Source organism: Homo sapiens, chromosome 3 (assembly GCF_000001405.40).
Source record: "Homo sapiens chromosome 3, GRCh38.p14 Primary Assembly".
NCBI lineage: Eukaryota > Metazoa > Chordata > Mammalia > Primates > Hominidae > Homo > Homo sapiens.
In genome coordinates, this window is record NC_000003.12 from 72,144,809 (window position 1) to 72,208,401 (window position 63,593).

The 63,593-nt window shown below is 45.7% G+C and overlaps 2 long non-coding RNA genes across 2 annotated transcripts, besides 16 other annotated features; both read left to right on the forward strand.

The window, feature by feature from the left end:
* Nucleotides 1–6,448: 6,448 nt before the first annotated feature.
* Nucleotides 6,449–29,531, forward strand: LINC00870 (long intergenic non-protein coding RNA 870). The gene is made up of 3 exons (NR_038221.1): nt 6,449–6,610; nt 14,553–14,659; nt 27,101–29,531. It is a non-coding gene; the product is annotated as a long intergenic non-protein coding RNA 870 (long non-coding RNA).
* Nucleotides 17,936–17,985: an enhancer, noted in NCBI's record as "active region_20073". NCBI's record gives its function as "activates an Ori minimal core promoter by ATAC-STARR-seq in GM12878 lymphoblastoid cells {active_cell/tissue: GM12878}" and the evidence as "EXISTENCE:reporter gene assay evidence [ECO:0000049][PMID:35858748]".
* Nucleotides 18,006–18,105: an enhancer, noted in NCBI's record as "active region_20074". NCBI's record gives its function as "activates an Ori minimal core promoter by ATAC-STARR-seq in GM12878 lymphoblastoid cells {active_cell/tissue: GM12878}" and the evidence as "EXISTENCE:reporter gene assay evidence [ECO:0000049][PMID:35858748]".
* Nucleotides 19,106–19,375: an enhancer, noted in NCBI's record as "active region_20075". NCBI's record gives its function as "activates an Ori minimal core promoter by ATAC-STARR-seq in GM12878 lymphoblastoid cells {active_cell/tissue: GM12878}" and the evidence as "EXISTENCE:reporter gene assay evidence [ECO:0000049][PMID:35858748]".
* Nucleotides 19,886–19,995: an enhancer, noted in NCBI's record as "active region_20076". NCBI's record gives its function as "activates an Ori minimal core promoter by ATAC-STARR-seq in GM12878 lymphoblastoid cells {active_cell/tissue: GM12878}" and the evidence as "EXISTENCE:reporter gene assay evidence [ECO:0000049][PMID:35858748]".
* Nucleotides 31,541–31,650: an enhancer, noted in NCBI's record as "active region_20077". NCBI's record gives its function as "activates an Ori minimal core promoter by ATAC-STARR-seq in GM12878 lymphoblastoid cells {active_cell/tissue: GM12878}" and the evidence as "EXISTENCE:reporter gene assay evidence [ECO:0000049][PMID:35858748]".
* Nucleotides 32,241–32,370: an enhancer, noted in NCBI's record as "active region_20078". NCBI's record gives its function as "activates an Ori minimal core promoter by ATAC-STARR-seq in GM12878 lymphoblastoid cells {active_cell/tissue: GM12878}" and the evidence as "EXISTENCE:reporter gene assay evidence [ECO:0000049][PMID:35858748]".
* Nucleotides 32,241–32,922: a biological region, named in NCBI's record as "H3K4me1 hESC enhancer GRCh37_chr3:72226281-72226881".
* Nucleotides 32,322–32,922: an enhancer, noted in NCBI's record as "H3K4me1 hESC enhancer chr3:72226281-72226881 (GRCh37/hg19 assembly coordinates)". NCBI's record gives its function as "activates a minimal SCP1, AML or CMV promoter by ChIP-STARR-seq in primed H9 embryonic stem cells {active_cell/tissue: H9 hESC(primed)}" and the evidence as "EXISTENCE:reporter gene assay evidence [ECO:0000049][PMID:30033119]".
* Nucleotides 32,691–32,750: an enhancer, noted in NCBI's record as "active region_20079". NCBI's record gives its function as "activates an Ori minimal core promoter by ATAC-STARR-seq in GM12878 lymphoblastoid cells {active_cell/tissue: GM12878}" and the evidence as "EXISTENCE:reporter gene assay evidence [ECO:0000049][PMID:35858748]".
* Nucleotides 32,761–32,810: an enhancer, noted in NCBI's record as "active region_20080". NCBI's record gives its function as "activates an Ori minimal core promoter by ATAC-STARR-seq in GM12878 lymphoblastoid cells {active_cell/tissue: GM12878}" and the evidence as "EXISTENCE:reporter gene assay evidence [ECO:0000049][PMID:35858748]".
* Nucleotides 32,911–33,050: a silencer, noted in NCBI's record as "silent region_14526". NCBI's record gives its function as "represses an Ori minimal core promoter by ATAC-STARR-seq in GM12878 lymphoblastoid cells {active_cell/tissue: GM12878}" and the evidence as "EXISTENCE:reporter gene assay evidence [ECO:0000049][PMID:35858748]".
* Nucleotides 41,350–41,644: an enhancer, noted in NCBI's record as "tiled region #12200; K562 Activating DNase matched - State 5:Enh". NCBI's record gives its function as "activates a minimal TATA promoter and a strong SV40 promoter by Sharpr-MPRA in K562 cells {active_cell/tissue: K562}" and the evidence as "EXISTENCE:reporter gene assay evidence [ECO:0000049][PMID:27701403]".
* Nucleotides 48,848–49,540: an enhancer, noted in NCBI's record as "NANOG hESC enhancer chr3:72242807-72243499 (GRCh37/hg19 assembly coordinates)". NCBI's record gives its function as "activates a minimal SCP1, AML or CMV promoter by ChIP-STARR-seq in naive H9 embryonic stem cells {active_cell/tissue: H9 hESC(naive)}" and the evidence as "EXISTENCE:reporter gene assay evidence [ECO:0000049][PMID:30033119]".
* Nucleotides 51,473–52,041: an enhancer, noted in NCBI's record as "OCT4-NANOG hESC enhancer chr3:72245432-72246000 (GRCh37/hg19 assembly coordinates)". NCBI's record gives its function as "activates a minimal SCP1, AML or CMV promoter by ChIP-STARR-seq in naive H9 embryonic stem cells {active_cell/tissue: H9 hESC(naive)}" and the evidence as "EXISTENCE:reporter gene assay evidence [ECO:0000049][PMID:30033119]".
* Nucleotides 58,411–58,947: an enhancer, noted in NCBI's record as "H3K27ac-H3K4me1 hESC enhancer chr3:72252370-72252906 (GRCh37/hg19 assembly coordinates)". NCBI's record gives its function as "activates a minimal SCP1, AML or CMV promoter by ChIP-STARR-seq in primed H9 embryonic stem cells {active_cell/tissue: H9 hESC(primed)}" and the evidence as "EXISTENCE:reporter gene assay evidence [ECO:0000049][PMID:30033119]".
* Nucleotides 58,948–59,483: an enhancer, noted in NCBI's record as "H3K27ac-H3K4me1 hESC enhancer chr3:72252907-72253442 (GRCh37/hg19 assembly coordinates)". NCBI's record gives its function as "activates a minimal SCP1, AML or CMV promoter by ChIP-STARR-seq in primed H9 embryonic stem cells {active_cell/tissue: H9 hESC(primed)}" and the evidence as "EXISTENCE:reporter gene assay evidence [ECO:0000049][PMID:30033119]".
* LOC124909393 (uncharacterized) lies at nt 61,209–62,907 on the forward strand. Its single transcript, XR_007095959.1, has 2 exons — nt 61,209–61,501; nt 62,330–62,907. It is a non-coding gene; the product is annotated as an uncharacterized LOC124909393 (long non-coding RNA).
* The last annotated feature ends 686 nt before the right edge of the window (nt 62,908–63,593 follow it).

The window sequence follows — 63,593 nt, forward strand, 5'->3', positions numbered from 1 at the left end:
TGCCACTACTACAAGCTTAAAAAGCACCCTACCCCTGTCAAACCCAAGCTCTTAATCTCCCACTGGAGCTGTGGGGCCACCCAGCTGGTGCTATCTTATCAGAGGCTGGTGACAGCCACAGGATTCAAAAGAGGAAGCGGAGGTGTCTTATCTGCCTTGCTCGTATCCGGCTGGAAGCCGAGCTGTTCTTTCTCAGTGAAGGGCAGAGTCTCATGTCACTGCCCTTGGTTGGGAACAAGGGAGAACAAAGGTCATTGCCCTTTGCAGACTCAAAGGCTTAGAGGGTCATGAAGCAGGCAAGGGCACTGGGACAAAGAAAGGCTCCATGCTTTAATCATTAGTAAATTAAATCCCTGCGTGGTAGATACACCTATTATCCTCATGGAAGAAGAAATGGAGGCTCAGAAAATTAACTTGCCTCAGGTGGCGCAGTGAGACATCAGGATTTAAATGCAAGTCTGTCCAATTCAGGGATCAAGCTCTTAATGTTTCGGCTATTGCCCTTACTTAATCTTTCCAACAGCCCTTGTCCCCATTTTACAGATGAGGAGATGGGGATCATCACTGAAACTCTCAGAGCTCCAGGAGGGGCCAGTCAGAACTCTACAGGCCTCTCTCTGAAGCATAATAACACACCAGCAAAGGGCTGCATCCTTTATAAGACAGTGCATTTCTGTGGGGGGCAGAAGGAAGAGAAGGAGGAAGGGAGAGAGATAGGCAAGACAGGGATCTAGAATAATCATTGTACACAAGAGGCGCAGGCATGAACAGCACATGCAGACTGGCAGGCAGGCTCCTGCTTATGCTGAGGCTGGGGAAACTTGGAAGGGGAGGGAAGACATCAGAGCAGTAATAACTCCCAGCCGCAGCTGCCAAGCTCCCAGGATTTCTAGAGATGAGGTCATGAGAAGCTGCTCTCTTTTGTTCTCACGGCAACCAGGCCTACCCCCTTCCCACTCTCCAGCCCCAGTTGTACTAGGAATTGGTGTGGGAGGTGGGTAGGAATGTCAAACAGAGGCGGTGACAGTGGCTGCGGTTACCATCACTGTCCTTCAATATTCAGATGGTACCCAGAGGTAACCATGGCAACCGGCCGTGGGAGCAGTCGTTGAGGAAGATGTTTATCCCACCCAGTGGGCAGGGCTGAGGGATGGGCAGGCCACACCAGGGCACCCAGCCCCAAGGAGACAGCTCCGTGTCCACTGCAGCCTTGCTTGTGGAGGTTTTCACCTCTTACTCCAGGCTTCTGGGGGTGCAAATCCCCATTCTAACACATGGGCAAAACTTGGCCAAGTTCTTAACTCCTCTGAGCCGTGGACCCCTCATCTGTTCACAGTAAGCATGTGATGATGATGACGCCACGATTGTTATTATTCAAAGAATGAGCTGTAGGACTCTTCAATGAATGAGTCAGATGGACCTGGCTAGGAACCTGTGTAACTGAGACAAGCAGCTCTCCTCTCTGGGCCCCAGTTCTTTATCTGTAAAAGGTGAACCCCACAGGCATTTTACATGACTGCCATGGTACCTACACAGCTGAGTATGTGTCTTGGTTTGTGTTTCCCTGAAAACAGAACTGGAAATGGGGTTTGGGTGCAGGTAGTTTACTTGGGAGGTGATTCCCACAAGTGGGAGAATGGGAGAGTGATGTGGGGGCCACGGATACGGGAAGCCAATAATGAGCAGGTGACCACTGTGGGCACCTGGGGCTCAAGCTCACTGTGGACCCCGGGCGAATTGTGTAGAACGTGCCTCTGGATTGTCCCACAAGGGGTGGGGACATTGGGGGATTTAACAACTGCCATCCCATAGTAGGAAGAGAGGCCAATGCTTGGGGTAAGAGACAGGCACTGTCGCAGGTAAGTTCAGAGGTGGGCAACGGAAGACGGTGTGGGGTGCGAGAGAAGCCATTATAGAAGGAAACACTGGGTCCTTTCCATAAAACAGCATCTTGGTCTCCCTCAGCCTCCTGCTGCTCACACACATACGTGCTTGCTTTCTAGAGGCCACTCCTGTTTCCATGAGACTAGTGCATTAATTTAACTTATTTATCTTTTTAAACTTTAGGTTCAAGGTACATGTGCAGGTTTGCTATATAGGTAAATTGTGTGTCACAGGGGTTTGGAGTACAGATTATTTAATCACCCAGGTAATGTGCATGGTACTCAATAGGTAGATTTTCTATCCTCACCCTCCTCCCCTCCTCCACCCTCAAGTAGGCGCTGGTGTCTGTTGTTCCCTTCTTTGTGTCCATGTGTATTCAATGTTTAGCTCCCACTTATAAGTGAGAACATGCGATATGTAAATTAATTCAGCCTCTGTAGAAGGCAGTTTGGCAGTTTCTCAAAGAACTTAGAACAGGAAACAGGTAATTGAATGGTCGATTACCATTTGACCCAGAAATCCTATGATTCGGTATATATCCAAAGGAATACAAATCATTCTAACACAAAGACACATGCACACATATGTTCATCGTAGCATGATTTACAATCGCAAAGACATGGAGTCAACCTGAATGCCCATCAAAACTAGACTGGATAAAGAAAATGTGGTCCATACACACCATGGAATACTACATGGCCGTAAAAAAAGAAGGAAATCATGTCTTTTGCAACAAGATGGATGTAGCTGGAGGCCATTATCCTAAATGAATTAACGCAGGAACAGAAAACCAAATACGGCATTGGCCTCCATCAGCCTTGATTATGAGGACCTTGTCTGTCCTTTGTATTAGCTGTGAGCCCCTGGGCAAGTGCCTTGATGCCTCTACACCTCTGTTTGTTCATCTGTAACAGGGAACAATAACAGTACTTACCTCACAGGGCTGTGATGAGAATTAAATAAGATAATGTGCAAATGTGGGATGAGCAGAATATTTCCATAAAGGGCCAGATGGTAACTATTTTAAGCTTTGTGAATGATCTTTGTTGCAACTATTCAACTCTGCCACTGTACCATGAAGGCAGCCATGACTATATGTAAATAAATGAATGGGTGTAGCTGGGTTCTAATAAAACTTTACTCACCAAAACAGGAAGCAGCCAGATTTGGCCCATGAGCCCTAGTTTGCTAATCTCTGGTATAAAGCCCAACACGCAGTACCTGGCACATAGTAGGTACTCAGTGGAAGCAAGCCACAGTTATTATTGCCACAGCTTGGAAAGCGCACAAGCCGAAGGCTCTCCAGAGCTTAGCTAAGTTTCTACTTCTTCCCCTTCTATGCCACTTAACCATTCAAAGCATGAATCTGTGTCCTAGTCCTTGCTACTCAGAGCATGGCGGTCCATGTACCAGCAGCCTCACCAGACCTGTGAGTTTTTCAGAAATGCAGAATCTTAGGCCTCATCTCAAATCAACTGCATCAGAACCTGCATTTGAACAAGATCCCCAGGTGATATCTGTGCACATGACAGCTGGAGAGACACTGTCCTCTTTCATCACCTGCCTGCCCTTCCCAATCAGAGAGCACATTGCCTGGCCCACACTTGGAGCCAGTTTCTCTGGGATTGCTCATTACCCCACTCTTCTCTCCATCCACTCTAAGTCGCTTTTCACCTCCATCCCTGGCACACTTCACAACTGGAGGCCCAAAGCCCTATCTTTATTCAGCGTAATTCTCACATGTAGTCCCCTGGATTCCACCCACACAGATGTCCTCAGAGCCTCTGCTCAGTTCTAATCACCCCACACCCTGCTCCTGAAATGATCTCTCCATTCCAGCTGCACAGGCAGCCATGCCCCCAGGTGTCCCAGCCAGGTTCCTTGTCTCTTCATTCTCCTCTCCTCCTTTCTCTGTGCTTCCTCTACCCTAGGCACCCCCATGAAAAAATTTTCCAACTCAAGCATTGTATTAGTTCCTTCTTGCATTGCTATAAAGAAATGCCTAAGACTGGGCAATTTATGAACAAAAGAGGTTTAAGTGGCTCACGGTTCTGCAGGCTGTGCAGGAAGCATGATGCTGGCATCTGCTTGGTTTCTGGGGAAGCCACAGGAAACTTACAACTGTGGCCAGAAGGCGAAGGGGGAGCAGGCATGTCACATGGCCAGAGCAGAAGCAAGAGAAAGGGAGCGGGGGGGGGGACGTGCCACACACTTTTAAATGACCAGATCTCGTGAGAACTCAGGATCGCGAGGACAGTACCTAAGGGATGGTTCTAAACCACTCATAAGAAATCCGCCCCCATGATTTAATCACTTCCCAGCAGGCCCCACCTCCAACATTGGGGATTAGATTTCAACATGAGATTTGGTCAGGGACACACATCCAAACTACATCAAGCATCCTGCCTGCCAGGGGATAATCCAGCCCCATGCTGCCTATTACTGCAGCCATTTACCACTGGTGGCTCATCTGAATTAAGATATGCTTAAAGCGTAAAATACACTCCAGATTTCAAATATTTAGTAAGGAAAAGAGAATGTAAAATATTCGTTAATAATTTTGTACTATCAATGATATGTTGAAATGGCATTTCAGATATACTAGGTAAAAAACTTAAAAAAAAATATTTCACCTATTTCTTTTTCCCTTTTTAATGTGGCTATTAGATAATTTAAAGTTACACATGTGGCTTCCATTATAGTTGTATTGGACAGCGCTGGTCTGGCAGGATACTGTATGGATTAAGAAGGCAGGTACCAGAGTCCAACTGCCTGTGTTCTGTTCATGAAAGAATGATTCTGAGACTTATTTAAAAGGTAAGGCAGGGTTTATTTAAGACTATCACAGTAGGGGTACTGCAATAGGGGAGGGAGATGGGGATCAACTCTGAATACAGAAAGGACAGGTGGGGGATTATAGTCAGTGAGCAGAGTAAGGAGAGTCAGTGGATGAAAAATTGCGAAGAGGAGACACCCAGGGTTGGGGAATTCTTGCTAAACTGACCTAACAGGATTCTTGCTAAAGGCAGGTCAAGGACTTATACATTAAAGGTGGGGGATGAGGAAATTGATCAGATTTCAAGGGTGATCAGAGATCAAAGGTGAAGACATTTTGCTAAACTGACTTGACATGATTTTTGCTGTGCAGGACTGGGGCCATATTTGAGGCCTAGTCGAATAGAGGGCTCAGAGGAGACGAACTAAGTTTGGGCGAGGAGAGAGTGTTTGTCAGTTTGAATCCCAGCTCTGCCGCTGTCTGGCTGTGGGTTCTTGTTGAAACTGGACAACCACTCTGTGCTCAGTTCCCTTCTCTAGAAAATGGTGATCATAAAAGTACGCACTTGGAGTATTGCTGTGAGGGTCACAGGAGATGATGTGTGCTAAGTTCTTGGCCCCTTGCCTGGCATGTAATTATCACTCAATAAATACAAGCATTTGTTATTATTTCCATAAATATTTGGGAGGACTGATTCTGAAACCTCCAGGGATCCCGAATTTGGAGCACTGGAAATGCTAACACAGATTCCCGGTTTCCTCCCACTTCACATGTCTTGTAAAGCTCCATGAGCACCCAGTGCCATTCTCCTACCACAAGTTGATGGTTATTTCTATATCCGCTGAAAGTTTCTCTTCAACCACATGACCATTTTTTGCCAAGAAACAGAACTTCCACCGTGTCGCAAGTTCCACAAAGCTAAGGTACTGGTGCTCCCCAGCTACGAGACCCAGTTCCCCTCCATAGTTCCAGATGCACACCATCCAAATTCATGCTTCATTCAAATGGCGCATGACTGTGGATCATGGACCTCTGGGTCATTCACAAATCCTGGAACTTCAGAGGTAATTTGGGAAGGCCAAGGTCAGCCCACTTAAAACAGTTCTCTCTCTTTCTCTCCCAATTTGAAATTCCTACTAACCCCAGAGTGAGCAAGTTACAAGGGAACATTTGTTGTGAGAAGACATGGCAGGCCAGGACCATTGGCCAATGTTGGGCCATTCAACATGTGTCATTGTTGGAAATGGGACAGATAGTCTAATTCTCTAGTGAGGAGATTTAGAATTATGTGGAGATAGGAGAAATTCATTTCTTTGCCAGTAATCTAGCTCATCCTGTTAGAAAAGCCTTAAAAGTGCATCGTAACAGAGACAGCTGAGTCTGACACCCAGCCCTGCATGGGTAAAGTCAGCTCCATTTATTGGACCTAGATGTAAATTTTGGTAAATAGGCTCTTATCTTTCAGGGAGGGTTTTCTGAGAGACCCTTTGCCCAGCAGAGACCTCGGGGAAACCAAAGATGGCAAAGAACTATCCACTCTGTTCTCTGGCCCTATCTCTCCCAACTTCCACCTTTGCTCAGGTAGGTGGAACCTTCATGTAAATGGTTCCCTGCTTATAATGCACATTGGAATTGCCCAGAACGTCTGTTCAAAATGCAGGCTCCAGGGTCCAATGTCCAGGTTGAGAAAGCTGATATAGCACCCAGGGATCTGCAAGTTAATTTTTAAAAGAAAGTCACATGGGGCAGTAATTCTAGCAAACCTTCCTCCTAGGCCGCTGCAGAGCTGTAGAAACCCAGTTGCACAGGGCTTTATGCCTGGCAAGGGCACCCCTTGCTGTGTGCATCCCAGAGGAGGCACGTCTGAAGTCTGCAGAGGAAGCTTCTATCTTCCCTTCCAACGAATTCCTGCTCAGGCCAGCAAGGAAGAGAGTTTGAGTTGTTTATGGGGTAAGAACAAGAAATCTGTTCTGATTGCACTTCACAAAACTGCTTTACACAATTGTGACTTGCTTTACCATTGTCATTTACTGTGGTGATCCAAATGAATCAGCCCCAGTCTCTGGTTTCATTCCGCCCCTTAAGCCTTCCCAGGATTTAGTGCTCCTGAGTCCCTTTCCACTAGGCCAGCAGGCCTGGATCCCTGCCGCTAGGTGCACTGTGGAACATTTGGAGAGCTTCTGTTATAATGCCAGTGCCCAAGCTCCACCCTGAATCATGGAAGTCAGAATTGCGAGGGAGGAGTGGGGCCCAATGTAATGCTTTCTAGCCACTCCCTGGGTGCTACTGATGGTAGTCAGAGTTAACATTTGTGCTAGGTTTTCTAGCCTGGCTGCACATTGGACTCCCCAGAGCAGCTTTAAAAATCCAGATGATGCCCAGTTCCCACACCCAAAGAGACTACATTAGTTAGTTTAACATTTTTTCCCCAGCAATGGAGTGTTTCTAAAATCTTGCTCAAAGTTGAGAGCTGCTATTTAGGCCCTTCTCTTCTACAAGGAAAGTCCTAGCACAAACTCGTCCTGGAGTCATTATTAACTCAAACATCTTCAGGTTCCCTTGGGGGCCTAAGAGAGAAGGTTTGGCTCCCAGACGCCACGATGCCCAGGAATAGAGGGCTCTCGCACTCAACTGGGGGCTATGTACATGTTTGTTGACAAATGGAACTTTGCTCAGCCTGAGAGCAAACCCCGTAGTTCAGTGGGTTTGCAGACTTGCAGTGCTACTCAAAGTGTGGTCCCTGGACTAGCGGCACCAGCATCAGGGAAACTTGTTAGAAATGCAGATCTTCGGGCGCCACTTTGGACCTACTGAATCAGGGGTGCTTGTCGGTGTGGGGCCCAGCAATCTGTGTTTAGTAAGCTCTCAGGGTTATGTTGGTGCATGCATGCTCTAGTTTGAGAAGCACTCCCGTAGTGTGCAGAGGAATCACCTAAGAAGCGATATTAAATGTAAGATTCCTGCACTTCCCTGCAGAGAGGCTGATCCTGGAGGTCTGAAGTAGGACCCAGGAATCTGTTCTATTAGTCAGCACCCCAGGATAAAAATGGTTCCAGGGTCACACCTAGAAAAGTCTAGTAGAAGCCATTTGCCCGCAAAGGACAATGCTCCATCTGGCCACGCATCCCACAGCCTGCGAGGCCTCCAGTCTTCCCTCCCAGGCTCACACCCCCACTCACAAAGCTTCTGGAGTATTAAGCCCTTTCCACTCCCCAGCCTTCCCTGGAAAATGGGCTAAACCAATCCACAGGGGGTGAAGGGCAGAACCGGTGTCCCAGCACCAGGGTTCTGTTGCAGCTTCAGAAGCCTGTATTTGTGGACAGAGCTCTTCCGAAGGTTCCAGGAGGATGAAAACATCCAGTGACTCCCAGATGTTGCTGGGCTGGATATATTTATTTCTAATAATGCTCCTGGCTCCACGCTTCCAGATGGACAGTCCCAAAGAGAATGGTTTGTTTCCTTTCGTCTTCCTCCACGATGCATTTTACGATTGCAGAGGGTCCTGCTTGCCATGTGTTTGCTTCTAATCTGTAAGTGCTTTTCCACGGGCTTGGCTCTTGGCAGTTCCCATATTTACCGAGGAGAGCACACGCCGTCAGAGGCTGGCTCCCGTCCAGCCTCCTCCAGAGTTCAGTGTTTGGAGGTTGGCAGCAGATGAAGAAGCATGGCCTCTCTGTCGCCGGCTCAAACTTTCAGGGCGTTTTGCCCCTCGCACTCAATTTCTGTTATCTTTGAGGGGCTTGCCTTTTAATTTGTTTCTCCGGCAGCCATGCTAATAAATGGGCCACGGCTGAAGAGCTGTCTGAGAAACAATAGCTGCTCAGTTCCATCAGCCAATTTGTCTCAGGCACCGTTTGTTATGAATCCTCCAAGCCCATTAACCCCTGAACCTGGGAGATGCTATCTCCCCAGGGATGAATTACCTTTATTTCCAGACATGTGTTTGCTCATTTAGTACCCTATTCATAAAAGCAGCCCTGTTTTGGCACTGTTTTCCAGAAATGAAAGGGAAGGACACATCATTTGGGAAGAGTGGCTGGCCATAGCCTAAGAATGATGGCTGACATTTACTGAGCAGTGACTCTGGGCCAGGCACAATGCTAAGTGCTTTTTCGGACATTGCTTTTCAGTCCTTGCCACAGTCCCGAGTCCTGGACAAAATCATGAAGTGCATTTTGCACAGGGAGCAGCTGAAGCACAGAGGGGTTAAATGACTTACCCAAGAGCACTCAGCTGTAAGTGGTGAAGCTGAGAGTTGAACCCTGGTACCTGTTTATTTTAAGTCAACTCTCTCACCAGCTGGCCGAGCTCCTCCCCTTGAGCTCTTCCCACTTGGGCTGGGGACAAGGAGGGACATTTGGGTCACAGGAAAGAGTTCATTGGCCTCTAATGATCATTACCAATGGATTTCACTTTCGGAAAAGAGGTTTGTTGACAAAAGTGCCACATCTGACTATTTTGAATTTGAGTGCTTATTTTAATCCTGAAGTTTAAGTTACACACACTGTTTTATTCATGTGAGTGAAAGGACAGAAAATTGTACTTAATACTGCACAGATCTGTCACCATTCAGCTTGAATTGATATCTACCCATATCTACTCTTGAAAGTGGTAGGATGCAACCAGGTCTCCTGATGGCTTTGGGCGGTGCTTGTTCTGAAAATCTTAGAAGACAGAAGTGATTCATCTTCTAGAATTAGATTTCTTATTGAAGTTGAGTTAGTCTGCATAACAAAACTAAAATACCATTGTTTAAAACACAGTCAATTCCCTTACACCAGGATTTTTTCTTTAGCAGTGTTCTCGAGCTTAACACTTTAGAATCACCAGATAAATTTAAAAGAAATCATGATGCCTAGGCTGCGCCCCAAAAGACCAGTTATATCTGGATCTCTGGGAGTGACATCCAGGCATGAGCATTTTTCAAAGATCCCCAGGTTATTCCAATATACAGTGTGGCTGAGAACCAGAACTCTGACATAAAGCAGCTCCTAACAATTCCATGATAATGGTGCCACAAAGTCAACCCAGGTTCTTTCCATCTTTCTGCACTTCCACCCTCACCCTCAGCACCTGGCATTCATTATCAAGTTTATCACATGGTCCAGTAGAGCTGCTGAAGCTCCAGCCATCACATCCAGATTCCAGGTGGGAGGAAGACAGAAGGAAGGGAAGAACTAAATGATGTAATGCCTAGCCGTGATGGCCTAAATTGTGTCCCTCCTAAATTCATATATTGAAGACCTAACCCCCAAGGACCCTATATTGGAGATAGGGATTTTAAGAGGTAATTAAGGCTAAATGAGGTCATTAATGGTGGGATCCTAATCTGATAGGATTGGTGGCCTCAGAAAAAGAGCAAAAGGATCTTTCTCCTCCTCTCTCTCTCTCTCTCTCCCTCTCTCCCCCTCCCTCTCTCTCTCTCCCTCTCCCTCTCCTGCTTCTCTCCATGCCCCCACTTTCTCCCTCTCTCTGTTCCCTTCCCCTGTGTGAAGACATGGAGAAAAGCAAACCAGGAAGCAAGAAGCAAGCCCTGACCAGCACCTGACCATGCTGGTACCCTGATCTTACACTTCCAGCCTCCAGAACCATGAGAAACTAAATTTCTGTTGTGTAAGCTTCCCAGTCTGTGGCATTCTTTTATGGCAGCCCTAGCGGACTAAGACAGCGGCTGAAGTCTTAGTGGCTGAAGTCAGCCTCCTTTCATCATTCTTCCCAGAAGTTCCAGTGGCACTGCTGTTTATACGTCATTAGCCAGACATCACCTGGCCACCACTACCTGAAAAAGGGGTGGGTGAATGTTGTCTCTTTGCTGGGTTCATCACCATCTTTAATAAAATCAGGCTTCTATGACCAAGGAAGAAGGGACAAAAAGCATTTAGGTGGCAACCAGCAGTCTCTGGTTTCAATGCCTTGATGAAAAAGGGAGATGGGGTGCAGGGGTTTGGGAGATGAGAGTGAGCAAATGAGAGCTATGAGAGCGCCTAGGAGAGGGCACTTTGGAAACAAGGAAATTAAGCTCTGGTAAGCTCTACCACATGTTAGGGAGTGCCAGGAACAGACGGCAGGATTTCTGCGTGGGAGTTTCCATGGGACCCGGCCTCCCCACCGCCTCTCCACCACATCACATCTGTTGTTAAAGAGGCCCCAGTGTAGAGTCCAGCTGTTGGAAGAGCAGCCCTTCTATCGGCTTGGCCTTGCAATCACAAATCAGTTTGCTCAGAGGTCCCTGGACAAGCACAGTGACTCAGACAAGCAGCGTGTTTTTTCAGGCTTTGTCACACACAGGGAATGAACTCTTTGGCAGCCCTCTTCTGAGCCAGCATAGGAAGGGCTTGGGAAAGCTGGAGAAATCCGAGGTGCACAGACATCTGGCATTGCCCGGAAATACAGACCAGGAGCCTGTCTTTGTTCAGTGAGCAACTATTTGAGGATTTACAGCGTGCTGATGTGTGTGCTGAGAGGACAGATGAGGTCCGTGCTCTCACAGAGCTTATGTTCCAGAGGGATGAACAACAAACAGTTGAACAAATAAGATAATTTCAGATGGGGCAATGGGGAAAAGACGGGGCCACATTAGATAAGAGTCAGATGGTTCTCAGGGAAGCAAGAGGTTTTGTTGTTGTTGTTGTTTTGTTTGTTTTTGAGACAGTCTGCTCTGTTGCCCAGGCTGGAGTGCGATGGCACAGTCTCGGCTCACTGCGACCTCCACCTTCTGGGTTCAAGCGATTCTCCTGCCTCAGCCTCTTGAGTAGCTGGGATTACAGGTGCCTGCCACCACACCCGGCTAATTTCTGTATTTTTAGTAGAGACGGGGTTTTGCCATATTGGCCAGGCTGATCTTGAACTCCTGGCCTCAAGTGATCCAACTGCCTAAGCCTCTCAAAGTGCTGGGATTACAGGTGTGAGCCACTGGGCCCGGTCAGCAAGAGTTAATTGATGAAAAAGAACCCAGATGTGGAGAGAACTGGTGGGGGAGGTGGCGGGGGAAGAATGTTCCCAGGGAGGAGTGAAGGGAAAGAGGTTGGAGTGTTTGGGGAGTAGAAAGGAAACTGGGGGGTTGTGGGGCAGTGTGGACAAAGAGTGGGCAGAACGTGGGGTCAGAGAGGAGGCAGGGACTGGGTCATGGAGGGGTGGAGACAGTATGGAAAGACTGAATTTTCATTTAAGGGCAATGGAGAGCTACTGGGCAAATTTAAGCCAGGGAGAGACAACCGCTGCTTACTTTTTAAAGATCACTCTAGCTGCCATGTGGATAGTGCATGGCAGTATCTGGCTGTTTATCAGAAATATTTGCCAGCCTCTGGACTGGAAGGGAACACAGTTGATGGGGATATATGTTGGTTGGGGAGACACTGGGCCAACCAGATATATTGGTAGTTTGGGTGCGGGGGAAAGGGAATGATGGAATTCAAATTTTAGGCTTTTGGCTTGAGGATCTTGGTGAATGACAGTGTCATTTACTGAGATGAGAAGATCATGTTTGAGAAGGAAAACCGAGAAGTCTTTTGGACATGCTATTTGGAGATGCCTGATAGCATAGGGACAGGCAGAGCACAGAGCATCTCTCTGTACATGGGTCCATCTGGGTTCTCATGCCATTCAGAGGACTCAGTGGCTATTCAGAAGTTACTCCACAAGGGAGCCAGCCTTCTCACATGGGGGAACATGATCCCCGGGAGAGTCAGGAATCAAGGGGACAGACACTAAGATGGACCCACAGCAGAGCCCTTGTGAAGCTCAGAAGAATCAAGAGAGCCAGGGGACATGATATGCACTAGCTTTGAATTTGGCCAGAAGGGCCAACCAGTGGCTAGCGTGGCATTAACACCCCTTTACTAATGAGTTGAATTAGTGGCAGCATTATATATATGTGTCTACTTAAAGGGTATGAATTGAGAGACTTTAGGTTCCCTTCTCACCCCCAAAATTGTTTTCCTATCTGAGCTGGATACCTTTATCTCAGATCCCTTCATAATCACCCAGTTTTTTCAGTTGCATCATATGAGGCCAGTAATAAGACACAAGTGGTGTCATTCATTCTTCTGCATATCAAGTTAGAAGCCTCAGAATTATCTTCTTTCTCTCTCTCGGTTGTATCTTCTAAATGTCTCGCATATCATCAGGCTTCACTCTTCTAGCCTGGATCAACGTAATAGCTGCCTAACTGGTCACCTGATTGATGGCAGTTGGTCCTCACCTGGTTTCCACAGTGACTGCCAGGACACACATCTCATTGTAATGGACAATGATGGTTTTGTCTGCCAAGAAGGGCAACTGTCTTCTATCAGCCCCTCTCTGCATGGCATGTGGCTTTTGATGGGGCTGCTGATCCTGGGCCTCTGGCCCCGGCCACAAGTGGGCAGATGACTGGTGTGGGCTAATCAGAGAATGCCACCATTCCAGCTCCAGAGATTTAGTCAGTTACTGACATGCCAGGAGTAGAGAGCTTGCCCTTTCCCCCTGAAGTTCAACATTTCTGTAGGTTGGTGCAAAAGTTATTGTGGTTTTGCTATCACCTTCAAAGGCAAAAACCACAATTACTTTTACACCAACCTAATAGCTGATTGAGCCAATAGCTAAGAGATTAACCAGGCAAAAAAAGAAAGGAAAAGTGCCCCAGGCAGAGGACACAGCTCGTGCAAAGGCCTGGTGGCAAAAGGGAGCATGGAGCACACCAGGCATGAAGAGGAGGCCAGCACAGCTGCAGTGGGAATGAAGAGGGCCACAGGGAGCAGGTGGCATGACGTCTGTTCACAGCGGCAGAAGCAGTAATGGTGACAGTGCAGCAAACATTTAAAAATGGACCCATATGCTGGGCATTGTCCTAACCGCTTTACAGGCAGTCACCCGTTTAAACCTACAGTAATGCAATGAGGTAGGTATCATTAGCATTCCAATTTGACCTATGAGGGAAGTAAGACAAAAACAGGTACTTTTCTGAAGTTCTATATAGTGCATGAGATGAGATGGAGAGAGAGAGACAGGAAGGAGCAAATACAGCATGTGATGAACAGTGACAAATTATTCACAGACCAGTCACTAGCCCCAAGCACACACCCCATGACACTGGGCAGTGTCACCAGTTGGTTTGGCCAGAAGAGCTCATGGCTGACACGCTTTTCCCCACCAAAGCCATGGGTAATGTTGGCATTAACCAGCACTCCCCACCAAGATGCTTTTGGTAGAGGTGCACCCCCGCACCCCCTCTGTAGATTTACCCTACCTCCTCTGGAGAACCAAATAGGCACTACCATGAGGTCAGAGTCCTCAGAGCATTGAGGGGAAGCATTCATTACCCATCGGCTCCATAAAGCACTGAAGTGGGGCAGCCAAGTGCCTGACCCGTAATTGGAGACTCAGCCCCGTAGCCCGCTCTGCCCCCATGCAGAGCAGGTTCCTGGATTCACTTCCCATTCCTTCTGCTGCTTTTCCACATGGCTGGATTTATTTTCAAAACAATTTATAGTTACATTAAATATTAAAGGCACTTTGCAGGTGGTGTTTACTGTTTGAAAAGTTAACAAATGTATGTTGTGCCGTATGAAATGGCAAAAACCAATTTGGAGCGCTTGATGGCTTGGGCTGGGTGATAGCAACGTGACAACTATTTCCATATTTTAATGAGGCAGCTTCTTCAGAGCAGCGCTGTTACGTGATTGGGTGAGAGGGTCACACAGTGCAGACTAAGCGCGAGTGCCAGGGATAGAAAGGCCACCGCTAGCCTCAGCGCTGCTCCCCGTAGCTGTTTGTGAAGCCCAGGGCTACATGGTGGCCTATTTTATGATAATAACTTCACAGTCCTGTAGTTCTTATGGGGCCTTCACCCTGTGCCTGGTGCTGTGATGAGCACTCTCTGTTCTTCTATGATAGACTTATCCATTCCTTCTAGACTCGTTTATGGAACGCACACGCTGTGCCAGGCATTGTGCACAGAGAGACCCAGTTCCTGCCCTCTTGGAGTTTATATGACATGAGCTGAAGACAGACAAGAAGCAAGTAAGTAGACTCAAAAATAAGGGAGTTGTAGATTGTCATTAGCAGCTGAAGGAAATAAGTGAATGTAGTGACAAGGATTAACGGGAGATGGGGCAGGGTTGGTGAAGAAGGCCTCTCTGAGAAGGTGCCATTTAAGCTGAAGCCTAAAAGATAGCAGCTCAGCTGTGGGGAGAGCCAAGGGCATTCCAGGCAGATGGAACCGTAAGTGCAAAGGCCCTGAGGCAGAAAACAGCCCAGCAATTGACAGCAGGCTGGAGCCATCCTAGAGCCCCTAGCACAGAAGAGAGGGTGGCTGATATTAGAAATCTGCATTTTACAGATAAGAAATCCACAGCTTAGAGAGGTTAATTTTTCTAACTGAGGTTACCTAGCCAATTAATGCAGAGTTTCTGATTGGGTAGGTCTGAGGTGAAGCCTGCATATTTGCATTTCTAACAAGCTCCCAAGTGATGCTGATGGCTGTTGTCTGCAGACCACACTGCTTGACACTGAGGCTAATTCAGATTGTGTGCTGTTGTCATAAGAAGGAAACAGAAGCCATACGCAATGACATCCCTAGTTCTGACCTGTGCCAGACACTGATGTTTGTGCTTATATATATTATAGATAGTGTATTTTCAAAGCAACCCTTTGAGGTAGGTATTATTTTTATCTGCATATCTCTATTTCTACAGATAGAGAAACTGAGGCACAGAGAGGCAAAGCACTTTTCCTAAATTTGCACAGCTGGTGGGTGACCAAGCTGGAATTTGAACCTAGCACCCGGCCTCTCGGGTCTGCCATCCTGCCCCTCTGAGGGAAGCACTTCTGATCTCCATGTCTCTGGTGCCATTCACTCAAGTAATTACTAATTAAATTTCATAACTAACCCTGCAGTCGGCCGCCTCCCTGGTCTTTGTGGCACTGAGTTTGCAAGTCCTGCCTTACTCTGAAGGTTCCTTTTGTTTTCCTGCTCTCCTTCCCTGATTAGTTCAAGCACATATTCAAAGGAGCACACATTCCCTGAGCTCCTTCTGACTGATGGGTGTTGTCACAGGCTTCTGGAGAGAGCTTGTCTGCAATGACTTCTCCGTGGATAATGGACGTCGACTTGGCTGCATTTCTCACGCCTTCCCCTTGTGTTTAGCAATCTCACATTTTTGGAGATGTTGTTGGAGCATCTGTGATGAACCAGGGGCTGGAATGAGAGCTTTGCAAACCCTCGAACCTGTGCTTTTGGGGAGGTGTTATCAGTCCTACTCTATAGATGGAGAAACTGACATGCAGAGAGGCAAAGAAAATTGTTCTGGGTCTCATAACTGACAAGGGATGGTGCCAGGATCTAATCCCACGGTTGGATTAGTAGATCCTGAGCCCTATCTACTTCATATACTCTCTGGCCCCATCAGGATTATCTGTAATGAGAGGCTCAGGAGGCCCAGGGTCAGGACCACATAGCTGGTGTCAGAAGGGTCCAGGACAGGGGGTCCATCGCAACAGGAGAATAAGCAGATCGTGGAAGGTCAGGCATGGAAGCCACACAGCACTCAGCCTTCTAAATCCTCCTATGTGCGTCTTTTGATAGACGGGGAAACTGAGCCCCCTGGGGTGGGAAAGGTTCATTTCTAATTAATTACTCTTCTCTCTCTCTCTTTTTTTTTTTTTTAATAATTTCAACTTTAGATGGAGGGGGTACACGTGCAGGTTTGTTACCTGGGTATATTGCATGATGCTGAGGTTTGGGGTACAATTCATCCCATCACCCCCATACTGAGCATAGTACCCACAGTTAGTTTTTCAAACCTTGTCCTCCTCCCTCTCTGCTCTAGTACTCTCCAGTGTCTATTGCTGCCATCTTTATGTCCATGAGTGCCCGATGTTTAGCTTCTACTTATAAGTGAGAACATGCGGTATTTGGTTTTCTGTTCCTGCATTAATTTGCTTAGGATAATGGCCTTCAGCTGCATCCATGTTGCTGCAAAGGACATAATTTTGTTCATTTTTTATGGCTGTGTAGTATTCCACAATGTATACGTACCACATTTTCTTTATCCAGTCCACCATTGATGGGCATTTAACTTGATTCCATGTCTTTGCTATTGTGAATAGTGCTGCAATGAACATTCAAGTGCATGTATCTTTTTGGTAGAATAATTTCTTTTGGATATATACCCAGTAATGGGATTGCTGGGTTGAATGGTAGCTCTGTGTTAAGTTCTTTGAGAATTTCTCTTCTTTATAATACATTAATCCAGGCTTTCTCCACCTTGGCACTATTGACATTTTGGGCCAAATAATTCTTTGTTTTAGAAGACTGTCCTACACCCTGTAAGATGGCTAGTGGCAACCCTGACCTCTACCCACCAGAGGCCAGTTGCACCTCCCTGGCCCCTGGCCAGGTTGTAACAACTAGCAATGTCTTCAGATTGGAGGCTGGTTGAAAACCCCTGCATTCATCTGACCAGGCCCCTTGCTGGCTTACAATTCTTCAAGTTTCCCATAGTTTTTCTGGATAAAAGCAAAACTCCTTTGCTGGATCTATAAAACCTTCAATGATATGGCCCTGCTAATATAATTCAAGACACTTGTCTCTAGCCAGCACCCTCCCCAACGCCCAGAGAAAAAAATAATAGCTGACAAATACTGAGTACTTCCTAAGTGCGAGGCATTGTTCTAAGTATAAGTGCACTCCAAGGGTCACCATCTGTATGTCATAGCTGAGAAAATTGAAGTCTCTAGAGTTTAAGAAATGTGCGCAGGGCCACATGGTTAGCCCCTGGCAGATCTCCAGTTTGAATCCTGGCATTCTGACCTTGCCCCCAGCCCCTTTGCTTAACATACATAATAGGAACGATCGTTGCTCGAGCTTCTATCAATGCCGTTCCCTGAGGATGAAGCCCCACCCTGCTTCTCTGCACCGCTGACTCCTCTCACCCTCACTGTTCCCGGACAGTGGAGACAGCGTCTCTTTCGTTGCTCATCAAATCCTATGCCTGGCACAGCCCCAAGCTCAGCCAGTGTTTGTAACTCACCGGGTGTGTCAGCCCAGGACTCACCTCTCCTGGCAGGGCTGTCTTCATAAGGGATGATTTGCTTGACCAAAACAAACTCACTTGCGCTAACTTAAACACAGGGAAAGCAATCCTGAGGAGTTAGGTTATCTTGCAGGTCACAAGGACAAGAATTCATCTGGGTATCCTCTAGTTTAAGACTAGAAATTCCTCACAACAGACTGGTGCTGGGAATTGGAAAGCTGGCAGGAAGCAAATGGGCTCTTCCTCCTCTCTCTTTGGGTTCTTAAGGAGCACTTTTCTCCTTCTCTGCTTCATTTGCCTGCTTTTTGCTGTAGACCAGCCCCCAGCTCTCTGTTTGCACACCAGAACATGTGACTCCCAAATGCCTCCCCAGCACGGCCACCCCAACCACCCCAGCACAGGCAGCTCCAGCCCAAGTCTATGCACCTTAAAGGTTTAGTCCACGAAGCGACTTGATTTGTAAGTCTGAGCCCTAAGGCCAGGTCACTGGGAGGGAAATCCCATTGGCCCTGCTTGGTCAGGGGGTCACAACCTGGCTACAGATGACTCACTGGGGACTCTGGGAATAATCTCTCTCAAAAGGTAAAGTGGACAGGGACAGAGAAGATGATTAAGAAAGGAATAGAAATCCAGGGGAGGCCAGGCGCGGTAGCTCACACCTGTAATCCCAGCACTTTGGGAGGCGAGATGGGCAGATCACTTGAGGTCAGGAGTTCGAGACCAGCCTGGCCAGCGTGGTGAAACCCCCATCTCTACTAAAAATACAAAAATTAGCTGGGTGTGGTGGTACATGCCTGTAATCCCAGCTAGTGGGGAGACTGACTCAGGAGAATAGTTTGAACCCGGGAGGCAGAGGTTGCAGTGAGCCAAGATCACGCTACTGCACTCCAGCCTGGGCAACAGAGCGAGACTCCATCTAAAAAAAAAAAAAAAAAAAAAAAGAAGAAAGAAAGAAAGGCAGGGGAAAATTGAAAATTATGACAGAGGAAACAATGAGGTGAAAGAAAGGCCCAGTGTCTCAGATCGCCCTGGCTGTCCCCTGAGTTGAGGACACATCTCTTTCCTCCTTCTAAGAAGAGGCCTTGTCACTTTGTTCTTGCTGGCAGAGCTGGAAAGGCTTGAAGGAGACCACCCAGTGAGGTCACCACACAGTCCTCTTTGCTGCCCCCCATCCTCCCTGCTTTATGGTACCCAAGTCAGGGCTGCTGACCAACCACTGAGTGTCTTGACAAGTCTCAGAGAAGAGATGGACAAGGTACAAAAGTCCTCCGGCTGTTCGGCTGGGAATGGGCTCCCTAATTATGTTCTCAGCCCATACGCCCTGTGGCCACAGCTTCCAGTTAACTAGCAGCAGCCAGAGGGGTGGGGCAGGGGCAGACAGACCAGGTTCCAGGTAATTGTGGCCAAGCCGGAGCTGAACACAGAATGTGGAGGGTGTGCTGGCTTCTGGACACCCCAGATTATGGCTCTGGTGTTGTGTCTATATGATGCAACCAGGGTGTGTATCTTCCCCCCAGGGAAAGGCCCTCCCCACTCCAACCACCACCACAGGTGGTGTGGAGAACTTGCTAGATGCACGCAGTATCTTCTTCCTCCTTCTCAGGGGCCCTGCTGAGCCCAGAAGACCTAATTATATTTAGCGGGTTGCAGTTTAGGACTTGCGGTTAGGCAGGAAAGTGTGTGATTCTCCAAGTGTGGTTCCCCCTAATACCTGCATCTGAATCCCCTGGGGAGCTTATAAAAATGCAGCTTTCTGGGCCCCACCTTTGACCTATAGAATCAGAATCTCTGGATTGGTGGGGCCCAGGAGTCTGTACTTTAATAAACTTACTCTCTCCCCTCTGCTGCACATCAATCGTGTGCACACCAGTGATTCTGTTGTACTCAAAAGTTTAAGGACCGAAAATCACTGGCACAGTGGTTAAAAGCTTGGTGTCTAAACTTGGAGCCTGACTCTCTTATTAGCTGGCCCTGTGGCCAAATTAGTTACGATGCTTCATCTCAGTTCCCTCACCTGTAAAATGGGCATAAACACAGCATGCATGTCATAGAGTTACTGGAAGCACTCAGTGCCCTTAGCTGTAAATAGTGAGCACTGCCTAATGATAGCTGTCATGCTTTGTTGTGGTGGAGGACAGAGAGGATATGAAAGCTGTGAAGGCCAAAGACTAGAAGCCAACCCAGACTTAAGTCTAGAGCTGGCGGACTGGGGTGCCAGGGAAGAATGATCTCTGAGCAGAGCACAGCAAAGATGAGATGTCATCCAGGGCAAGGCCCAGAGGAGGTCACGTGCTGTAAAGTCCCTGCAGTGAGACAGCATGGGGCACCTAGGGACGAGAGCCAGACACAGTCAAGGGCAAGAAAGACAGGTAGGCAGGAGCCAGACTGGGAGAGGCCTGGTAGACCAAGGCGTGGGCACTTGATCCTGTGAATGATGAAGGGTCATGTAGGTTACATTTGCACACTGTTACACCTTTAGACACGGGCACCTGAGGTTCTTGCTTAGGGTGTGATTTATAGGGCTCTACCCTGGAGCCCACTGCCTCCCCGACAACCTGGTTGAGGAGTGGTGATACCTAAGGATTCGCCACCTGGAACCTACATCCACTTCTTTATGCATCATGCTTTACATACTTGGAACTCCTGCTCCAAACATCCTGAGCCTACCTTTAGGGTCTGTGCACACCTCTTTCTCTTGTCCCTCTTCCTTCTCCAGGGAGGCTGCTACAGCTTTTGTCCAGCAGGCCAATCTGAGAGGCAACCGTGTGTGTACAGGAGGGGTGGGCAACTCTTGGACTTGCAGTCTGTGGGGTCCACATGCGTGGGGCTGGAGATGGGCCTTGCACCCTCCTTTGTGCTCTTCTCCCAGGTTGCAGTAGGTATCGGGGCAGGACTGCTGCAGATTTGCTCTCTGGCTTGCCAGAAGGGAATGGACTAGGCGAGGCCTCCAGACTCAAGGCCTGCAGACCTGTTATGAGCCTGTTGCCAAAATCCCAGCCAAAGAAAATGGTGGCTTCTGGCTAAGTTGTGGTGGCTAGGAGTGGGGGAAGGTGACTGATTCAAGAACTATTCAGTAGGTGGCCTCATACTGTTCCCTGTCTTGTCTTTGACTGCTCATGGGAACCAATCCACCATTCCACAGGGAGGAGGAGAAAGTAATTTGAAGCTAGCAGGGTTAGATGCAGAAACAATAGGCTTATCCAGACTATACAGAAAAAGGTAAAAGAAAAAAAAATCAGTGACACACAAAAGCTAATACAATATTACCTCACTTGCAGAAGAGCATTGCTGAAAGACAGGACCTCTGGTGCATGGCAAAGACTGAAGAAGAGAGAAGTTGGGGAGGGAAGCTTTGAGTTTATGTGAGACTAAGGCTAGGTAGCAATCTCATGCCTTCTCATTGCTGCCAATGAAAAAATTTTAGCTTGCCATCAAAAAACAGAATTTCTGGAAAACTTATATCCTCCACTATGTGCTTGACAGCTTCCCCATGTTTGAAGACTCTTCTGATAAGATCAGTGTGGATATGAACACATGCGACCTTTTGATATTATGTAACAAAATGTGTCAACATTTGGTAGATCTGCAGAACTCTGTGAACCAATATTTTCCAAATAGTTGATATAATGTTATAGAATCACACATGGGTAAAAGGTCCATTTAAAACACAACATAGACAGATTGATTTTAATATGATAAAATATAAAAGCTCACTGATAGGTTTTCAGATTTCATGTTGCATCTAACCAGTACAAAAACTACCACTTGTTGAGTTTTGGTATAGTATCACAAAGGAATAGCCACAGTTATCTGAAGAGGGTATTAAAATCGTCCTTTCGTTTCCAACTGTGTGAAGCTGAATTTTTAAATACATTTTAACCAAAACAACGCATCCCAATAGATTGAATGAAGAACATATATGGGAATCTGGCTGTCTTCAATTAAGACAGAAGCTGAGGCCAGGCATGGTGACTCAAGCCTGTAATCCCAACACCACCTTGGGAGGCTGAGGTGGGAGGATTACTTGAGCCCAGGAGTTCAAGAACAGCCTGGGCAACATAGTGAGTCCTTGTCTCTGCTAAAAAAAAAAAAAAAAAAAAAAAAAAATTGTGTGGTGTGCACCTGTAGTCCCAAATACTTGGGAGGCTGAGGCAGGAGGATGATCGCTTGAGCCCAGGAGATCGAGGCTGCAGTAAGCCGTGATCGTGCCAGTGTACTCCAGCCTGGGTGACAGAGCAAGACCTTGCCTCAAAAAGAAGAAAAAAGAAAAGATTAGATTGGCAAAAATGTAAAAACAATACAACTTTATTTTACTAACTTTTAAGAAAATATAGTTATTTTTCATAAAAATATGATACACATGTTAACATATAAGGGGTTTATTATTGTTATTCTAATGAGTTAATAAATATTTTAAATACATATTTTTAAAAACATTCTTTGGGCTCATGTAGTTTTAAAGGTATAGGGTTCTGAGGCCAAAGTGTGAGAACATCCATTCAAACTATTTCTTGGAAAAATCTCACTTTTTCACTTAAAACGGTATCAAGGATATCTGTTCAAATATAATATCTAATAATATAAATAATGCTACCTTTTTAGTACTTAGAGTATGCCCAGAAATTGTGCTAAGCAGTTTGCAAGCATCAACTCATTTCCATTTACTCTTTACAAAAGAACCTGTGTGAGGTAGGTACATGTACCCCAATCTGCAGATGAAGGCACAGAGAGGTTAAACTGCTTGCCCAAGGATACACAGCTACTTAGGTGATCCAGCCAGTTTTGAACTCAGACACTCTGACTCTAGAGCCCGCATGTTTCGTAGTAACCAAAAGTATGGAAGTCCCAAGATGTCTGTGAATAAATATACCTTGAGTAGGTTTTAAGGACTAAAGTGGTATATAGGGCTTTGCTTAGGAAAAATTGCAACATAAATTTGGGTAGGTGATTTATGTAGCCATGAATCTTTCTCACCATAAGTAATCTGTGGTCTTGGTGTACCTGTTGTGTTTTTGCACAGGCCTTCTAGCACCCCCCAAAAAACTGAAAGACCAGAGAAGATTAGCTGTTCACCTGCACACTCTTTTGAGACTCTCGGTGAATACCAAGGGTTTCCCTGCCAAACTGTGAAGAATGCCTTCTCTAACCCACTTCAATCCACCTTCTGTCTTCTTATCTGCTGTTTCATAACCCCATAGTTTTCCTGTAGCCATGTATCCCAATTGGTAATGATCTGTTTGTCAACTGGATTGCTCAGATCCCTGCTCCCCGACTAGATCACGTCAGGTCTAGTTGCTCCTTGAGAACAGGGAACCTGGCTGTTTGCATTCATCCTTGTGTCCTCTGAACCTAGGACAGTGCCCAGTACACTGTAGCTCTCGTAAATGCTGGTTGAGTGAATGACTGTGAAGTAGATACTCTCAGAGCTCTGCACCTAACCCCTTCACTGTTTCTGTGCACACCAGCTCCTGAGGGACTCTGTTTCCTACCAGTCTGTCCCTGCACTTCTTCATTAGGGGCTGCTCTCAGGCAGCTAGAGCCTTGCTGCACCAGTCAAGTGCTGGCGATGCCTGAAAATGTATGCCCCTCTGGGGACAGCCCTTAACCAGTGACAGGTGGTGAGAATTGCAAGTAGAAATACTTCGTCATATCACCCCTCATCAGGACACCCAAGATGCACCCCGTTTCCGAAGGTTCCCTGCAAGATTGAATCTAAAGTACCCTTCCTGGCAGGGGTCTCCAACCCCCAGGCCATGGACCAGTACCTGTCCATGGCTTGTTAGGAACCAGGCCGCACAGCCGGAGGTGAGGCTGGTGAGAGAGTTAATTTTCACCTGTATTTACGGCCACTCCCCAACACTTGCATTACCACCTGAGCTCCACCTCCTGTCAGATCAGCAGCAGCATTAGATCCTCACAGGAGCGCAAACCCTATTGTGAACTGCACATGCAAGGAATCTAGGTTGCCCGCTCCTTATGACAATCTAATGCTGGATGATCTGTCACTATCTCTCATCACCCCAAGATGGGACTGTCTAATTGCAAGAAAACAAGCTCAGGACTCCCGCTGATTCTATATTATGGTGAGTTGTATAATTATTTCTTTATATATTGCAATGTAATAATAATAGAAATAAAGTGCACAATAAATGTAATGTGCTTGAATTGTCCCAAAACCATCTCCTCACCCTCCTGGTCCACGGAAAAATTGCCTTCCATGAAACTGGTCCTTGGTGCGAAAAAGGTTGGGGACCGTTGCTTCATGGGACTTGGCTTGCCACTATACCCCTGCTTGCTCCCTTCCCCTTCCCATCTGACTTCCCCACCACCCTGTGTTTTTCCCTGCAACACTTCCTCATACAGCAGGCATATCTTTGCCTCTGGGTCTGCTCCTGGGAAACTAGACCTAAGACAGTTTGGAACTGTGTCTCCCTATGAGGCGTCACCCCTCATGCCTTATAGACACTTCATGTTTGTTGAATGAATGATACCAGGATCTCATTTGTAATCCTAGAGCACTCGGGCAAGATTTAAGGAGTGGAATGGCTAAGAAAGACACTGTTCCAACAATATTCTCTAGAAACCTTGATAATGAAGACCTCTGGGAGAGTGGTATCACCAGTGGAAGGCTGGAGCTGGTTCCTTCTGGCTTGTGGGAGCCAATTGTTCCACATTCTGGAATTTCATAGGCCACTTGTTAGATGCTAAGGAGCTTGAAATTGGCCATGGTAGGAGTATTTACACCACAGAAATTGGCAGATGCTCCAAATCACAGCTATTCCCATCCCTCCTCTACCTTCAGGGAGCCAGTTTACTCCACACCACTGGACATAACCCTTCAGGGTTAACAGGGAAAACCTGTATGATAAATAAAATATAGCATATTGGCTAAAACTATGGGTTCTGTAGCCAGAGAGACCTGGGTTCAACTGTATTGTCATTTATTGATTCTATGACTTTGGCAAGATACTTGATTTCTCTGTTCCTATATTTTCTTCATCTATAAAGCAGGGCTAACACCATTCATCTCTTGACATAATACATATGGTCCTAATGCCTCATGTGTAGAAGCAGCTCCATGAATGCTGGCTATTATTATGTTAGAACCAAGAGACATATAGCAAGGCCTGGAATATGGTCTTGGAGACTACTGTCATGGTGCCCCCAGGTCAGCAGACTTCACCTCACTGCTTTATTTTTTAATTGTCAGCCCAGCCCTGTCAGGTCACCTTGGCCAAAAGCTGTGGTCTGGTGACCTCTTAAGAGGATGAATTGCTGGTCTCAGCTGAATGCTTATCACGTAGAAACACAAGGCACCAGATGTTGGCTCATTCTACAGATCTCTCGAAGAAAGAATGAGCACTGGGACTCTGTCTCTGTGGCTGCCTTCTAGAAAAGACAATCCACTGGAGGCAGATTTGTTAGCAGGAGCTGTGCCCAGATGGCTGGAAATCACATTGCCTCTAAGACCAAGACCCACGGTCCTGGGGCACTACAGTGACACAATCCCATCAGAGGTGGCACCAATGAAGCAATACATTTCCTGAATCAAATGCAATTGATTAGCTAAACTTGAGCAACCTGAGAATGGTGTAGACAAAGCTGCCAGTGCCCTGCCCATGTCTCCTGGGGACCAGCTCACACCTGCTGGCTTCCTTTCTGCCACTGCTGCCTTCCACTCTGGCCACCGTCAACTCTGCACAGGATACTTGTCCCTAGGAGTAGCTGGCAGCCCAAGATTGATGGGAGTTGGTGGCTAAATCCCCAGCTTCCTCACAACTTAGGTAAGACAACGCAAGGGTGCACTCTACAATGTCTCTCAGTACTAGTAGACTAGTTACTAGTAGTGGGATGAGTCCAACTGTCCACAAGAGTGACCTGCTCATGACACACCCTGATGGACTGCCTTCCCTTCCCTTCCTCACCTCCCCACTCCCCTACTAGTACCTCCTGGTTCACTTCCCAAATAAAGTACAGGCCCTCACAGCTTGGTTTCAGAGTCTGCATCCAAAGACAATAGATGCCAATTATTCAACACCTACCATGTGCTTTCCTCTGTGGAAAGGTCATAAAGGGGGTGGGTCAGGGTCAGTTCAGAGAAAGAATGAGCCAAGCTAAGAGTGACAAAGGGGGCTGGGATTTCTTCTGAGACAGAGTCTTACTCTGTTGCCCAGGCTGGAGTGCAGTGGCATGATCTTCGGCTCACTGCAACCTCCACCTCCCGGGTTCAAGCAATTCGCATGCCTCAGCATCCTGAGTAGCTGGAACTACGGGCATGCATCACCATGCCCAGCTAATTTTTGTATTTTTAGTAGAGACGGGGTTTCACCATGTTGGCCAGGCTGGTCTCAAACTCCTGACCTCAAGTGATCCGCCTGCCTCGGCCTCTCAAAGTGCTGGGATTACAGGTGTGGGCTAGGATTTCAGATGAAGGATTGTTCATCTTCAGCTGGCCTTCCATCCTTCTTGGGTTTTGACATGCAATGCATATGTCAACCTTATAAACATTTACTGCAAGTGTTTTACAAGACCCAGAATTATGGGTTTGCTGAAGAAGCCCAGAGAAAATGGAGCAGACCTTTAAAATGAAGTTTCTGGACTGGCCTTTTCCATGAATAATAATAAAAGACAGCATTTATGAGGCTCTTACTTTTTGTCAGATACTGTGACCAAGGGCATGATCTTATTCAGTTGCCAAAACAATGCTATGTGGCAGGTCCTACTATGTTTCATTTTGTGGTTGAAAAAACTGAGTCTCAGAGAGATTAAGTCATTTGTCCAAAGATGTCCAGACAGGTAGATGGTGCAGCCAGGAATCCCATGGTCACCGGTGTGCCAGGCCCGGAGTGTGATTAAGATGTATAGATCAAAGCCTCCCTCTTCCTCTATCCCACTGGACTACCAGATCCAGGGAATGGCGCATTTCTCTGATTGGTTCTGTTTTTAACAAGGTGCTGATGCTCATTGTGGAACACTGCAAAATACCCCCTCCTTTCTTGACCTTTCTGTCTCTGCAACAGCCTCATGTGTTCATCATAGGCACATCAGGTGGAAGGGAATGAAAGCCACTGTGACAAACAAGACAAAGAAAGCCCAGCATTGCCAGTGGCCTGGGACCTGAAAACAAGTCATTGTGTGTTAATTCTTCATGGAAGAAAACTAAAGGTCGTGTGTGTCAGTGTGAATGCTGGCTGTGAAATTAATGCTTTGGCCAAATGACTCAGTCGAGACAGAAACATGATTTTGTTCGCGCTGGTGTGAGCCAACATCTCAAAAAAAAAAAAAAAAAAAATGCTGCTTGGAATCAGTGGAATCTTCGAAGGCCAGGCCTTTCAGTTTCCACTGCTCCTAACCAAGCTACTTCGGTCTCTCTGATTGCTGCCCTGCAAAGACCAGACAGAACTCACTTTTCTCCATCTTTCCACAGGTGTAAGAGCTACCAGAGGGAGGAAAGTGGAAGCTACCAGACGGAGGAAGCATAAACCAGGTCCTGATCCCTGATTAATTGAGAATCAGCCAGCTTGGGAAGGGGATGGCTGCGCAAGCCCACAGAACGCAGACTCCCAGAGGAGGCAGGGGTAGGAAAGCTCTTGGCCGTGGCCTGATTGTCTGGGAGACGGGAGTCAAGATGGCTTGGTTTCAACAAACTGGCTTTGATTACTTGGCGTTTGGCTCTGTGCTCTCTGGCCAGGTCAGCCTGACCCACGGTTGTCACCCCAGAGGACTGTGAAATAACAAGTGCAGTTAACTGGCCACTGCTGATCTGCGCCTAGAAGACAACGTCTCAGTTGTTAAGGCTTTTGTTGGCCTGCTCAGGAAGCGATTCTTTTTGCCTGCAAATTATTGTAGGTTCCTGAGGGAACCGTGCCAGTCCTTGCCCTTTAGCTGCTCTGCTCTGTGCTGGGCTTGTGGGGTGAGAGAGGAGACAGAATAGGGAGAAGGAGGAGAGGGGAGGCTGTACCTTGTAGGTGGATATTTTAAGGCTCTAATGTTAGCTGTGGTTGGAATTGACCAAGGGAGGCACTAGCAAGAGGTTGGAGGGCCGGAAGAGGAAAGAAACCAGAGTTTCTCTCCAACTCCTCTCTCTCTTTCTCTGCCTCAGATGGTCAAAATTTTAAGGAGACAGAATCCAACAGGGCTGGGATTAGGATGAAGTGAGTGAGGCTGAGCTGTGCAAATACGAGGTCAGATCCTGACCTTGTTCATCATGGAATTTTTGCATTAATGTTGATATTTTTTAAATATTGTGTTGAAATATTTATCTTGATTACTGAGCTTTTTGACATTTCCTTAGACTTTATCCCAAAGCAAGAGCCTTGCTTGTTTCACCCTGGTCCTGGCCTTGCCTTCCAGTGTGTCGGACACATTTACGCACAGAGAAAAATAGGCAATCCAAATGGTCCAACTCTATTGGATATTCTCTATGCTGCTTTCATTCACTCAATAATGTGTAGCTGAGCACTTTTCTGTGTCAATGAATATAGTTCCACATTATCCTGGGCTTGAAGGATGTGTTATCAAATATTTTACTAACCCCCCACTGATGCATCTAGCAGGATCTGTCCATGCCCTGCCCATATCTCTAACATTTCTATGTGCTCCAGCCAAACTCCACTGCCAGCTCTGCATTTCTGAGTGGAAAGTCTCGTTTCAGATCTGCAGAATGCCATGCTGCCTATCATTTCAGCAGGGGAAACTGCCATAGAATTAACATCTGCCAGGAATAGCTCTTGACCAATGACTAAGGGGGGACTGGTGTGTAAATACCCCAGCTCCCTTGCCCATTGGGTGGGACAACTCAGGTGTGTGCTGTACACTATATCCCAGAGCTCTCTCCATGGGTACAAGCTCCAGTTGCCCACAGTAGTGCTTGGCTTAATTACCTGCCTTGATTGGCTGCCTGTCCTTCTCCATATCACTTTTCCTTTCCCTCCTGGGGCTGTCTACAACCCCAACCCAGTAACAACTGCACTTGAATCTTTGTCTCAGGATCTGCTTCCGTTAAGATGGACATTCCGATTATTTTGAATTTTTCAGTGTTAACATGTTCACCACCCATATGGATTTTGGCATATTAATAGCTGCCACCCCCTCCTTTGGGGATGTGGTCCATACAAAGCAAGGGTAACAGAAGAAGGTAAAGTAGAGAAAAGAGACAGAAACTCTGAAATGCTACCATGCATCTCAGAGTTATGTCCTATAAAATGAGCCTTTTCAGTATGTGCTGTGGCATCAAAAGTGTTGAGAAGCATTGTTCTCACTGGTCAGGCTGTGCCTTCACCTCTGTAGCTCCAATGAGTGACACATAGTAGATAATGGATAAATATGTGTTGCATGAATAAAGGGAGGAGTAATTGGTTCATGCTCTGAGCCTCTGCCAAGCTGAGTATATGAGACCTTTTGATTTACCTGAGCAATTGAGCATCTGTGCCTCAGGACTCTCTAGTTCTACCATCAAGACAGAGAATGGTGTGATACTCAGGTTAACAAGGTGAGTCCAGGAGTGTTGCCCTGGAGGCATAAAACAGGGGCCCAGCCTTTGGAGATAAAGCATGCTCTGGTCCTAAATGGCAGCAGGAGAAGAATCTTCCCAAAGTGAGAGTCAGGCCACAATACCTCCCCTGGGAGGACGTCTGTGCCTGTGTATGTTGGAGAGAGAAGGAGCTTTTTCATCCCAAGTGAGTAGAGAGGTTACATCCTCTGACTGCTTCCCCCTCTCTCTGTCTTTCTCTCTCTCCTGCTGTGAAGGCCAAGTATGACTTCACAGAATCCCTAAGCTCCATAAATCAGTTCTAGATCCATCCCTTGCAGCTGTAATGAAAGCAGGATTTTAATAAAAACTGGATACTTCTACTGTTTCAATTGCTATCAGTTGACTCTAGAAGCATTTTTCTAAGATGAGGAAGGAAATCTAGTTATTCCAAGAGCCGACAAGGGAAGGCTGTAACTTTTCCGGAAATGTCCTCATAGAAGCCCTGGCTTTTGAGTACATAACACTCTCTCCCCCACCACCACCCAGCTGCCAACCCAGATCAAGGTTGACTTTGTTCACATAGTCTTTGTAAATGGCTTGTCCCAGACAGTGACCCATCTGATCATGTCTGAGCTACCCCACCTCTTTTCCCCTGTCTCCTCCCCACACTGAAGATTCCTGCTCTGTCCTGTAATTCCCTTGGAGAACAGATGCTCCCATTCCAGAACCACCGATACTGCTGGGAGTTTGTATTTCAAGGGACAGCAGCCCCTTTGGGAGGAGCCGAAATGGTGGTCAGCCTTCCACTGTCACTTTGAAAGGTATAACATTTTATTCCCTGAGTTTGTATGCCTCCATTTTGACTCATCTTCTCTTCATTTCTGTCAGCATATTTATCTGTACTTCTGTCCACAGTTAAATCTTTGCCCATAAGGAGTTCACCTTGGAAATGACAGCGTGACCTGACTTCACACTAAACATCCTAGACCATGCACACAGACGGTCCTTTTACCTGGGACTGATAAGGAAAGCCAAGCTTAGGATTTGTGTCATATGAAGGCTTATTCTCAGCAGCCTGGCTCCTTGATCTCGCCCAAAGGCAACTTTTTAGCTTCCCATAAATCATTCATTTATCTGCATTACATCATCTTTGCAGGACAACTGCATAGAAGTAACCTCCCAACCCAGCTGACCAATCTGCGCAGGTAGCAAGCGCTCCCTGCATAACTTCTTAGTGGCCTCCCTTCAGGATTGGTTCCCTACCCACTTGTATTAGTCAGCTATTACCAAAATAATGCTATGTAACAATCATCCTCAACATTTGGTGGCTTAAAATAACTATCGATTCTCTCCACTGACTGTACGGTTCAGCTAGCTCCAGGCTGAGGATCGACCTCAATCTGCTTCACTTGCTAACCAGAGTATACTCTTTTCATGGCGAATAGTGGGGATGCCAGAGACCAAGTTGAATTGCACACTTCAAGCCTCTGCTTATGTTGTAGTTGCTTCTGTTCATTGACTCAAGCAAGTCACAAGGACAAGCCTCAAGTTGGTGGGGCAGAGGAAGTATCCTCTTCCCTAAATGGGCAGGGAGAAGAGTGAACGTTTGCTGAACAATAAGATTATCAATCACACTACCCCTCTAGCCTCATCTTGAGCCCTCTACCCCTTAATTCCTGTTTAGCCAGTCAAAATGTACTGGGCAGTCTCTAGCCTCAGGACCTTTGCATATGCTGTTCTCTCTGCCTGGAAGTCTCTTTCTCTTCCTAGTCCTCAATTACTCCTTCTGATTCTTCAGATTTATGTCTCCTTACTTCCGCAGAGAATTCTGCCCTAATCCCAAGACCAGGTTGAGCCTACACTCTGTACCAGGCACTGCCCTTAGTCACTGCCCAGCTTCCAGGAAGCCGCTCCATTCATAGCACTCTGAGAAAGCTTCCCATTTTCATGCTTTTGCTCCCTCTATCTGTGATCTCCTGTCTTGTTGTTGTTGTTGTTGTTGTTGCTGTTGCTGTTGAGACAGTATCTTGTTCTGTTGCCCAGGCTGGAGTGCAGTGGCACAGTCATGGCTTACCATAGCCTCAACTTCCTGGGCTTATGATCCTCCCACCTCAGCCTCCTGGGTATCTGTGACTACAGGTGCATATCATCATTCCTGGCTCATTTTTGCATTTTTTATAGAGACGGTGTCTCACCACATTGTCCAGGCTGCTCTTGAATTTCTGGGCTCAAGCAATTCACCCACCTCAGCCTCCCAAAGTGCTGGGATTACAGGCATGAGCCACCGCGCCCGGCCCATCTGTCTTACCTTTATCCATTTGGCTCCTTTGTATAATTCATAGCTCAGCCTAAACATGACTTTCCCTGAGCACCTAAAGTAACACATTACACTCTGCATAACACTTAAACAATTGACTTTTTTTGTCTTAGTCATTGGATAGTTCCACCAGCAGGTATACCCCAGTAAAGAAAGTTCTTGTCTAATTTGCCCAACCCTGTATCACCAGAGCCTGGCACACTGCTTGGCCCATGGTAGGAACTCAAATCTTTTAAAAGCGAATTGCAAATTTGGTAGTAGTGCTTCAGCAGCCCTTGTGTCTGTGAGGCTGACCTCTGCAATGTCTGGGGTCAGATCCGTCCGTTTGCGGTCACACCTCTTTTCGTAAGACAGGCCCAAGTGGTTAGTTACCTGGCTCACCATGAATATGTGTTAAGCCTCTGAAAGGCGCTCTCAAGGTTGAGTTCCCACTGGCGCAGATGTCTGTGCAAGTGGTTAGGTGACCCAGTAAGAGAGGGGAAGTGAGACAAGGAAGGGAGAAAAAGCCCTACAGGGTGTGTCTGTGGGGAACTGGGGTCCGCAGCATGGGGAGTAAAACACACCTTAGCTATCCCCATGGAGGGGCACTGGACCTGGGGTGTGTGTCCACCAGGCATGGCTGAGGGCAGCTGGGGACTGGAGGGGTAACACCCTGGAACTTCTGGCCTGGCTTGTACCAGGGGCTGGGCTGGCTGGGGCAGCCAGAGAGGACCCTCAGGCAAAGCCAGCAGTTGTTGGAAACCGTTAGGGTGGGATCAGCCTGCCCAGGAGTGAGGGGCAGCTGCCACAGGCAGAGCCTGTTGGGATCTGTGACAGAGACCGGTGGAATGAATGAGCTGACATCAGGGAGAGGACAGTGGGGTGAGGAGCAGGGCGGTCAGGCGTGGGGAGAGACAGGGGCCATGCCGAGGCCAGCTTTTACAGCCGCGCCTGGAGCAGCTCAGGGGTCTTAGGAGGGAGAGGTCCTTCCGACTGACGATGACTCATCCCAGGGGTGGGCCTAGGAGGATCCCGAGCCCAGAGTCCAGGCTCAAAGCCATCGGCAGTTACTTGGCAATTTATTCCCGGTTTCTCAGAGGTAACAGCCAACGCAGGAACAGTGTGTTGCTCCCTTTAAAAAGGCTTAGAACATTCCGGAAAGAGACCTAAATTTAATAGCAGGAGAGAGGGAGGAGGGGAAGTGGTTGCAGAGCCTGGAGGGAAGCCAGGAATCCTGCCTCCTCCTCCCCAGCCGCAGAGGACATGCGGACATGTGTGGGCAGGTCCCTTCTGACCCATGGCAGGTCCCTGTTGATGGTCAGGCTGGGGATCGTGCAGGCCTTTTTGTTATCCCGGGGTCTCCTTCTGAGCTATGCTAACACTGTGCAGTGCCTATAACCAAGAAGAAAAAGGAAAGAAACAGAGGAAACTCAAAGCAGCCAGCCTCTCTGACTTGTGAGCAGCTTGGGTAAAGGACCGGTGGCTGAGCCAATTTTTAATCACAGCTCACCTGCCTAGTACCGCCCGTGAGACCAGTGACCACCGAAGCCGGGCGAGGGCCCACGCCTCCCCTCGCCGTGGTTTCTGTGGTTAACTCCGCTGCACTGAACACCTCCCCTCCTCCCCTCTTCACTTCTGCGTGTGCGCCGCGTCCAGACCGACGGCCCTAAGGCTGCTTTAACCCAAGCACTGCCGGTCCGTGGAGGTCCCCATGGACACCCTCACTGCACAGGGGTTAGGACCTTGCCTCTGGGGCCAGATGGTCTGCGTTCAGAACCTGGCTGTGCCAACCACTGGGTCCCAGTTTCTCCGAGCCCCGCTCAGTGAGAGTGTCTTCCCATAACGGGGGTGAGCCTCACGTCACCCCGTTCATCTGGGGCCCAGGGAAAGCACGGTGGTCTGTTTCAGCACTGGAGGAAACAATGTCTGTGTTGACCTCATGGAGAGATGGCTGTCCTCTCCAGGGAGGTCCCTTCCCAGAGAATTTTGAAAGGCAGTTTGACTGTTAGCAATTTTTGGTTTAGACACAACTTTAGAATCTTTTCTCCTGTGTTTCAAGTGACTTCCATCGGTGTGGTTTCTCCAGGGGTGATCCCAGGGACACCAGCTTGAGAATCACCTGGGGAAGGGGTAGGGTGGGGGGAGGAGGGGGCTTATCAAATGCAGTTCCTTGGGACCAGCCCGTTCTTTGCTTCTCTCAGAACCCCTGTGAGTAGATGGATAATCAACCTCCTTTTACCATAGATGAAACTGAGGCTCGGAGAAGTTAGGGGACATGCCCGAGATGATTTAATTAAATAATGACAGGCATATCTTCAACTGCTGCAGCCCCTGCCCTGGTCACAGGCTCCCTGTGGACCCCACCTGCTAAACATAAACAAACCCATAGTGCAGCAGCCACAACTCAAGCTGGGAGGCCTTTGTGGAGGTTGATTTTTATCTCCCCGCAGTCAGGCACAAGTGAGAATTTCATAAATAGTTCTAACAAAGCTGCCTTTCACAGCCAGCTCTTTGCACTGTAAAAAATAATAATAATAAAATAAAAACCTGATTTCAGAAACCATGTCCCCAGGCTTCATTGTTTCTTTCTGTTTTTCAACTCTTTGACATTTTACTCACAGGGGAACTTTCTCAAACACTTCATGCATCCATTCAACAAAATTTATTGAGCACCTTCTATGTGTCAGGGGCCATACAAGGTGATAGAATCAACTGCTGTGAGTAAGATGAAGGTCTTGCCTTTATGAAGCTTCTACTCAAGAAAACAAAAAGGGAAAGTGTCAGGGGAAATGAGAGCTAATAAGTAACATTAGGCAGGTGATAGGGTTTAGGACATGTTACCCCAAAATAGAGCATCTTGGCATCTGAGAAAACCAGCAGAAGCGGGAAGGTCTCTTTGACCCCAACCCTTCTCCCCTGAAGCACACCATCAAACATCATAGAATCCTCTGACCTTCTGCTGAAGTCGGTCATAAGAGCCTCATGTGGAATACAGTGGAATACTACTCATGTGGGCAGTGCCTACGTCATAAGCAGAGGAAAGGAGAGTATATGAAGCAGGAACTCAGCAAAGAATCTGAACAAACAGGCCCCCAGGTTATTATCAGTAGATCACACCCCCTTTGTCCAATCGCACTGCTCCAGGACTATCCACCTCTTCATGAAACTTAGCGTAAAAATACACAGGTTTCCCCGTTGTTGTTTTTTGCGGTCTTTCACTTCTAAAGGGACCCATGTCATATAAAACTATATTAAATAAATTTCTATGCTTTTCTCTTGTGAAAAGAAATCTTTCCTCCCCTGCACAAGGTAAGTAAGATAGAGTGTGAAGGTGGAGAGGTGTCATTTATTTTAACTCTAAAAGATAGGGACTTTTACAAAACATAACCTCAATGCCATTATCACACTTAAAAAATAACCAGGACTCCTTAATATGCAATCATGTCCCATCAGTGTTCACACCTCCCCATTGTCACGAATATTTTTGCATGCTATGAACCTTACTTAAATTCAGGTTCTAACAAATCTCTTTCAGTCTTTAGGTTCTTACCCATTTCCTTTCTTCGTTTTTGTTTCTTGCAGGTTTTTGTTGAAATGGCCAGGTCATTTGTCCCCTAGAATATCCTGTGGTATGGATTTTGCAGATTGCATGCCCATGCCATCATTTCTTCTGTTAGGAGGTGCCATTGTATGCAGAATGTGACATCTGAACAGAGGCTGGAATGAAAGACAAGGGCGGGAGCCATGCAGAAATCTGAGAGTAAGAGGGTCCCGTTCAGCTTTCATTTTTTCTTAGCTTTACTGCTCATAGTTGTGACCTCTGAAACCTCCTTCTTTTTTCATGTAAGTTCCCCTTCCCGACTATTACAAGTAACTCAGCTGGCCGGGTGTGGTGGCTCACGCCTGTAATCCCAGCACTTTGGGAGACCGAGGCAGGCAGGAGTTCGAGATCAGACCAACATGGCGAAACCCTGTCTCTAATTAAAAAAAAAAAAATTAGCCAGGCATGGTGGCATGCAGCTGTAATCCCAGCTACTTGGGAGGCTGAGGCAGGAGAATCGCTTGAACCCAGGAGGCGGAGGTTGCAGTGAGCCAAGATCACGCCAATGCACTCCAGCCTGGGTGACAGACTGAGACTCTGTCTCAAACAAACAAACAAACAAACAAACAACAACGACAACAAGTAACCCAGCTGCCTTCATCAATCTACAGTGAAATATGTGTGGTTAAAAGCCCTTGGCCTTAAAAACTGGAAACAACCTGAATTTCTATCAGCAGAACAAATCAATCAAGTGCAGTATATTTCTACAGTGGAATACTACTCAGCAATGAAAAATGAATGAGCTACTAATTCAAGCACTATACACATGGGTAAATCTCAAAAACAAGTTGAGTGAAAGAGGCTGGATACAAAACAGCACACACTGTAGGCTGCCACCTATGAAGTTCAAGGACAGGCAAAACTACTCTGAGCAGCACTTTCTTTGGGAGTGATAGTGACTGGAAAAGGGGCATAAGAGAACCTTCTGGAAGGCAAGGGATGCTCCATAGCTTGAGCTGGGTGGTGGTTGCATAGGTGTACACATAGGTAATAGTTCCTTACACTTAAGATGTCCGTATCTTCCTATATGTAAGTTATACCTGAATTTCAATAAAAAATTAAAATCAGGTGGACTTTGGATTCAGGCAGACCCAGCCACTAGTTAACTGTTTAACCTTTATCAGTTCTCCCATCTGCTTAGGTCCTCAGTTTCTTCAGCATAAAATGGAATAAATACAACCTACTTCATTAGTATTGCATGCAAAGCACTTCACACAGTGTCTGGCACATAGGAAGCCCTAAAAAATAGCTATTATTCCTTAATAACATTCTTACTAATATCTACTCAGCTCCCAACCCATGGCAAACTCAGGGTGCAACCTCAAACCAGCAGACTCAACATTTGTCTCAGCTCCACGCGACATGTGTCTATTAGGCTCACCAAAGGACTCATATTTGTAACTTGTTCTTTAATGATATGCACATTACCTCCTGCTGCTATTCTTTTAACATGTTGCTTTGATTTGATCTAATTGGAGCCACAGCGTGGTTAATCACAACATTTAGTGGGAAGTTTGAAGAAGCCAATGGGTCCCTCATGTGTGTTGGGCTGCAACGCCGGCCCCTGCCAGGTCTTCCTGGAGCCTGGAGACAAGAGACTTATTGGGGAAACATACTATCCATCTGGAATCCTTTCTCAGAGGACCTTCTTGGCAAAGCTGCTGCCAAACATATGCAACTGGTTTTTCAAGAAATTGCAGTTTATTGGGGCTGGGAAGTAATCTCAAAATTGACTTCTTCCCATCCATTTCCTTTCTTTGTGTTTGATTCTAGCGGTTTCTGTTGGAGCGACAGGTCATTTGTCACGTCTGGATGTTGCTGCCTTCATCTCTGCTCAGCTGAATTCCCACTTTCCTTTGGGTAATGTCTCCCTTGGTGACATCTTGGTTCAATTCTGGAACTTTTCAGACACTTTGAGTTACTAGAAAAAGCCCATTCCAAGAAATGAGACTTAGTGCTTTTGTAAACGTGTTTAAGTATAAAAGACATGTAGAAAAGTACACAGATTACAATTATACAGGTCAATGAATTTGCATGAAATGAACACATCTGTGCAAACTCAGATCGATAAATTAAACATGATCACAATCTTAGAAACCTTCCTCTAATCATCCCCTCACAAGCTACCTGCTGTCTTGACTTCTAACACCATAGATTTGTTTTGCTTCTCTCTGAACTTGGTATGAATGAAATCAAATAATGTGTCAACCTAACTTCATTGGCCAGCACCTTTGTCTCTTTGCCTCTTTGCCTAGGGGCTTCCTCTGAGGATTGGAGCCCACTCTGCCACAGCTAGCAGCAGGCTGAAATTAACCAGGGAATTACCACCTTTCAAGACCAGGAGGCAATCAATGGCTCTCCAGAGTTGTTGAATCAGTATCCCAGCCCCTATGAGGAATATCTCAGAAGGCATGGTCTCTATTGACTGTCAGATGTCCCCAGTAGGACTAAGCTCCTATTGTCTGCAGTGATACTTTGCTCTGTGACACACTCTGAAGAGTGTGTCTTCCTCCCTTCCCTGACTCACTTCCCCATTTCTCCTATCAATGTTTCCTGGAATCCCCTCCTAAACACACTAATTGCAGTAAATGCCTTGTCTCAGAGCCTGCATCTAAGGGAACTGTAACTAAGACAACCCATGATTGTCTTCCAATTCCTTTTGCTTGACCTCAGAAAGCACAGTCCCCTTCCTTTCCCCAGTGGGGTTAGAATAGCTTTAAAAAAAAAAAAAAGAGGCAGAAGCAGGGTGAGGAGGAAGAGAAAGAGGAATAAAAGGAGAAGGAAAGGAAGAAGGAGAAGGAAAAGAAAGAGCTGAAGGAAGATGAAAGAGATGAAGGAGAAGGAGAATTATACTCCCTCCACGGCTATAGGACTCTCCCCTCTCATTTTGTTCTTTTAATCTGATAGCTTATGGAAAGCTAATGATGATTAGTTGGAATCGGGCCCATTCTGCCAACCTCATCGGGCCTGAGGACAGTGTGCTGCCTCCTTGTTCTCCCCAACCCCAGCGGTGGTGCAGAAATCTCCCTAGCTCTGTGCCACTGTCAGCCAGTCTGAGACAATGGGAGAAAATGCCACTTAGTCTCCTGTTATACATTTTCAAGGCTGGTCTTAGCCTCCAGTCTTTCAGGCTTCCCCCAGACACCAAGAATTTACATCCTCATCATTCTTCATCTTCCACTTGGGACCCTTCACTGGGGCTTAGATTCTTCCAGCGTGCCCCTTCCCAGTCCTGGATGACTGCCTTCTAAAAACAGAACCGCTCTTGGCACACCTAGCAAAGCAAGGAGCTGCAAATCGCTCCACTAATGGACTCCACTGGGATTTCAGAGGCAAACTCCCATTGTAAGATTTCTGTGTCAGAAACTTCCACCAAACTCCTGCGTATTCCTCTTGCTGTCAAGCAGGAAAGGCCAAGATTCTAGAATATGCAGTTTTCAAGTTCATGTCTGCCTCCACAAGGCACTCTTGGAGACTGTAATGTGCTCACTGATTGGGCACATTTTCAGTATAAGTTGATTTGCAGGTGGCTGGGACTGCAGCATCAGGCAGAGCCCTCCCCAGAATCCTTGACACAGGGGGCTGAGGTTGGGCCTCTGGGTTCAAAATCCTCTAAAAGCTGTTGGCAAAATGTGTGTATTTGCTCACCTGCGTTGTTCTGAGGAATAGTTTTGTAGATTTCCACAACTCCTCAAAGTGGCCTAGGACCCTATATTATTTGCAAACTATGCATCCGACAAATGTCCAATGTCTAGAATCCGTAAGGAACTCACACAAATTCACAAGCAAAAAAAAAAAAAAAAATTAAGAAGTGGGCAAAGGACATGAACAGACACTTTTCAAAAGAAGACATGCGTGCCGCCAACAAGCATATGAAAAAATGCTCAATAACACTAATCATTAGAGAAATACAAACCAAAACCACAATGAGATACCACCTCACATCAGTCAGAATGGTTATTATTAAAAAGTCAAAAAATAATAGATGCTGGTGAGGTTGTGGAGAACCTTATACACAGCTGATGGGAATGTAAATTAATTCAGACATTGTGGAAAGCAGTAAAACAGAATAACCAGGTGACTCAGCAATCCCATTATTGGGTATATACCCAAAGAAATATAAACCCTTCTACCATAAAGACACATGCATACGTATGTTCATTGCAGCACAATAGCAAAGACATGGAATCAACCTAAATGCCCATCAGTGTAGATCCAGTGGACTGGTTAAAGAAAATGTGGTACATACACACCATGGAATACTATGCAGCTATAAAAAAAGAACAGGATCATGTCCTTTGCAGCCACATGGATGAAGCTGGAAGCCATTATCCTCAGTAAACTAACGCAGGAACAAAAAACCAAATACCACATGTTCTTACTTATAAGTGGGAGCTAAATCATGAGAACTCATGGTCACATGGGGGGAATAACACACACTGGGGCCTATCAGAAGGTGGAGGATAGGAAAAGGAGAGGATCAGAAAAAATATCTATCGGGTACTATGCTTAGTACCTGGGTGATGAAATAATCTGTACACAAAACCTCTACGACGCACAGTTTACCTATATAACAAAACCTGCACATGTACCCCTGAACCTAAAATAAAAGTTAAAAAAAAAATAACTCCCTATTGGTAAGAGAGCTGATTATTTGAAAACTGAGTAACCCTCCTAGGCTCCTGTGATCCCACTTCAACTTTACCAAATAGACACAGGTAACCCAATTATGGCCAATTAGCCTTGGGGCTGGGCCCTAGACCATGATGCACCCCATTAAATAAACCTAACTCCAGAAGACCTTGAGGAGTGATGCAAATCTCCTCCTCCAAGAACATTTGAATCACACCCCGGAACGTAGGCTACATTTCCTCTTCACACATTTCTTTTCTCAAATTCTCACTCATGGAAGCAGCTACTTCCCCCAAATCTCCTTTCTCTGCCTCTTCCTAAAGTCCCCCTCTTGCCCCTTCCTCTCACCTCATGCACCTCTTTTTTTCCAGGTAGCTTGAGCCTTTCCTAACTCAAGTCTACTTTGCCTCTCTCAGCTTCTTACCACTGTCCCCTCCACTCATTAACCTGGGCAGCTCAAGGAAGGAGCTATGGAGCCAAGCAACACAGGCATAGAAGTCCAGAAGGTAGCGGAGGCGCAACAGCTCCAAAAGCTACGTCCAAATTGCTTTGTTGGTATCACATTGGGTAGACAAAAATGAAACCAAGGCAAAAGTTACCCTTTATTTTATTTTTATTTTTTTTGAGATAGGGTCTCACTCTGTCACCCAGGCTGGAGTGCAGTGATGTGATCACAGGTTATGGCAGCCTCAACCTCCCAGGCTCAAGCAATCCTCCCACCTCAGCCTCCCAAGTAGCTGGGACCACAGGCACACACCACCATGCCCAGCTAAATTTTTTTTTTTTTAGATGGAGTTTCACTCTGTCACCCAGGCTGGAGTGCAGTGGCGCGATCTCCGCTCACTGCAAGCTCTGCCTCCCAGGTTCACGCCATTCTCCTGCCTCAGCCTCCTGAGTAGCTGGGACTACAGGCGCCCGCCACCACGCCCAGATATTTTTTTTTTTTGTATTTTTTAGTAGAAACGGGGTTTCATCATGTTGCCCAGGCTGGTCTCAAACTCTTGGGCTCAAGTGACCCTCCTGTCTTGGCCTCCCAAACTGCTGGGATTATAGGCATGAGCCACCACCCCTGGCAGTAGTTACCTTTAAACTTAAACTGTATTATGTAAAAAAAATGAAGTAGGGCTGTTTGAACTGACATAGATATCTAAGATATATTAAGCAGGGAGGACCAGGGCATACAGAAAAGTATTACTTCCTTAAGAGTAAGCCACCTGGGACACAAAATTTAAGGGTGTGCTCGTTGTCAGGGTTGTGCAAACCATGTCCCTGTGCTAACATGAGCCTGAGAGTGGGTGCCTCCTTAAATTCTGCACCCTTGGCCTGGCCCTGATATGAAAAGAAAACAGTAAAGCAGAACCATCTTACACATGTGTAGTATGATCTCGTATGTAAACACTACACATGTGTATTAAATATATAGAAATCTCTGAAGGGATCACACCCAACGTGTTGATAGGGTTTCATTCTGAGATGTGGCATTGGAGGGAAGAGAGAAGGGCTTCCCTCTTAACTGTACCCACTTCTGTACTGTTTTAAATTACAAAATAACAATTATATATGGCTCTTATAATTTTAGACAAGCCAGAAAATAAATAGAATAGTAAACCATATTACATGTAGAAGGGTCTACAAAAAATATATACACAGACTGTTAGGATTTTTTCTGTGGTCAGATGCAAATTGTGAAAACTGAGACATGTTGACGATTCTTTTTCCACTGATTTCAAAGCACCCTCAGTCCGCATGGCAGCCGCCACCTCTGATTCATCTAGTTTGAGGTCTGTTCATGCAGCAGATGGAAGTTAGCATGCCCTTGGGATGACACAGCAAGGGTGGAGTGTGATAACGTTTCCCTTTCTCTCCTCTAAAGTGAGGGTGAAGGCAACAATCAGCTGCCCCTTCCCGCGGGGCAGCACTGTGATGGGAAAGAGTGAGGCAGAAGAGGCTGGGACTGCCCCACTGCAAATGTCTGGCTGGCCTGGGAAGGCTCTCAGCCATCCATGAAGAAGCCTACAAATTAGAATTGTTTTTCCAGACTCTAAACTTTCTAAGCAGTGATATTTATCCACCTATCTTATCCAAGTTTTTCAGTGAAATGTTTAAAATGTACACATTACTCCAAGCAGAGCAGAAGAATATAACTGACTTCATTGTTTTCCTTCCTGGCATCCTCTGCATGTCCCTCGACCCTGGCTCTTCCTGCCTGACTCAGGAGTTCTGCATCATTGGCACTGTTTCCATCTTTCTTGGAATCAGACAGGAGATATACCAAGCCTGTTGCCCAAGGGTTTCTTATCAACACCCCAAAGAATTGTGAGCTTACTGGAGAGTCCCTAGAGCAGTGGTTCCCATCTAAGGGGAATTTGCACCCCAGGGGACACTTGGCAATGTCTGGAGACACTTTTGGTTGTCACATCTTAGGAGGAACTCTTGGTATCTTGTGGGTGGAAACCAGGGATGCTGCTATAAGCAACCTCCAATGCACGGGGAAGCCCCCACAACACAGAATTATCTGGTCCAAAATGTCAATAGTGCTGAGATTGAGAAACCTTGCCCTAGAGCCTCACTACTCAAAAAAGAGTCCATGGACCGGCAGCATCGGCATTTCCTGGGAGCTAGTTGGAAATGCAGAATCCCAGGCCCCACACAAACCCCAAGTTGAGATAGAGCAGAAGATGAATAACCCCCATGTCGATCAGGATGGGCTAGTCAGTAAACCCTTCCTGTAGAGGGCGATAGTAGGTACTTCAGGCTTTGAGGGCCAGATGATCTCTGTTGCAACTACTCAACTATGCCTTTGTAGTGTGGCAGCAGCCCTACATGGTAAGTAAACAAATGCACATGGCTGTGCTCCAATCATTTGGCCAGCATCACTTTGCTGACCCCTGGACAAAGTCCATCTGTGGAAACAAATGATCCCCCAAATAGTGAAGATTATTTCTCATGCACACTGCATGTCCATCATAAGTTGTCTGAGGGCCCTGCACCATGCCAGCCCTGGGCAGGAACCCAGGGTCCCAGCTTCCACCATCACAACCTTCACTGATCATCAGGGAGGGAAAATACATAGCAGGCACGGCACATGCGGTGCACAGACCAAGCATGCGTTTGCTCCTGGAGCTTCCACCTGGAAATACCACCCACCTCTCTCACATTTTATTGGCCAAAGCAAGTCATGTGGCTGTGCCTAAATTCAAGAAGGTGGGGACATATTCCCAGAAGGATGGCAATGCCTAATGACTACCTGGATCTCCTCTCCTCAGAAATCCCAGCCCTACCATAGGCTTAATTCATCCCATCTATGAATTCCATTAACTGTCTGGATAGACTTGAGCAGAGTTGCATCTCAGATTAGGCATGAACCACTTAGTGGTAAATGCATCTCTTCCTCATGCCTCTGTAAGGAATAACAGTGCAAGTATACATTGATGCGATTGTCTGTACTGTGCCAGGCACTGAGCACTTAATATATTTCATTTCTTTCCAATCTCACAACAGTTCTAGGAGGTGAATGTCATCTGCCTTTTACAAATAAGAAAACCCGAGACCGAGCGATGATGTAGCTTGTCCAAGGCCACCAGCTGGTAGATGGTAGAGTTAGGATTCAAGTTCAGGTCTGTCTGACCTCAAAGCCTGTACATTTTAACATCATCATTTTTTTTTTTTTTTTGAGATACAGTTTCACTCTGTCACCCAGGCTGGAGTGCAGTGACGCCATCTCGGCTGACCGCAACCTCGACCTCCCAGGTTCAAGCAATTCTCGTGCCTCAACCTCCCAAGTAGCTGAGATTACAGGCATGAACCACTACGCCCTGCTAATTTTTTGTATTATTAGTAGAGATGAGGTTTTGTCATGTTGGCCAGGCTGGTCTCAAACTCGTGACCTCAAATGATCCGCCTGCCTCGGCCTCCCAAAGTGCTAGGATTACAGATGTGAGCCACTGCACCTGGCCTTTACTTTTTTACTTTTAATCTTCACAATAATCTGATGGGGTATGTATCATTAGACCCATTTTACTGATGAGGAAAAGGGGCCAAGAAGTTAATTAATGTGTGTCCAAGCTCAGATATTCAATGGTAGAATCAAGATTCCAACCCAGATCTATTGACACCGAAGACTGTGCTTCTAACAGTTTCTAGCACTGGGACATCTGTTCTGTAAGTGAGGCCCTAGGGCATGTAGGTGCCTTGCCCATATCCTTGAGTCTTACTACTTCAGAGGGCATCAGCTGACTGTCAACTGTTAGGACTTCTGTCTCTTTGCTTGAGGGCTTTCTCAGAAGTCACACAAGGAAGTCATCTCTGTCTGTGCTCAGGGAAATTCAGAAGAGCTGAGAGATCACCACCAGAGAACCAGCACCCTGCCCCTACCCAAACTTTCAACCAAAGATTGGCAGAGTAGGTGTGAAACATCCCGGCTCCCTTGCCTCCTGGGCCCAATAACTCTGCATGTACTCTACACTGGTTCCCAGAGGCCACAGTAACTATGTCACCTTCAGTAGCAGCTGACTCAATCACATACTCATTATTGGCTGTTATCTTGGATTGTCAGATTTCACAAATAAAAATTACAGGATCCCCAGTTAACTTTGAATTTCACATAAAACTGATATTTTTGGTAGTGTAAGTATGCTCCAGGCAATATTTGGGTCACATACTAAAAAATGTATTCTTTATTTGTCTGAAAAATATTGCATAGGACATGCTTATGTTAAAAAATTATTCATTGTGTGACTTTCTAATTTAACAGGCTTCCTGTATTTTACCGGGTAACCCTACAGCCAGTCCTTTCCTAGGTCATAGCCTCACTTCCCTACCTCCATCTCCAACTACACTGCTTATATTTGAATCCTTGTCTCAAAGTCTGTGCTAGGAGGAGCTCAAACTAAGATGTAGGGTGACATAAGGAGCCAAACATGTCTGCACACAAAGAGATTTACTGATGCTTAAGGGCCATCTGGACCCCACTGGAGCCAGGACAATGGGGCCACCAGCCAAACTCTACAAGAACCATTTCGAATTCAGCATATATGAAAGAGAGAAGGCTTTCTTCTCATATTGCCACTACTACTACAGCTGGAGGCTTACTGTGGGCGGTAGTTCTTTATCTTCTCATTATATGCTCTTCCGGTAAGCATTGAAAGACATAGACATTTCTAGGCACTTCTTATCTGGGATTTCCTCTACTGCATTCAGCACCAATAGATCAGACAAATACTCAGGATGACATAGTCCCTGCATGGACCAGATCCTGCTGCCAACTGAATACCCATCCCACCCACCATCTTCTTTCTTAACATACCTTGATTTTGTTCACCTCCTTCAGAGCAGCTGCATTCTTCAGGAGAAGCTGAGCTATCCACAGAGAGTGACTCTTTTTCAGTGCAAATCAACCATGATAATGCCATTGCCTCTGCCAATATGTGATTTAGAAATGGATATGAGATGCACTGCTGGCCCGGGGGACATGAGAGGCCATATGGGAAACACCTAAAAAGAGCCTTCTTTATTGTGACCCTTGAGCTCCTAAGAGGCACGAGTAGTGGATGCTAGCTGTACAACCCAGATCCTCTTTCAAGACAAGCACTTTCCCCGTACCTGCCATGAGTGCTTTATCTGAGGTCACCCCACCACCACCTACTCAGCGTCAGCACACATCCAGTGACTAGTCAATGCAGAGGTACAAAGGTCCAGCCTCTTGCCACGGTTTTGGAAACTCTGAAGCTCCATTCCAGCTCCAGAGGGCCCTATGAGTTCAGCTGAGGCCTCTGTTGCAGCCGCATCGTAGCTCAACTCCTCATTTTGGCCAGCCTTGCCTCTCTCACTCCCTAACAGCTGTTGTTCCTAAGAACATTCTCCAACAACCTCCCTGCACACAAATTTCCATTTCAAGGAACTGGTGTTAAGACAACATATGAGGAGCAAGTTCCCTTGTTCACAAGCAGATGTTGCTTTCCACACATGCAACTACAGTGGCCATCTTGGGACCATGAGGGGAACCAGCCTAAGAAGATAAGTCCATGCTCTGAGGACAACAGAACAAAAAGATAGAAAGAACCTGGGTCTTCAATGATGTCATTGAGCCACTAAATTAACCAACTCTAGAACTGCCCTACTTCTAGGATTCTGGTTATGCCAACTAATAGAAGTTCTTTGTCTTAAAACCTCTTCAAGTTGAATCTTATGTTGTTTGCAGCCCAAATCATTTTATATTATATACTACATATCAGTAGGAGGCAAAGGGAAATACTTCAAGCCAAGGAGGCACCCAGAACAGCATGGATTCCAAAATCCAGCACTTAGGTGACTTGCCAGAGTACTCCAAGTCCAGATGCAGTCCCCTCCCCTCATCCTTTTTTTTTTGTGTTTTTTTTTTTGAGACGGAGTCTCACTCTGTTGCCCCGGCTGGAGTGCAGTGGTGCAATCTCGGCTCACTGCTAGCTCCACCTCCTGGGTTCACGCCATTCTCCTGCCTCAGCCTCCCGAGTAGCTGGGATTACAGGTGCCCGCCACCATGCCCGGCTACAGTCCCCTCATCCTAACCACTGTGACACTTGTCCAGATGCAGTCCTCTCATCCTAATCACTGTGACATTCCCTCTCCTTTTTATACCACTGTTGTCCAGCAAAGCCAGAGGCTAAGAAGTGTGCAATTCTTTGCACAACTCTGAGAAAGAAGAAATCCCTAGATAATATTTTGACACCTTGTAATTCATGGAATAGCCATGCCTCTATTTCACTTTCTCCTTCTTTTCTTGTTACTTAGAAAGAAAATAGCAGAGAAACATGTCAGGCCAGGAAAGGCTAAATCATCCCAAGCGATGTCAACCTCATAAAATTATGAAATACTGTAGGATGCTCAAAAAATATTTATACAGTTTTTCCCCCTCTTGTGATGAAGTAAGTTATTGAGCTGCATTTCCAGGCCTTGCGACATCTCAGTAGCCCTGTCTCAAAAGTCAGGCGTGCCTTTGGCACACAAGCTGTTGTCAGTGAGCTAAAGATTATACAATCTGTGTATTAGGTACCTAAATACACAATTCAAGCATGTGGCCATTTTGGCCTGAGTCTTTATTTTCATCAGTTATATAGAAGATTGGAAGTTAAGATCAAGGGCTCTGGAATCAAACAGCCTAGAGTTAAGTGCTAGACTGTGGACAAATTATTTAACTATTCTGTACTTGTTTCAACATCATCTATATAATGGAAAAACTAATAGTACCAGTCAGCTTGGACTAAGTTATGCTGCAGTAACAAACAACGTTAAAATCTCAGTGGCTTGGCAACAACAAAAGTTCATTGCTTATTAGAGACACATGTCCACTGTTGGCTGTGGCTCAATTCCATGTGATCTTCATCCTGTAATGCAGATTGACATAGAAGTCTGTATTTGGGATACTGTCAATCTCATGGCAGAGAAAAAGAGATCCTGGCAGAACCACACAATGATTGTTAAAGCTTCTGCTTGGAAGTGGCACACATCAACTCTACCCATGCTTTATAGCCCAAAACTTGTCACACAGCAAGACTAAAGCCATGGGATAGAAAGTATAATTCTCTCACATGGAGAAGATGCCAGTGTTTTGAACAATAATACATTCTACCACACAAGCATACAGGATTGTTCTGAGAATTGAAGGTAAGGGGAAGACAGTAAGTTTTCAAAAAGTTAGCTATTATGAATATTAGTACCATCATTTTAAGTTCTAAGTTACTAACTGGGATAAGAAAGTTTTTATAAATAGGTTCTTCTATTCAGTAGTCATTTAGATTAAGCTTTTGAAAGTACTAACTGTAGGTAGCATGTTGATTTTGAGGTTCTGTGAATCAGTAACCAAGTAAATAAGGTTTATTTGACTGTAAAATGGGAATAAAAGTAATGTCTGCCATGTGAAGATTAAATGAGATGCCTGCAAATTCTTTGTCACTTTTCCCATTGAAAGTGAGTCTAATTCTCCTCCCCTGGAATCTGAGCTGGCTTTAGTGACCCACTTGACCAACAGAATGTGGCAGAAGTAATGCACTGGGGCTTCTGAGGCTCGGTCATAGAAGCCTTGCAGCTTTAGTCTAGCCCTCTTAGAACCTCTTAGAACCTTAGAACACTTGTTCTTGGAGCCATGAGCTGCCACATAAGCGAGAGAGGGATCCAGCTGACTCCAGTCTTCTGGCCTTCTGTGCCAAAGTGCCAGATATTTGAGTAGAGCCATCGTGAATCCATCAAACTAGCCTGTCAGTTTAACACCACCAAACAACCTCGGTTGATCCCTTGTAGAGCACAAGAATCACCCTGCTGAGCCCTGCCTGAATTCCTGGCTCACAAAATCATAAGATAGAATAAAATGGTTGTTTTAGCCACTAACTTTTAGGAGAGTTTGCTATTTAGCAATAGATAACCAGAACACATGCAAGCCCTTAGCAAAATACCTGACTCATAGTTGGTTGGGAAATTAATTGCTAATATCATTAGGTCTTGGGTAGACTCACAACTTACCTTCCCCCATTTAGTTTGGAATGCCCGTGACTTAAATCTGAGGAAAGGATGGTAAAGACACAACTTTAGTCAAATATTTCAGTCTCCTTGACATTTTCCTAAATGTCCATAAGGGAAGCCATAAACACGTAAGACAATGAGCCTAGGACTTTCAGGAATCCCCTGACTTCCCTTGGGTTCATTGGATACACATATGCCTAAATCTTTCAAGAAAGCTAAAATTCAATATTTTAAAATTCCTTAAAATTTCAGATAAAATTGACACAACTACATGGTGTCTTATGTTTTACCTGATGGTTCTGTGTATCCCTCAGCTTTGTACTCATTTTAAGAAGCAAGGACCCAGATTCTAGAGTTGGAAAGTTGCCACATTCAAGAATAGATGAGCATGGATGTCTGGGCTGGTGCTGTCTCTTTTGTTGTTGTTATTATTGTCATTGTCTTGTTTATTTTCTCAGCATAGGGACTTGGCCATTTTAGGTGGAGGTTGAAACAGATAAATGCTATAAGTTCCCCAAATTTCACTCTTTTTCCACCTGGGGACACAGCTAGACCATATTTCCTGCAGTTAGATGGGACCATGTGACTGAGGTGTGGCCAGTGGAATGTGAGCAGCAGAGATGGACAGCCCTTCAGGGCCTGGTCCCTGAAAAAACTCCTGTGTGACACTTCACTTTTTCTTCCCTCATCTGGAACACAGTCCCAGGAAGGACTCTGTGGCCCTAAAAGATGGTAGAACCCTAACAGAGAAGAAGCCTGGGTCCCTGAGTAACTGAGTGGAGCAGATCTCCATTTTGATCCCTACCATGCTGACCAGCATTGGGCTGTGACCTTAGTGAGAAATAAGCCATGATTACAGTAAGCCCCTGAGATGAGGGGTTGTTTTGTTCTAGCAGTGAGGCTGTCTTAAGGAATACAAAGATACGGGGCGGGGAACACATTGTGGCTTTCCCCTCTCTCCAACATGCGCAAGCCGAGGAGCCGCAGTGCCTCTGTTGGAGAGTTTACTGACAATAGTTACACTGCCTGTCACAACTCCCAGAAGAAAGGAAACAGTGGCTGAGAGGGCTGCCCCTACCCTCCCCAGTCTCCTAAGGGTATAAAGCATGAATCTTTTCTTCGCTCTTTCTCTCTGCAGGGGAACAGTGGGAAGATATCTAGCACATCATGTTCTGCTGGCTCCAGTGACAAGTCGATGAAATTCTATCACTCGTCCGACAGGAGACCTCAGAAGTGACTAATTTAATCCCTGAGGCCTCTTTAGAAGGAGAATCCTCAACTTTCTCGGCAACTCCTCCCTTTGCTCAGCCTGGTTTCCATGAAGCAAGATAGTCAGTCACACTCAAATCAGCTCAGCAGGGAGCAGATATTCTTAGAGTGATTCTTCCCTAATTTGGCTGACTGAATTGAATAGCTATTTATTAGAGTTCTAAAATGGTGCCTTTTGCGTAACACGGCCTTCACGCCATCCCCTGGAAATCACTCTGTCGAGAATGTAGGAAGGGGAAGATGCATCTGCCTTGAGCGAGGCAGGATAAGCCAGTTCCCGGGGCCAGGCCAGACTGGGAGGCAAAGAAATCAGCATCTATTACAAACTTCTTCAGCCTCAGGACTTGGATGTCCTTGGCCCCTATTCCCCAAGACCAGTTTAATGTAGTGGTGGGTGACTCAGAAAGGAGACAGCCCAGATCTGGAGGTCACACAGACCTAGGCAGACTTAGGTTTGACTCCCACAGCTAGCACCTGCTACCAGCTGTGTGATCTAGGGATGTAACTCAACCTTTCTGAGCTCCTGTTTCTAGAATATGGAGGTGGATAAAATCTAACTCGTAGAGTTCTTAAAAATGGGTAAATAAGGGCTGAGCACGGTGGCTCACGCCTATAATCCCAGCAGTTTGGGTGGCCAAGACGGGTGGATCACTTGAGGTCAGGAGTTCAAGACCAGCCTTGCCAACATGGCAAAACCCCACCTCTACAAAAAATACAAAAATTAGCCAGGCATGGTGGCATGCACCTGTAGTCCCCAGCTACTCGGGAGGCTGAAGTGGGAGGATCGCTTAAGCCCAGAAGGTTGAGAGGTTGAAGCTGCAGTGAGCTGTGATGGCACCACTGCACTCTAGCCTGGGTGACAGAGTAAGACCTTGTCTCAATCAATCAATCAATCAATGAAACAATTAGTGAAATGCCTGACTTCATTGTAACTCTCCCTCACTCACCTTCTGGAATCTTCAAAGTCACTAAATTCAAGTCCAAATTCTTGAAATTGACCTTGCCATCTGTATTAGCATTCTCTAGAGGGGCAGAACTAATGGAATATATATATATATATGAGTTTATTAAATGTTAACTCACATGATCACAAGGTCCACAATAGGTCATCTGCAGGCTGAGGAGTAAGGAGAGCCAGTCCGAGTCCCCAGACTGAAGAACTTGGAGTCTGATGTTCAGGGACAGGAAGCATCCAGCAGGGAGAAAGATGTGGGCTGAGAGGCTAGGCCAGTCTAACCTTTTCACGTTTTTCTGCCTGCATTATATTCGCTGGCAGCTGATTAGATGGTGCCCATCCAGATTAAGGGTGGGTCTGCCTTCCCCAGCCCATTGACTCAAATGTTAATCTCCTTTGGCAACACCCTCACAGACATACCCAGGATTAAGACTTTGCATCCTTCAGTCTAATCAAGTTGACACTCAATATTAACCATCACATCATCTTACTGCTCCTCGGTGGCCATTAATGTGAAATTTGCAGGGAAAACAAGCTAGAAAAATAAGCTTGAGATTTCAGAGCAGTAGCCATAGTGGACCTGGTAGCTGAATCTTCACAGAACCTTAGAGAAGAATAGGGAATAGCACCTCTATCTAACACTTAAATGGGCTCCTGTATGACCCCAAGTCTCCCAACCACCTATGTCAATCTCTACCCTGCACTACGGAACAGGAAAAAATTGGAGGCTGGCTGGCAGACCACACCACACTCTCCTGCCATACCTGAAACACATCATCAGATCATCCAGTAGCCAGGGATTACAAATACATGGCATGCATCTCACTACTCTCCAGTCCTGTATCTGTGGCAGACAGCATTAATCAATCACAGCCCTCTTCCCCACTGAGCCCAGACAAGGCAGCAGAAGTCTTTCCCACATAGCACTCCAGGCAGAGACCACCAATCGATCAGAGATGTTGTGTAGGTGCAAACCCATTTATGAAGCCATAGACATTTGCCCTCTGGAGTGGCCTAACCCCAGAGGGTGAACAGGCAGCCAGAGAGATCCAGTAAGGAGGAAACCAAGATGGATCGTTGAGCTTTCAAGTACTCACAAGAACTCATTGTATGAGTGCTAACAAAATCTGGATGTGGTGATGCAGTTAGCCATGGAATCCAAGTTTGGAGGGCTAGTCCCCGAATCATGATTTCTGCACTTTCTAGGTATTGCTTTGCTGGGCATTTTCTTCCCTATGGCAATGAGGTTTCCTCAGGAGCATGAGCAAAACACACAGAGAGGGCGGTCATCTTCACACAGTTCTGAGCATCGTCAGCCAATCCTCTAACTAAACACTGGTGTCAGCAAGACCCGTTAACCAGAGCTCATCCCACCCCTAGAACTGTTAACAAGACAATGACATACAGTGCAGGGTGTTAAATCTTCTAAGGCAGGAATCCTTGTCTTCAGCGAATGGCCATGAATCAACTAAACAGGATATGCCAGGATGTTTAAGATGGCCATATATTTATTTATGAGTGAATGACCATTTCGGTATTTCTGCCAGTTACCTTTATGGTTTTTATGAGATTTGGATAACATTTATTTATTGCCCATACTGTTTTCCATTCACAATGGAGCTTTGTTTGACATTTAGAGACATTTTAAATGTTTTTTACTGGTTTCTCTGGCATGAATAAAGGGAGCTTTTTTCTTTGGGTTTCTGCAAGGAACTCATGCAAAGCTAATTTGGATGATAAAATGATACCATTTCAAACATCTTCATGCTCGGATTATATTATTTGAACCTTTTCATAGGAAGAGATTAATTATGTGGTTTGCATCACTAACCTTATAATTTTAATAACAAGGCTGGTCAGATGAAGGGCCAAAATATATCTTTTACAGCAGAATATGTTACATCATGAAAATATCTTCTGTTCCTACTCTTGGACTGTGCTTATGTGCTTGCTGGCAAGCCAAGAGGTAAATTTGTTTAATTGTTTCTAGAATAGGCACTATATACCCAAGACAAAGCTACACTATTTATTATTGTTGTTAACTACAATATGCATAGCTCCCATTTATTGAAAGTTTATTATTATGCCCCGACTGTATGCATAATCTCATTGCAACCCAGGGAAGTGAGAACCAGTGTTCCCTGTTTTCTGGGTGAGGAAACTGAGGCTCAATATTGGTAAGTAGCATGCCCCGATTCCCCCAGCGGGTACATCATAGAGGCAGGACTCACGGGCAAATTTGTCTAACGCAAAGATGTATCTGTCTCCAGCTCTACTCTGCTGTCGTTGCGATTCAGGCTTTCAAGATCCCCCTCCCAAATTATGTTATGTGGTCAAATCCATGAAAAAAAAAATCCAATTGGCTGCCAAATATAATGTAGACATAACAAAAAGCTAATTAACTGAAACTCTTATTTTCTAGCCTATCCTTGTGGTTTTAGGGAAAAGTAATCTGAGCCCTGGAGCTGGTGACCCACTGGTTTGAAGGGGCCCAGGGGCTGTGTTGTCCACTCAGAGGAGCCAGGGTACAGAGCCTCACTTCTTCCCTCCTTTTTGCCAAGTGCTCTAATCTCCTGCCATGATGTCTTCTGTCTGGCTGTCTACCAAACCGTCAGGAGAGCATCACTCCCGCCATCACAGTAATTATCATAAGCATCACAAACCACTCCAGCAGCCGCAGCAATAGCTTGCTTTATGGTGCACCTACTGCCTGCCAGCCAGGCCCTGAGTGCCACATCATAGATGTGCCTGCTTTCATTTTATTCTCCCAACATCCCTGGAAGGTGGGGGAAATACTCTGCCCATTTTACATGCTGGGACACTGAGGTTTCACTTGGATCTGTCCAAAGTCACACAATGTGTATGAGCTGGGGACTGGAATCCAGGCTGCTAACTCTAGGGACTAGGCACTTAGCCATTGTGAGAGGCTGAGAGACCCTTCACCAAAGGGACAAAGGAACACACCCAGGACAAACTCAACTGGTGGTCCCAAAGCTGCAACAAGAACCAGGGCTCTCTCTTCACCCTAGAACTTTCTGCACTGCCATACTGCTTCCATTCTTCCTCCCCAGTTGTTCCCCAGCAAACAGGCATGGACGGTTGGCCACTATATACCAGGAACTGTGCGATATGCTGATGGGAAACAACAATAAAACAAAAATTGGAAATAAGTCATGGTTCCTGTTCTGAGGGAATCCAATGTCAGACTTCCCTGTGTTAGATTCCTGTCATCCACGCCATTAGCTTTGTAAACTTGGGCAACTTACTGCATCTATCTGAGCCTCAGTTTCCTCAACTGCAAAATGGGATAATATTACTATATGGCTTTTTTTTTTTTTTTTTTTTTTTTTTGGAGACAGGGTCTCGCTCTGTCACCCAGGCTGGAGTGCAGTGGCTTGGTCACTCAACCTCCAAGGCTCAAGTTATCCTCCGGCCTCAGCCTCCCAAGTAGCTGGGACTACAGTTGCATGCCACCATGCCCAGCTAATTTTTATTGTTGAGTTTTAGTAGAGATGAGGTCTTGCTATGTTGCCCAAGCTGATCTTGAACTCCTAAGCTCTAGTGATCTTCCTAACTCGGCCTCCTAAAGTGCTGTGATTATAGGTGTGAGCCACTGTGCCTAGTGTTACCTGCTTTAAAAGGTTACTCTGAGGATAAAAAGAAATATACCAGGGCTTGTTTAAATGGGTTAAGGTATGTAAAACACCTGGCACCTTCCCTGGATATTTTTAAGCTCTCAAAAAATGAGGGCAGCTATTTGTTCGTGTCCCTTGAGTGTGAACCTAGGGACTTGCTTCTAACAAATACAATGCAGCAAACACTATGGGACATATAATTACACTCACAAGTTGGCATCCAAGTGCCAATCTAGATTAATAAGAGGCAAATTCCAAAGGAGGGAGTTGAGATGTGAATTGGAATGGTCTGGGATGCTTTCACAGAGGAAACATGGTTTGACAGTTCTTGAAAGTTGGGCACCTCGAATTTAGATAATGAGTAATAATTTTAAAAATGTATAGCTATCATTTCCTACCTACTAGACACTTGACAGATGGCACTCTATTGCTTATAACTCCATATGTTTATAGACTGTATTTAACAGCTATGAAGAAATTGAAGCTCAGAGAGGTGAAGTGACTTGAACAAGATCAGACGACCACAAAATAATTGGACCAGGAGTCAATCCCCACCTGTTTGACTCTTTGGCCTGCTCTTCTCTCTTCTGTAAAGGTCTTTGGGGATAGCCCAAATAGTGGTCCAGTGGGAAAAGCTGCCCCTGTGTCTGGTGGTGAGTGGGGTGCAGTTCTTACTACTGTGACTGGTGCTGAAAACAAGGTCTTCACCTGTTGTACATGGTCCATGCACAGAATTCAGGAGGTCTGTGAACTTTGGTGGAAATACAAATTATATCTTCCTTTTCCTTAACATTTACCTGACATTTAGCACTGCCTTCCATTTTGAATCTAGGCAATAAACCACAGTACTGTTAGCAGTGCCTGTGGCTTTTTCAGCAATAGATCACTTGGCGAACGCCCCACAGCAACAAGGGGAATAACCTGGCTCCAGAGTCAAAGTCTGCTCTGCTTTACTCAGATGCACATGTTAATTCACAACACTACCACCCTGTGTCTTAATTGCTTGCTCACTTGATCAACTTCTCGTCTAGATTGGATTACTTCTGAGGCCAGAAACTCCCTCTCATTCATCTCTAAATTAGTATTTCAGCAAGAGCCTGGCACAGAGTAGAGGTTGATAAATGTTTGTTGCCTGTGGTAGCCAGCCTTCTGCAATGGTCCCTCGTGAGCCCTGAATGTCTGAGGCAGGTCTCAGTCAAGTTAGGAAGTTTATTTTGCCAAAGTTAAGAACGGGCTCCTGTGACACAGCCTCAGGAGGTCCTGATGACATGTGTCCAAGGTGGTCCAAGCACAGCCTGGGTTTATCAATTTTAGGGAGACAGGAGACATCAATCAATATATGTAAGATGAACATTGGTTTGGTCCAGAAAGGTGGGACAACTCAAAGCAAAGGTGGGACAACTCAAAGTGGGGAAGGGCTTCCAGGTCATAGGTAGATAAGAGACAAATGGTTGCATTCTTTTGAGTTTCTGCCTAGCCTTTCCAAAGGAGACAATCAGATATGATCTACTGAGCAGAGGGATGACTTTGAATAGCATGGGAGGCATGTTTGCCCTAAGCAGATCCCAGCTTGACTTTTCCCTTTAGCTTTGTGACTTTGGGGCCCCAAGATTTATTTTCCTTTCACACCCTAATGACCCTACCTCCTGTTATTCATATCCTTGGCAGTGTTATTCATGTCAGGAGTAATCTTTGACCCTTGAGTGTGGACCAAGGGACTTGCTTCTAGCAAATAGAATGAAGCAAACATGATGAGATGCCATTTCCGAAATCAGATTGCAAAAGCTGGGACTTCTCTCTGACATTCTCTTTCTGACTTTTCTTGTCTTTTTGCCCTGATGGAGAGGGCTCCCTGGCAATGAACCAAGGGAAGCCTCTGACCAACAGCCAGTGAGGAACTAAGGTGCTTAGTCTAATAACTCAGGAGGGGTTCTACCAAAAATCACTGAGTGACTTGGAGGTGGATCCTACCCCAGCTGTGCCATCAGATGAGACCACAGTCCCTAAGCCAGCATCTTGATTACAATGTATAAGACACCCTGGGCTGGAGGACCCAACCAAACCATGACCAGATTCCTAGCCCACAGCAACTGTAACGTAGTAAATGTGTGTTGTTTTTAAGCTGACAAATTTGGGGATAGCTTGGCATACAAGATTAGATAACCAATATCTTGCTTACCAGAAGAAAGGAGAAAGGGGAGAAAAGGTGAGAGAGAGAGAAAGTGCAAAAGAGCTCTCTGCTGTGACCTCCCCTGTGGCCATAATCTGGGGGTCATTTCATACTTCTTAACACCATAACCCCATACTCTAGTTTCTCCCTGGTTCCCCTTAACACTAGTAACTGTAGCACAACCTTGTCTGTGGCAGCACATGACTTAGGTCTCTAAGGTTGAGTGAATTTCCCGCCACGGGCCATACCATGCTCAGTGACTCAATCCAAAATTTTATTGTAACCAATATACCTTGCTTCATCAGGACAGAGGCCAAAATTGATTAGTTTTCTTTTTAAACCAATTTTTTTTTTTTTTTTTTTTTTTTTTAGAGACAGAATCTCACTATGTTGCCCAGGCTGGTTTCAAACTCCTGGCCTCAAGTGCTTCTCCTGCCTTCCAAAGTGCTGGAATTATAGACATGAGCCACCACACCTGGCCAAAACATTTTTATTTTTATTTTAGAGCTGGATCCTCACTCTGTGAGACCAGGCTGGAGTACAGTGGTGTTATCGTAGCTCAGCTGCACCTTCGAACTCCTGGGCTCAAGCAGTCCTCCTTCCTCAGCCTCCTACATAGCTAGGACTACAAGTCTGCACCACCATGCCTTGCTAACTTTTAAAAAATCTTTCGTAGAGGGGGTTCTTGCTATGTTGCTCAGGCTGGTCTAGAACTCCTGGCCTCAAGCAATCCTCCCACTTGAGCTGTGGGATTATAGGCATGAACCACAGTGCCTGGTTAGTGTTCTTTTAATACTCAGGTAATGAATCCAAATCCATCCTGTGACGTGCACAAAACTGATTTTGTTATCGTTCACTGGATTCCCAGTAATTTCTAAAACTCAGCAGTGGGGACAGTTGGTCCACAAAATCACATGAACATGGTCAGTTGCCTCAGCACCATCCTCACTCAGTCTCTCAGGACCCTACACCATCTACCTGCGGGGAAAGTGGATTTGCACCCACCCACCCTCCATCCATGCCCAGCTACTTACACAGCTCCACTTTAAGCCCATGGACCCTAAAGCCGCTGCCAGAGCCCAGCTTCCAATGGGTTTTTTTAATTGAAGTAGAAGTGCCTGCTAAGAGACCTCCCAAAGATCCCCTGCCTTCAGCCCAGACAAGTCTTCTTCTCATTGACAACAACACTCGTTCTGTGGGCTGTAGTGGCTTTATTTGCATAGCCTCATTTCCTCTGTTCTAATGCACCAATTGTGGGAATGCATACTGCAAATTTAGTAGTAGAATTTTGTGGAGGAAAAAAATCTATCATATTGAATATATATGTTGATTTTTTATGATATCAAATTTATTGAGGTGTTTATATGTAGTTTATATATAGTTTATAAACTATAAAATGCACCCATTCTAACTGTACATTTCAATTAGTTTGGTTAGTTTATACCCCTGTATAGCCATGACCACAATTAAGACATGGAACATTTCTGTTACCCCAGAAAGTTCCCTTGTGTCTCATTCCAGATAATTCCCTCCACCCCTGTCCCTGGGAAACTCCTGATCTGCTTTCTGTCATTTAGATTGAATTTGTGTTTTCTAGAGTTTTCTATATGGAATGCCATAATATGTCTGCTTTTGTGTCTAGATTCTTTCGCTCAGCATAAGGTTTGAGATTCATCTGCAGGGTCAAATAGAAGGTATCAAGCATGACCATAGTTCATTCCTTTTCATTGCTGAATAGTATTCCTGTCTCTTTGTTTTGATATGTTGCTTTTCTTTTGCATTTTCCAACTTTATTAAAGAATAATTAACATATACTAAATTGCATATAAAATGTGTACAATCTAACCAGTTTTAACATATGCGTATATCCATGATGTGCACACAGACTTTTATGAATCAGAACTATAACAAAACAGTGCAGCTTAGATCATTGAAATATTAGGTTGAATAACTCTTTTATTCAAGTCCTTTCCAGAACTCTGGGTTAGTATTTGCCTTGCATTTGGCAAACCAAAGAATCATTGATTATTTTCCTCCAAAACACATCTGCTCTAAGGAGACTTGCTACCTCTGAGGAAGAACATTTTAGTCTCTCTGCTGCAAAACAAACAAACAAAAAACCTAAAACAAAAAGCAATGCTTATAGTGCATCTCACTACATTTGATATTTCTATGAAAGGACTCTGAACTGCAGTGACATGAACGTAACCCAAACTGGCTCAAGAAGAAAAAAGCAGGGAGACGGGCAGGATTTATTGACTAACATAGATGAAAGCGTGAGGGCTTCAGGCATAGCTGTATCCAGGAGCTAAAACATCATCAGGACTCCGTCTCTCTTCCTCTTTTTCCCTCTCTCTAGAGGCTGCTTTCCTCCCTGTTAGCTTCATTTTCTCCATGTGGTGGACTGTGGCAGAAGCCACTTTGGATGTTTACCTTGGGGGAAATTGAATGCAGGGAATTGGTTACAGAGATGATGGAGCTGCTGAGAAGACAGCATGGCCATGTTGAATAACCCAGGGATTAGTGATAGGAGGAAGGCACTGCCTCCTTTATATCAGAGAGACAAAGAGGGAAGGATGGTGTAACTGGAACCCAGGGGTTTGGGGATACCTGAGAGAAGCTGGAGCCAGAGTAGGGCAGCCTGGTGGGGCACTGGAGCCGCAGAGGAACTGCAGCTGCTGCCGGAGATGCCTCCCAAGGCCAGCAGGGAGAGGGAGGAATAGCCCCGCTTCTCTCTACTTTCACCCTCAGCCTCCCCCAGTGCCTTTCTTGGCCCAACCCAGCTGGAAGCCAGATGGCAAGAATGCCCAGGAAATGCAGGCTGCAGGGGTTAGCCCCAGGGATACCAACAAGACAGAGGAAGAGGAAGGAAGTGGGAGACACAGTCTGAGGGCAGGAGACCCACCCCAGCACAATCCCCTTGGAAAGTGAGCTTGTGAATGGTTCCAACAGAAGTCTGGGAACAGAGTCTGATGTGTACAGGTGTGGTTATCAGGCCCCCTCCAGAGGTAGGAGGCTGGCAGAGGATGGGGAACCAGCAACACAGACACCAAGCAGAGCCGGAGAGACCCAAAGCAAAGTCAAAGTGCTCTTCCCTGACATGGATGTGGGGCTGACAAACACCGGTGTCCACCACATGCTGCTCCAGTTGGACACGTGCTAGAGGCCACACAATTGCAAATGGCCCAGCTCAGGCTGTTTCCACAGAGGAGAACTTCAAGTTTGCTGTGATGCCAAACCATGGCCAAGGTCAAGACCTTACTGATACATTTCTGGTCCCTGGGAAAGCAAGAAGGGGAAGAAAACGATGAAGCAGCACTATTTCTGCCCCTTCCAATGAGGCGCCCTGATTCCCAAGCCTGGAGTTTGCAGCATGAGGCCCAGGGCCCAGGTGGGAAGAGTGGCTTAACATCCAGGCCCCGGGAAATGCAAAAAGCAAATGACTCACTGGTCTTCAATAGCACATTACCTTCTAAAGGAGACACTTTGCAACCCAAATATCGAGGCCAGAGGATTTCCTACGAGTCTTTTATGATCTCTAAAAATTTCAAGAGAGAGAATTGGTGAGCAACTGGGCTCTGTCACTGTCGGGCTCGCTGATTGAACGTGCCTTTAATGGAGTCTCCGGCAGCCATAAAAATGTATGAAAACAGCCTTCTGGCCACAAGCAAGCCTGATAGATGGGGCAGTGACACTCAGGAAAAGCCAGATGGCCTGGGCTTGTCCTCATGCCTGTTGAAGAGGATACATCTTGGTCTCTTAAGATAGAACTTGTGTTTGGAGACACATTAGGCATTCGACATACAATTTCTCCACAGGGGAAGATACATACACACACACACACACACACACACACACACACACACACACACACACATATGCACACACAATCAAAACATTGCATGAGGATAGCTTTACATGACAGTGTACCCCAGTAGTTAAAGGCTTGGGCACCGTAGTGAGTTAAATAGTGTTCCTCTCCCAAAAAAATTTCTGTCCACCCAGGACCACAGAATGTGACCTTATTTGGAAATAGAGTCTCTGTAGATGTCATTTTCCATACCATTTTAAAGTCTGTTTGTTCCACTACACACTGAGGATATTAATAATGATACCCACAGACAAAATGAGCAGAGGATAAAGAGCATGTATGATCATCTAATAAATGCACAAGCTATGTGTCGACTGTTGTTACTACGTATGAGAAAAAAGAGAAAGAGGGAAGGAAGGAGGGAGGAAAAAGGGGAGGAAGGAAGGAAGCTATTAAAAGCTGGCTAATTCACATCATAACCCTGAAATAATAGAAGAGCATCCTAAAAGAGATCTCGCTTAGCAGACAAGTTGCCTTCCTTCTCCATAACCCTCTAATTATAGCACTTCAGAGCCCTCTTAACTTAAATCTCCTAGAGAAGGGTGCACATGCTCATGACATTCTTTCCTGCCTTCTGCTGTGATGAAGCTGCACCGCTAGCTTAGCCCTAGACACCCCCTGTCCCAGTCAGATGGTCACCTGATGGTGCAAGCCGGCCAGAAAGTTCAGGAGTCCAATTCAACACTCAGATATGAAAATGCACAGAACCCCTTTATTCCTGACATGGGCATATGGTACAAATCATTTGGCATGCACTAAATCATTAGAATACTCGTTTATTTTGGAACGTATATGAAGTGAGCAGAATAAGGCATGTACTGTTTTCAAGAGAACTCATTTCCTCTGCTGGGGGCAAAAGACCGCTCTTGGCAAGGTATTCTTTGAAAGTAAATTATCTTCAGAGGAAAGCACGTGCTGTTCTAAAGGAGAACGTAGCTCCCTACAGATTCTCAAGTTCAAGGGGTGTCTGTGTAGGTGCATGCACACATATATGTATTACATGCAACAACAATTAATATATGTATTACATGCAACAATTAATGGTTGGAAAACCATTAATCATATTTATTTAAAATTGAAAAGACATATATATTCAAAATAACAGTTTTAATAAGTTCGAAAGTTTTGCTCACACATAAATAAGAGAAATCCAGAGACAGATAGTTTAGTGATAGTATGGTGGCTCCATGGTGTCATCAGATATGCAGGCTCATGTCTTTATGCTTTGTTAAACTCAAAGTGAGTGTCTTCCTTCTTTAGAGTAACCCTCTGGCCCAAGATGGCTGCTGGAGCCTCAGCTACTACATGTGGATTCCAGGCCAGAAGTAGAGGGAGGGGAAAACAAAGGAGTATACCTTCCGGGGATATCAGCTTTTTTGTATCATCTTCCTGAGGTCCTGTGCATTTCCATAGTCACATATATGCCCCTAACCGTAAGTAAAACTTGAATGTTCTCTTTTTATTGGATGCCTTTCTATCTCAAATAAAATTAAGATTCTGTTACTCAGGAAGCTCGTGGCCTCTGCCGTGACATGAAAAACTAAAAGTAAACTTGACCAAGTCATTTGTGTATGGGATAAGGTCTAGAACAGAGATTGGCTATCATTTGGAGGACAAAATTAATCACATTTCTTTGCCTCTATTTGTAAACTGATTAGACATATTCAAGAGTTTCAATGCAAATTTGAAAACAATTACACATCTAGAGAAATACATGCCTTTGTGGACTTTACCTTATAATAGACTTCCTCAACTTTTGAAATAATGCTCTAATTACACCCCTATTTATTGATATTTATTTACTGGAGGGCAATGGAAGACAAGAACACCATTTCTGTTAAAATCATCTCATTGGTGCCACACCTGTCCCTAGACAGTTTGCATGAAATAGATATAAAGCCATTGAGTCAGTGACAACCAGAAGTACTGGGAATCTTTCACAAAGAATTCAGGAATGGGACCCCCTAATCTTTTCCTGCAGATATAAAGCTATTGAGTCAGTGACAACCAGAAGCACTGGGAATCTTTCATAAGGAATTCGGGAATGGGCCCCCCTAATCTTTTCTTGCTGCTTCTGTGAGGACACAAGTCAGATTTATTAAAGCCAATAGAAAGCAGACCTGTGCATCCTTCTAGAGCAGAGAATAGTTTTGCATTTCACAAAATACTCCACCAAGACAGGATTCCAGAGGCAAGTTCATTTGGAATACACTTAGTTCAGATAACACAGTTTCTTGGTATTTTTCATGTTTTGACTGCAGGTCTTCTCAGGCCTTAAATGTTTGGGCGTGTTGTGAATCTCCAAGACTGAGCCACAAGATGCAGCATTTTCCTAATGACCTCAGGCCCTTTTTGAATGGGCACTTTTGGGAATCAGCGTTCTGCAAAGCATACCTTGGGAAGCCACAGAGAGCTTTTCCCTGAAGCAGGGTTTCTCAACCTGTACGTTGTTGGCATTTGGGGCAGGATAATTCTTAGTTGTGGGCGGCTGTCCTGTGCATTGGAGGGTATTTACCAGCATCCCTGGCCTCTGCTCACCAGATGCCAATAGCAATTCCTCCCCCACCCTGTTGTGACAACCAAAAGTGTCCCCAGGTATTGCCAAATGTTCCCTGCTGGCAAAATGGCCCTCAGATGAGAACCTTTACTCTAGGGAAATTTCTAGAATCAAGAAAATACATTGCAATGATAGGAGAGACCACTCTCTCAGGTATGAATATTCAGCTGACTGTTAGAGTCCTTGGCAATAAGATTGTTATTTTTTAAAAGAGACAGTATTACTGGTGAAGATTCATTTCAAAAATGGAAATGAAAATAAAAGTTGCTGTTTCTATGATAACTAAGTCAAAAACTTATGGAAATTTATGGAACAAGTGCGTAAATTAAACTTGCTTTAAAAATGTGGAGTCCGGATGCGGTGGCTCACGCCTGTAATCCCAGCATTTTGGGAGGCCAAGGTGGGCAGATCACCTGAGGTCAGGAGTTTGAGACCAGCCTGGCCAACATGGTGAAATCTCACCCCTACTAAAAATACAAAAATCATCCAGGTATGGTGGTGGGTGCCTGTAATCCCAGCTACTTGGGAGGCTGAGGCACAAGAATCACTTGAACTGGGGAGGTAGAGTTTGCAGTGAGACGAGATCACGCCACTGCACTCCAGCCTGGGTGACAGAGTAAGACTCTGTCTCAAAAAGAAAACAAAAAAATAAAACAAAAAACAAAAAACAAACAAAGAAATGCTGTGGAGTTAGGTATAGACAAGGTACTGTGTTCTTTAAACAAAATTTAAACAAAATTTAATACCCCCCTCCACCCCCACCAAATTCCACTTTTTACAGTGTTTCAGGAAAACATCTATTGTTGAAAGTCAAACGTGGCATTTTTTGATGCTCTTAAAAATACAGTAGGCATCATCCTACCAATGTCATTCACTAAAATTCTCCTGGTCCAGTCAGGTAAGTGTTAAACTGCAAAAACCCTTCTAGGAGGTGCCACCCCCAGAGTATTTCAGTGGACCTCAGAAAA